At 44.1% G+C, this 72,089-nt stretch overlaps 1 protein-coding gene across 1 annotated transcript; it reads left to right on the top strand.

Annotated features, from left to right (window-relative positions):
- Nucleotides 1-14,427: 14,427 nt before the first annotated feature.
- LOC311224771 (uncharacterized protein) lies at nucleotides 14,428-62,078 on the top strand (the record flags this gene model as incomplete). Its single annotated transcript, XM_084309880.1, has 6 exons — nucleotides 14,428-14,756; nucleotides 16,106-16,198; nucleotides 18,408-18,566; nucleotides 18,689-18,813; nucleotides 48,871-49,001; nucleotides 62,066-62,078. Exons 2-6 carry the CDS (start codon nucleotides 16,117-16,119, stop codon nucleotides 62,076-62,078), a joined length of 510 nt encoding a protein of 169 aa, XP_084166006.1. The 5' UTR covers nucleotides 14,428-14,756; nucleotides 16,106-16,116.
- Between the last annotated feature and the right edge of the window lie 10,011 nt (nucleotides 62,079-72,089).

Below are 72,089 nucleotides of genomic sequence, written 5' to 3'. Positions count from 1 at the left end.
CACGTCTGTTCACAACAAAGTCCCAACTCGAAGAGACTCGTTCTTTCCCCTTCCGTCTCCATCCTTGCCTCCTTCCCATCTCTCTCGGACACTCTCTGCCTGCCACCGCCCCGTGCTGGTACCGCCAACTAGTCACACAGGGAAAAGAATGGTATAGTATGATCCAGTAATCCTGTTCATAATCCATATTCCAGCGAGTAGAACAAGGAGGAGCCTGCGTCATTGTTCGAGGGAATATTAATGGAAACTAATTAGAATGTCTTGGTGCACCAGGGGAGATAAAAAGGCAAGTCAGCACTTCTGAATAATAGCCATATTTTCAGGATGCTACACACAGGTTGAACATGCTTGGCTTCACAGTAGAATGCTTAAACAGCGTGATGGAGGACCTAAAAATAAGAGAGATATCTTTCGCTATCAAATCTACTATTCTGTCATGCCTACTTATGTAGAGGCCCCTGTATACATGGCAACCATTTAAGATGTGGGACATGGTTTCAGCTATTTGGTTATTGTCATGATGAATACAGTGAGGAGCATGACTGCCTGGAAACCAGATGGAGAGATTCAGTTGAGATGGTAAGACCTGTAATCTCGCTTTCAGAGTAAAGATAACAATGCACTCATCTATGGCAACATTTTTGAACACAGAGTGAGAGACAGAATAGTCCGCAGCAGGGAGACACGCAATATTCCCCTGCAGTCCCAACTCAGTCCATTGTTCCCGCTGTCTTTGTTGTTGTGCCCACAGGAGGCGACCTCGGGCATTAGTCAGTGGAAGTTGGTGATCCATTCCACACAGAGACATAGATGCTCTGACTGAGATACTGGGGTCAGATATAATATTATCTGAGACAGCCACTGCCTCAGAGTTATACCCCACCCACTCCAGGGTAACATCAGCCCAGCAACACATGTCATTAAGGTCCGGCTTTCTCTTGAAGCCTAGGAAGTTAGGGTCCGAACCACGCGCCAGGGGGACCTTACGTCTTTTTAGGTCCAAGAAAAGAGAAGAGCGGGCAGATGTATTTCCTCAAGAGCTGTAAACACACACACACACACACACACACACACACACACACACACACACACACACACACACACACACACACAGCCGGTCTGCCACAATATATAGACTATTAATTATATATCCTGGGGATCACCACGATTGATTGCGTAGTAGGGGGTACTTTAGGTTGGCTTGAAATGCTTTGGGGGTACAGTACTCAAAAAAGGTTGGGAACCACTGCGTTAGATTACTCGTTACTGAAAAAACGAACGCCGTTAGTAACGCTGTTACTTATAACGCCGTTATTCCCATCACTGTTCACTACATTTGGAGATACGACATGTGCTGTGTGTGAATTGTCTTGGTCGTTTGTATAGCTTGGGTAGCGTTGACCAAAACTTGTGCTTTTCTCTCTACCTAGAAACTGCGTTGTTTTTTACGTGAGTAAAATGAACTGGGTTTTTGTTGTATGATGAGAAGTTGTGTGTGTTCATGTAACGTTAGACAACGTGGCTGAGCCCACAACTGGCTGGGTTACCCTACAATGCTGTGCATAGTGGCATATGATCGAGGGATGAGTCCCTCTCTCAGCTTGTGATGACAATAACAGGTGGCAAGTTTATTCACACATGAACAGGGCTGTGCCTGTTTCAAACAAGGTCTTCGGCTGTGCTGGCGTGCATCATGTAAAGCTTACTCTACACATTGGCGTTGTATCAGGGGTAAGGTGGTGAGGGGTGGGTTTCCCCGGTTTTCCCCTGGGCCCCCCCCCCCCCCCCCCCCCCCCCTCAAACATAATTTTGTTTACAATATGTGTGTTGTTTCACTATGTTTTTGGGTACAGGCATGTATCCCCTCCCTACTTCCCATTTCTCCACGTGGAATACACCTGATAAATGACATGCTGGTGCTCTAGTGTGACACCTTGTGGCTGAATGTTATCTATAACACCAGCGAGGTGCTACAACCAGGAAATGCCAAAGAGAAAGGTGTATGTTATAATCCATGCACATAATCAGTTGCGGCTGGTCCATAGAGGGTGCATAGAGGCAAGTTCTGCGCCTATTTCCGGGTCTAACAGCCTGCAAACTACCTAACGCCTAGTTTATCACTGGTTAAGCTTAGGCGACTCTTTCGCAGTTGGTTAAGGTTAGAGTTTGGAATCAGGGCAGGCGTTCTATCGCTATGCTCTAAGACAAACTCTAACCTTAACCAACTTCGAAAGAGCGCCTAAGCTTAACCGTCCAAAAACTTGCCGTCCCACGATTGGCGCACATGTCACATGACCAGAAACGTGCGTGGCCAATCAGAGCGCAAAACGGTAACGCGGAAGGACAAGCCACTTGCTTAAAGTATAGAAGCCTCTGGGATCAATATTTCATTTCTTCGCCATGGCATTCATAATTCATCCAGCCTCCCTCCGGGAGCCAGCTGGACCCTGTTCTGATATTGCAACGCCTCAATACCGCCGCCTGGTGGATGGTCAGGCGAGTTACACTCACGCCAAACCGGAAGTGGCGATCGGTGCATTGAGGAAATTCCTCCGGCAGAGATTTATTGTGGCGTGGATCAATATACACACTCGAGTGCATTTGGATCGCTTTCGAAACACAATAATCGATGTGATTTCGGCGTTTATTGCGTCATACAAACCGGAAATGGATCTAGCAGATCGACGTCAAATAATTTGAATATTTTTTCTCCAATCTCATCTGCGAATGGTTAGACGAAACTAACGTTACTTTCAGCTTGATTGTCCATTTCTTTGTTTGCAATCCATCTGATCAATATATCAACCCATACTAAATAAAGCTGTTACTGACGATCAAGGAATTATAAACGACCCCCCCCTCTTTCCTTCACGCATGATGAAGCATAATGTATACCGATCATATACATTTGAATTTTTTAATATAGCGTGTATAGGAAAGAAACGCCAATCGATAATCTATCATATGATTCAGTGCCTATAACTAGCATTTTTGTAATTAGAGCAGAAAAGCTTAAAAACATACTTATATTCTCGACGGTATTAACACAACAATGTATGAATGAAAAAATATAACGTTCCCACATCCGGAACGATAGATACCCGATGTTGAATGGGCCATAGTAATGCAGATATAGCTATAATATTAAAAGGTTATAGCCCTGCAAAGAAGGTAAACATAGCTGTATGTAGCTGTAAATAGCTCATGTACAGATACCGATATGCCTACTTTGTTTACTTGTATTTTGCACTATGTCGCTCCATTGGTTGGACTCTTATATTATTACTTGTATTATGCACATCGTTGCGGGCGAGACCCCCCGCATTTCACTGTATACCTGTATGCCGTGACAAATAAAACTCTTGTATCTTGTATCTTGTATCTCCATAGGCTTACAGCGGTGGGCATAATGATTGGTATAATTCATGGCGCCCAATGTGTGTATTGAGCCGTACTGTATTGTACCCATTCTGCAATCTGTTAATAAAACTTTCAATCAATTAATCAATCACTATTAACGTTGCATACTGTGCTGAGTCTACTTCTTTGGGGATAAAGCTAATGTGTTGCTGGTGGTTGTCGCATGTTACAAGGTTTAAAGCGGAATTCCACCCCAAAGGGGATTCCACTCAAAGTTGAAATTAAGATTTGTAACAATTTTGTGTTTTATGATTGTAACTTAAGTGCATTTAAAGGGTAACTCTAGATATTGTGTTTTATACTTGCATATTTTAAGTAATTTCAAATTATATTCTGTTTTAAATTTAAGTCAACTTGAAGTGTAAACGTTTAAATTAAACGGTTATTTGATGTAATATTGAGGTCTATGCTTAGAATGTATGTATACCGTTAACAACCTTTATGGCTACTCACATTTAACCTACTGTATACATTTATAAACACAAAGCCAGTTCAAGCTCAATAGTTACACATGTCCCACAGCCATCCAAGTTAAGTCAAGATGTCCGACACAAGTACTGAGACCTGCCGTGGAAATGTTGAATCACATACTCAACCTGAAGTTAAAGACACAAATGTTGAATCACATACTCAACCTGAAGTTAAAGACACAAATGTTGAACACATATTCAGCCTGAAGCTAAAGACACAAATGTTGAATCACATATTCAGCCTGAAGTTAAAGACACAAATGTTGAATCACATATTCAGCCTGAAGCTAAAGACACAAATGTTGAATCACATATTCAGCCTGAAGCTAAAGACACAAATGTTGAATCACATATTCAGCCTGAAGCTAAAGACACAAATGTTGAATCACATATTCAGCCTGAAGCTAAAGACACTGAATCTACAGAAGAACTGGAACAGTTACGCAGAGTTGAAAGAACCCGAACCCTTACAGAAAAAGCAATAGCATTTCAAGAAGAAAGGCTGAAGAGTGTAAAACGTCGATACAGAATCCCTGTGAGAAGGGACGAGGAGGTGTGATGAGCAGTGGTGCAGTCGTAATATGGGAACTGCTATGCTACATGTTCTACATGTAGCAACTACATGTTCCCTCAGTTGCGCACAGAACAGATGATTATTATGCATAACAATGTTTTAAATGTAATTGTAGTTACAATTTCTTTAATTGAATTAACTTAAACTAGAAAAGTAAATACAAACTAAATTAACAATGTAACTTAGAGTTAGTTTACAGAAGGAATTTCCTTCAGACTGAAGCACAACTTGTCTCATCCTCATGCTGACTCTTTATCACATATGCTGTCTCTTTATCACATATGTTGTCTCTTTATCACATATATTGGCTCTTTATCACATATGCTGTCTCTTTATCACATATGTTGTCTCTTTATCACATATATTGGCTCTTTATCACATATGCTGTCTCTTTATCACATATGCTGTCTCTATCACATATGTTGGCTCTTTATCACATATGCTGTCTCTATCACATATGCTGTCTCTTTATCACATATGCTGTCTCTATCACATATGTTGGCTCTTTATCACATATGTTGTCTCTTTATCACATATGTTGGCTCTTTATCACATATGTTGGTTCTTTATCACATATGCTGTCTCTTTATCACATATGTTGGCTCTTTATCACATATGTTGGCTCTTTATCACATATGCTGGCTCTTTATCACATATGCTGTCTCTTTATAACATATGTTGGCTCTTTATCACATATGCTGTCTCTTTATCACATATGTTGTCTCTTTATCACATTATGCTGTCTCTTTATCACATATGTTGGCTCTTTATCATTATGCTGGCTCTTTATCACATGTTGGCTCTTTATCAGATATGCTGTCTCTTTATCACATTTTGCTTGCTCTTTATCACATATGCTGTCTCTTTATCAGATATGCTGTCTCTTTATCACATATGCTGTCTCTTTATCACATATGCTGTCTCTTTATCACATATGCTGTCTCTTTATCACATATGTTGGCTCTTTATCACATATGCTGTCTCTTTATCACATATGTTGGCTCTTTATCACATATGTTGTTTCTTTCTTTATCACATATGTTGGCTCTTTATCACATATGTTGCCAGGTAAAGGCATTCACACAGAGTCATTAACGATGGACGCACAGAGATTGTCAGTATACGTGGCCTGGCACGCTCAGGTTTGACAAGGTCCCCGGTCGAGGAGCGCAAAATCCTTGGACTGAGGAGAACTCTGTACTCGATCCCCTGCGCGGTATTCCAGCCTGCTGTACGGGACCTCACTGATAATGTCCAAACATGTTCGTATAGCTTATTCCCCCCGACTCGACAACGTGAATGCACCACCGGTGGCGATCAAAAGCTATGAACGCACAGCCATGTATATCTTTCCAAAATCGACGCTCCAAATTATAAAGCGGCTTTTCTCCACAAACACTCTCATAACATTCCCCCAAAGGACGCACGGCTGTGCGCGTGAAAACCAGACTTGCGAGTACAAGTTTATACCCAATTATGCGCGGTGTGCATATCAAATGCACAATGCCAGTGGAAGGTCTGTTTTAGTTTTAGAGGCGTCAATTCCTGGGGGAGAAGCTCTACTCCTTTGATAGCGAGTACAGTAGCTCTGAACCTATAGTGTGAATATCTACTCATATTTATTTAATCTAGTGTGAATATCTACTCATATTTATTTAATCTAGTGTGAATATCTACTCCTACTGAATCTACTCCTATTTATTGAATCTAGTGTGAATATGTACTCATATTTACTGAATCTGATGCTGAAGTCACAATGCTTAAACATTACCTGTGGTGTTCCACAGGGGTCAGTATTGGGACCCAAATTGTTCATTTTATACATAAATGATATATGTAAAGTATCTGACATACTGAAACTTGTTGTCTTTGCAGATGACAAACATTTTATGTTCAGGGGATGACCTTCAGCAGCTTTTAGAAGTGGCAAACATAGAAATGGACAAATTAAAAGGTTGGTTCAACACAAATAAGTTATCACTCAATTTGAAAAAAACCAACTTCATAATATTTGGAAATTGTAAAATAATCACTGATCCTCAACTGAAAATTGATAATGTAAAAATTGAGCGAGTATATACAAACAAGTTTCTAGGGGTCTTAATAGACCACAAACTCTGCTGGAAACCCCATATAAAATATTTGTGTTCAAAGTTAGCGAGAAGTATTGGTATACTGGGTAAGACTAGATATATCCTGAATCAGAAAACTCTATATACATTATATTGCACACTCATTGTACCATATCTATCATATTGTGTTGAAATCTGGGGAAATACTTATAAAAGCAACTTAGAAAAGACATGCACACTGCAAAAAAGAGCCATACGGATAGTACATCATGGCAGATATTTAGATCACACAAATAGTCTGTTTGTAAGGAGTCAAACATTAAAATTCATGGACTTAATCAAATTCAAATCTGCACAAATTATGTTTCTGGCAATAAAAAACAAATTACCAAGCAACATTCAAAAGATGTTCACGGCTAGAGAGAGTGTTTATAATTTTAGAGGGACATTAGCTTTAAAGCAACCTACGGTACGTACAACTCTTAAAGTATGTGCATTGCAGTTTGTGGGGTATCACTCTGGAATGGTCTGGATGCGAATATAAAATTAAGCAAAAATATCAATAAATTTAAAGGTAGCTATAAACAAGCACTTATGGACACATATAAGAGAGAGGAGCTTGAGCAGTAATGTGACTGCCTATTATTTTTTCTTATTTGGATATATAAAAAACTGTACTTTTATTTTATTTTGTATTTGTTATATTATTTTTATTTTTATTAAATTATAATGTCAAATATTGTAAGGAATGGGCAGGGCTTGATAAATTGTTTTACTTCCCCCTGTTCCTTCTCGAACACTTTGACTTTGACACTTTGACTATTTACCTTTTTGTTTTTTAAACTTGTTTTATGTTTCTATGTTCGAGACAAATAAAGATCAAATCAAATCAATCTAGTGTGAATATCTACTCCTATTTACTGAATCTAGTGTGAATATCTACTCCTATTTATTTAATCTAGTGTGAATATCTACTCCTATTTACTGAATCTAGTGTGTATATCTACTCCTATGTAAAGCAGTGCTACAGCACATTTCCTTGTATGCCAGTTCGGGTCATAACCTACCCAAGAGTCACCAACCGAACAGTGACAGTCCATTCCCTGAGTTTAGCTTTATTATACAGGAATATTATCACCCGGGTACGTCCAGTGATTTGTGATCTAATTGCAGAATGAATCTGTGATTTGTATGCCCCCCCCCCTGTTTTGGGGTAAGAGTGGATGCATGATTGCATCCATTCTGATCTGTCATGACAGCATGCATGTCACAGCACTTAATTATGTTAATACTATTCAGGAGAGAGGTGTGGATGGGAGGTATTGTCTACGCCCACCACAAACTTGCATAGGTGTTAAAATGTGGCATCACCTTTGAGAGCACTTTTCACTGCTTCAGTCTCTGAGAAAAAAGACAGTTTACCAGATTTAAACTGAGCACATCATAATAATAACATTCTCAGATTTCAAAATATGACACATCATTTGAAAGCTTACATTCTGTACTTTCACAATCTGGAAAATGAAAATGGAGACTTGTAGGCATTTTCGCTAGACTGGTTTATCCAAAGTCACCTATCCCTATTAAATAATACTATGCTATAATCCAATTTAAACCACGATACCAATGGTAATATCATGGTATTTTCATAATTTCTTGGTAGACAATAACATGTAAATACTATGATACTGTTATGTGTATCGTCACAACAGGACACAGTAATAAAACATGGCTCTAACACAGTTAAGGGTTCCATTGATCTGACTGGGGCCACTCGTACAGGAAAATGTACGTAGTCACGCAGCCATTCCATTGTAAAGGGAGCAGTACACTAGAAAAGCAGGATAGGAATGCAGCCACTCATCCATACGGTGTACAAAAAGAGAACACTGTAAGTCACGTTATACAAAGATGCCACCTAACTGGACATGATGGGAAAAAAAGAAAAACTAGTAACAAAAACTATTTCACAATAAATTGTTCAGAGTTTATACTGTATATACCATGTATATATATATTTACAATATCTACAACTGTTGGATATATCACATACTACCATAGTATATTTATACCTGTACATAATACTGTACATACATTTCCAGTAGCTTGTTATATATATCATATTTAATCACTTGTACACGTTGCACTTTACTGTTACATTCGCTCTCTGGTTAGATGCCAACTTCTTTTCGTTGTACTGTACTTGTGCTGTGCAATAGCAATACATTTGAATCAAATCCAACCCAGATTTGGTCAAGTTGACAACTACAAACGTTTATTTTTGTCTCAAAATGATGGACACAAGTATGGCTGAATTCTGCAATTACTGTAAAGCAGCTGTGTGGATCCCAGGCCCAAGAGCACTATGGTCCCCTGGAGGTTGGAGGTGTGGATCCCAGGCCCAAGAGCACTACGGCCCCCTGGAGGTTGGAGGTGTGGATCCCAGGCCCAAGAGCACTACGGTCCCCTGGAGGTTGGAGGTGTGGATCCCAGGCCCAAGAGCACTACGGTCCCCTGGAGGTTGGAGGTGTGGATCCCAGGCCCAAGAGCACTACGGTCCCCTGGAGGTTGGGGGTGTGGATCCCAGGCCCAAGAGCAGCGGAACTCTCCACTGTAGTTCTGTGTCCAACATTTTACATAATAATAATAATAATACCCAAAGCTTAGGTATCGGAATCGGATCGGGAAGGAAAAAATGGTATCGGAACATCTCTAGTCACAACATGTTTACAGGAACGTTTTGGAGTTGTATTTGGAGTGTATTTCGATCCCAGCAAAGATCATCAACATCGTAAGGAACACCTACCAAGGGATGAGATGTCAAGTCCTCCATGAAGGATGTATATCAGAAGCTTTCGAGGTCCTGACTGGTGTGCGGCAGGGGTGCCTGCTCTCACCCTTTCTTTTCCTCCTCTGCATAGACTGGGTGATGAAAGAAACAACCAGCAACAGAAAAACCGGCATACAATGGAGCTTGACAGAGCAGCTGGAAGATCTGGATTTCGCTGATGACCTGGCACTACTGGCTCACACACATCAACCGATAAAATCGGGAAAACTGGAAGAAACTGCTGCTCTGCTCGGGCTCAAAATAAACTCATCCAAAACTAAAGTAATGCGTATCAACATCAAGAACAACACACCCATAACCATGGAACAAAACCCATTAGAGGATGTAAACAGCTTCACTTACCTTGGAACCATCATTTCTGTGGAAGGGGGTACAGAAGACGATGTCCAAGCCAGGATTGGAAAGGCAAGGACATCATTCAACATGCTAAACATTATCTGGAAGGCAAAAAACCTGTCACTCAAGACCAAGCTACAGATCTTCAACTCAAATGTAAAGACCACTCTACTATATGGCTCAGAATCCTGGAAAACCACCACCACTATACTCAATAAGCTACAGACCTTCACCAACCGGTGCCTCAGACGCCTCCTGGGAATATACTGGCCCAACACCATCTCTAACGCCAACCTGTGGGAACTCACCAAACAGGACACAATCGAAATTCGAATCCGGAGGAGGAAGTGGAAGTGGATAGGTCACACACTCAGAAGAAAGAAATCAATCACAAAGCGGGCGCTGACATGGAACCCACAGGGCAGGAGGAAGAGAGGCAGACCAAAAACCACCTGGAGAAGAACCACAGAACAGGAGATGAAGAAAGAAGGGCTGTCCTGGCAAGATCTGGAGCGGAGGGCACAAGACCGGAGAGGATGGAGGAGCTTCGTCGATGGCCTATGTTCCTTTGGGAATTTAAAGGCCTAAGTAAGTAAGTAAAAGTGGTGTTAGGGTCATTCTTGACCCGGCAAGGTAAAACTATACTATAAAAATACTAAATATAAATAAATAAAATAATAATAATCCGAATGTGATGTCAAACGAATGCCACACACTCAGCCAATAGACTATTTGTTTTATTATTGTGACTTACATTATGACGAAAGCCCGTAAGGGCTTGGACTAAAATAACCCATAGAAATGCATTGGAGGTCGTGGTGTAAATTTTTTTATAAAAAATGCCAACACATAATAATAATTCATTACATTTATATAGCGCTTTTCTAGACACTCAAAGCGCTCCCCACAATGTAGGGTGGAAATTGCCTCCTTCACCACCACTGGTAGCACCCAACCTTGGGCTACACAGGCTCAATGGCTGCCATACACTGGCACCAGGCACATGAATGTACGAGAGGACTGAGGGACGATCGGCAGCCAGAGAGAAGTCGCCCATGGAGTGATTCTGAGATTCATTCCTGAACAAAATTAGATGCTGCAACCGATTGGACTATGGTATTCAGAGGCAGGACTTTTAAAATTATTATTATATTTATCATACATCATTATTCTTTTGGGGGGGGGGGGGAGAAAAAAAAAGAAAATCACCTGTGGGAGGGAGGGCATCATAATCGTCATAATCAATCAGTCAGCCAGTGGTGGTTAAGAGTCAGACACACTTAGTGGAGTTCTGCAGATAGAGTGTGTCCCAGCCTCTGTGGCCATCCAGCCAGTCTCATACAAACTGGAGCTTTGCCCTCCTGACCCTGGACACTAAAGACTTCTCCCCAGAGGAGCTGTCTGTCAAGCAGGTGGGCTGGAAGAAGAGAGTCAGTGGGAGTCAGAGAAGAAGCAGGAGGTTGGGAAAAGCTCCTACCCAGTGGATCCTGAGGCTGTTACCTGCTCCCCGCCATCAGATGGAGGCTGGAGAAGACACCACCACCGCAGTCTTTCAGCTCAGAGACAGAGGGCAGCACCACACAGACTGACTCTCACAACAAACAGGACACTGCAGAAATGATGGGACTCATAATTGTAATCCTTGAGTGACTTTTTTGTAAAAATGTGTCTTTTTATAATCACTAATTCAAACAATGCATTTTTTTTCATGAGCAATACATTTCCTGTAAATTATTAATGGTTGTACTGTAGTGCCGGAGGAAAGAGGAATAAACGGAGGTAACGGAATGCTTGTTTAATGTACAAAGCCACGTCAGTCAACACAGAACAACAGCACATGTAATCGCCAGCACAGTAATGAATGACAACAGCGAGTGCCACCGCAATAGATGTCCCCTCTGGCCGCGGTGCCAGATTAGTAGTTCCCTCCCACTACACAACACAGTCAGAGGAGAACACGAACCAATAATGTAGTCACTACAATATTCCAGTTAACGGTATATTTTTTAATGATTCGTTATAAATTGAGGAAGCTGAGGGAGCGCGGAAGCTGAGGGAGCGCGGCGCTTCGCGCGGCAGGAAGGGGGCAGACTAGCGTAGGGTCACGTGGGCGTCGTGGCCAATCAGAGGAACCCGGAACCTGAGCGCCGTTGTAGAAGGGATAGAGGCACGCGGGGCGCCTAAAACCAGTTGCGTGATTACGAAACCTAGCCGCATTTCTCGGAGACGCTCTCTGATTGGCACTGACTGACGCTCTCTGATTGGCCACTGACGCGTTTGCCCAATGAATGAATTAATGAATGAATGAATGAATGAATGAATGAATGAATGAATGAATGAATGAATGAATGAATGAATGAATGAAAACTTTATTTAACAGATTGCAGAATGGGTACAATACAGTACGGCTCAATACATACAATTGTTAAGGGGATGCAGACCTGAGAAAGACGTTTGTCTTGTTTCCATCAGGGTCCCCCATTTTCAATTCATATAGACATTTATGACATACACAACATACATGACATTTATGGCATAGGGACATATAGGTATTTAGTACTGATACATTTGTGACATAAGCGGTATTCAAATATACAGTACTGTTACCCCTAGATCCTGACAGAGTATATACATATGATGGGGAGGGGACTGTACATTAGGAGGGGGTGGGTGGGTGGGAGGGAAATATACATACGGCGGGGAGGGAATATATACATGCGGTGGGGAGGACACTGTCTATTAGGAGGTGGTGGGGGTTTTGGGCATTTACGGTGGCCAGTGTCGAATTGCAGCCTCCCGTAGGTGCTCTTTAAGAGCGGTTTTGAATGTGGGCAGGGATTCACATTCCTTTACAGCTTTGGGTAGGGCGTTCCACATTGTTGTGGCATAATTGCGAAACGTGTTTAGTCTCTTGTTTGAGCCGAATCTGGGTTTAACATGATTTGTTGAGCTTCCTCTGGTGTAGTGGTTGTGGTATTCACTGACCTTTGGGAAGTATTTTGACATGTACATGGGCACCCCGGTCGTATAGTGTATCTTGTAGACCAGGCCCATTGCAAGTTGCTGTACTCTGTCGTCTACTCTAAGCCATCCTAGGTTGTCAAAGTGGGCAGGGGTGAGGTGGGTTCTGGGGTTCAGGTCAAGTAGTAGTCTGACCAGTTTGTTTTGTGATGTTTGTAATTTTGTTTTAAGCGCCTTTGAGGTGCTTTGGTACCATGAGGTGCACGCATAGTCATAGTACCCTTGAATGAGTGCTCCTGCCAGAGTCTTCAGGGTATTCTTGTTTACCAGAGAGGAGATCCGGTACAAGAATCTAGTTCGTTGGTTGACTTTTTTTTATTACATTGGATGCCATTTTGTCACAGGAAAGATTTGCCTCTAGGATGGAACCCAGGTAGGTAATTTCGTCTTTCCTTGTGACAATATTGTCACCCACTGTAACTGAGAAGCCGTCGGTCTTGCTGACTTTGTTATTTGAACCGAAGAGAATGGACTCTGTTTTGCCCATGTGTAATGATAGCTTATCAGCGAGCCATATGCAGATTTTGCCTAGTTCCGTGCTGAGGGTTTTTTCAACCTGCAACTTGTTCTTGTCAGAGACCAGCAGGGCTGAGTCGTCCGCAAACAGGAACAAGTTGCAGTCACAGGCTGACAACATGTCAGCCCAAACCGTGACGAGCTGTGTCTTTGCCCATTTCCACGTCAAACAGCCTGCAAACTACCTGGCGTTCTATCGCCATGCTCTAAGACAAACTCTAACCTTAACCAACTTCGAAGAGTGCCCAGATTCGGCTCAAATAAGGGACTAAACACGTTTCGCAATTATGCCACATCAATGTGGAACGCCCTACCCAAAGCTGTAAAGGAATGTGGATCACTACCCACTTTCAAAACCTCTCTCAAGGGACACCTACGGGAGACTGCAATTCAACACTGGCCCCTGTAAATATCCTAACCCAACCCCCTCCAATGTACAGTCATTTACCTAGTATGGTTTTGTCAATAGTCCAATGTACAATTTTGTTTGTTTGTTCAGTGTCTCCTCCCCCCCCCCCTCAATGTACAGTTTTACTTGTTTATACAGTGTGCCCCCCCCCCCAACCACCTCCAATGTAAATTACCCAGTATGGTTGTCAATATCCCAATGTACCCAACCCCCCCCCCACCCAACCTCCTCCAATGTACAGTTTCTACGTCAAATGTATATACTCCCCTTTCTTGACTCCTTCTGTATCACAAACAGTACTGTATTTGCAAATCTGGTATGTCATAAATGTATAGATGTAGCAGTACTGACTATCTGTATGTCATGTATGTCATTATGTCCTGATGAATTGAAAATGGGGGACCCTGATGTAAACAAGACAAGAAAGTCTTTCTCTGGTCTGCATCCCCTTAACAATTGTGTGTATTGAGCTGTACTGTATTGTACCCATTCTGCAATCTGTTAATAAAGTTTTCAATCAATCAATCAATCAATCAATCAATGCCTAAGCTTAACCAGTGTAGAAACAGGCGTCGGCCAATCAGAGAGCGTCTCCGAGAAATGCGGCGTGCATATGTAATCACGCTGCCGTCCCACGATTGGCGCACATGTCACATGACCAGAAACATGCGTGGCCAATCAGAGCGCAAAACGGGAACGCGGAAATACGAGTGGTTTGGCAAGATGGCCGCGCGTCGCTGTTAGATATCTATGGTTAAAACTAGCAGCTAACGTTTCTACAGCCAGACTGTTTACATTGATGAGCTTTTAACTCGCTTCTCTGGTTCAAAACCGTTATCAAAGGACAAGTTAAACACAACACATTTGTGATCGGCCACCGTCAACTCCTCCGTGCAAACACGACTGACTTTGAACCCGATTGTGAACCAGATCAAGTGTGTTGTTGCCTTTGTTGTGAGTCGGACCAGAGACATCCACGTTGGAGACAATGAAACGAGTCTCTGTGGAGTCTCTGTGGAGAACAGAACTGTACTGGACCAAGACTTCACACCTGGAAACAGATCAGACTGTGGACACCACAACATCTGTAAGTACAATTATGTTCACATTGTTTTCCTCTTATTGCTCCTTCCTTGCAGCAGCAGCTCGAACGGAACTGTTGCGGCTACATGTTGATTGAATGATTGAAAATTGTATGAACAGATTGCAGAATGGGTACAATACAGTACGGCTCGATACACACAATTGTTAAGAGGATGCAGACCAGAGAGAGACTTTCGTCTTGTTTACATCAATCAATCAATTCCATCTTCAAAATTGATAAAGTAAGTGCAGATGGACATCATAATACGTAAATTAACACTTGTGTCTGTGATCAGTATTTTGTTTTTGTTTTTTTATCCAGGAATGTCCCATTGAGATACAAGATCTCTTCTTCCAGGGAGTCCTGAACTATCCTAACATACGAACTATCCTACATGGCTGATCAGTACATAGAACTATCCTACATGTCTGTGATCAATACTAGAACTATCCTACATGATCAGTACATAGAACTATCCTACATGTCTGTGAGTGATCATACTAGAACTATCCTACATGTCTGTGATCAATACTAGAACTATCCTACATGATCATACTAGAACTATCCTACATGTCTGATCAGTACATAGAACTATCCTACATGTCTGTGATCAATACTAGAACTATCCTACATGTCTGATCAGTACATCGAACTATCCTACATGTCTGTGATCAATACTAGAACTATCCTACATGATCATACTAGAACTATCCTACATGTCTGATCAGTACATATAACTATCCTACATGTCTGTGATCAATACTAGAACTATCCTACATGTCTGGGATCAGTACATAACACTATCCTACATATCTGGGATCAGTACACTTTTTCACACCTTAACGACACAAAGTTATCTGCTCTTGGTAAGTCATATTGTAACATGTCCCATATCCAATGTGCGGTTTGCTAAACCTTGACTAAACCTTCTCAGTTTGTGATTGTTCTGTTTTGTTAGAACAATCATATTTTATGTTGCATGGTTTGGAGAGCTAGGAGGCTACCTTAGAAGAGACTCGGAGTTCAGTGTAAAAGTGAGAGTAAGACAGACTAAAGTAAACACGCTCTAGCCTAAAGCTAACATTTCCTTTTTTCCCGTCGCAAACCGTTATTTCAACTTGTTAGGAAGTGGAGGCTTCCCTCATTTAGATTAGATTAGCTGTCATATACAGCACAAGTACACTACAACAAAAAGAAGTTTGGCAGATTTAGGCAATTTTTTCTGTACATAATGAACCATGACATGAACGTATCTTTTTCTCTTCACCTGCTGTAATTTAGCTTTCACTTTTTTGGCAAATAATCCACTGCGTCCACCATGATGGATTTGTGATCTTTGTGTCAACGTCTAGAGAAAACCCTAATGGATTGTCCAGACGTCCACACGCTTCCCATCACCCGTGACAACAAGGATGGTCTGCTGGACATGGACAAGCTTGCCAGAGGTGATCATTTTACCACTTCATTTACATTCTCTAAAGTAATTTTGTTCTTAATTTCTATCATTCCTAAACACCTCATGGATGTCAATCAATCTACATTTTATTACAGACCCAGGGTCCATATAAAAGACAGGACAATACATAGAATAAATTACATATAAAAGCACAATAAAAAAAATCACAGTTTAAAATAAAATACAGATTAATGTCTTGCATAGAGACAACTGTCTTTGTTTCCACTGCTGTGATTGAAGGACAAAACCAAGATGAGCTCATTTACAGAGTAATTTACCAGACAAACACATGTATATATAAGATTTCTTAAGGCAGCTTGGGGAGGAAGTCCTGCAGCCACAAACATCCTACTTGCACTACACCATCTGACCCTCTTAAGTAATATTACCATGACATCATTATAAGCTACTTGTTTCTCTAAGCTTGCTTTTTTGTAGTTTGAGTGTAGTATAGAGTGGTGTACAATATGCTCTGGACAGAGACATCTTCACTACATCTGTACACATCAGGGACGCGAGAAGTCCGCGGGGAGTGGGGGTGCTGAGATATCGATCGTTTTTGATAAAAAAATATATATATATAATTTTTCTTTTATATAAAATATATATATTATATAATTATACTTGTAGTTGTATTGTCTGCGAGACATCGCCACCACGCAACACGTCAAAATGCTCGCTATCTGCAAACGGCTCCACTGTCACGTCATAACCAACACTCTCGTTCAAGAGGATACTATGATGATGAATTGAAAATGGGGGACCCTGATGTAAACAAGACGAAAGTCTTTCTCTGGTCTGCATCCCCTTAACAATTGTATGTATTGAGCTGTACTGTACTGTACCCATTCTGCAATCTGTTAATAAACTTTTCAATCAAAACCGCTGCCCAACCGTTCTGATGCACACATCACAGCCCAGCTTACCCCACCTGGCTGTTGCGCCCTCCCTCTGCAATTTGTTCCCCGCATACATGATCGCCGACATGATGCAAAAGGTCTTCGATCACCCTCCCGGGGGCTCGGATAGTTCTGCTGGCTTGTTCATATATTCCTTTACTGCGAATTCAGCGTCCCAAAAGTTAACTATCCCAGGCAGGGCGCAGCCGCTGTGTCTATTTTTTTTACCAACGGATTTCCAGTTCCACGTTGACGCTTCCAGGCCGCGTCTATTCGAATCCCAACCGGTTCATGCGTCGGCTACACGCTGTTAATAATAACACTGCATTATCGAGACAGCGCCCCTATGACGATCTGAATGAATTCCAGGAGTAGGGTAAATCTGCAGTGCCGTTCCGCTCTGTGACATGAGTAGCCTCGGTTACAAATTTGGAATAAAATCCAAAACAACCTTGCAGTTGCAGTTACACTCCCATCCAGCAGGGGGTGCTGCAGCCCCTGCCGCACCCCCCCTTCTCGCGTCCCTGGTACACATAGTAAACTAACTGAGAGAACAGAGACATCTTCACTACATCTGTACACATAGTAAACTAACTGAGAGAACAGAGACATCTTCACTACATCTGTACACATAGTAAACTAACTGAGAGAACAGAGACATCTTCACTACATCTGTTCACATAGTAAACTAACTGAGAGAACAGAGACATCTTCACTACATCTGTACACATAGTAAACTACCTGAGACAACAGAGACATCTTCACTACATCTGTTCACATAGTAAACTAACTGAGAGAACAGAGACATCTTCACTACATCTGTTCACATAGTAAACTAACTGAGAGAACATATCTTCACTTCATCTGTACACATAGTAAACTAACTGAGAGAACAGAGACATCTTCACTACATCTGTTCACATAGTAAACTAACTGAGAGAACATATCTTCACTTCATCTGTACACATAGTAAACTAACTGAGAGAACAGAGACATCTATTATCCACTACATCTGTACACATGGTAAACTGTGAAAGCGACCATAGTATCTCCCCCAACATAGATATATTATTTTCCCCAACATAGACATAGTATCTCCCCCAACATAGATATAGTATTTTCCCCAACATAGATATATTATTTTCCCCAACATAGACATAGTATCTCCCCCAACATAGATATAGTATTTTCCCCAACATAGATATATTATTTCCCCCAACACAGATATAGTATTTTGCTGGCTTGTTGCAGTGTTCTTGCTTGATGCAGACATTGGCTGTATATATTTTTATTGTCCAGAGTCGTCGGAGGAGGATGAGGAAGAAGACGATGAGAGCCGTGAAGACTGGAGCTCACATATTGGACTTGCAGCAGAGGAAGAGAAGGGAGGGGGGGCGAACTCAGAAGATGAAAGGGGTAAAGAAGAGGAAGGTGAGGCAGAAAGTGAAAAAGAGGAAGGTGAGAATGACGTGGGATGGGAATACATTATTAAGTCTAAATTATATTAAAAAATTATTTGAATCTTGGATAGTTAATCAAGCTTTTAAATATTTAGTTTCAAAAGTGTGGCATTATGACAGTTCTCTCAGTTTCAGAAAAGGACACAGACTGGTTTGTGATCCAAGGTTATGAGGAGCTTGGAGAGAAAAGTGGAGCTAAACTACAGACAAGACTCTTGGAAATCCCACTGAAGAGATTGTCAGCGGTAAGATGGGGGGAAAACATATTACATTGGGTGTTTTGCATAATCCATTTGCACATTTTATATACACTTTTACATGATAAAAATATAGATAGTGTATTACATAATATTTTTAATAATTGCTTGCCTAGTGTAGGATTAGGGTGTTTCCAGCCTTATCAACCCGTCATCTGGCGTTCCGTGAAGTCTGCGTTGTGTTTGCTATTTGTTGGTTGATGGCAATCTTACTGGCTGTCACACACTGTATCACCCTGTCGATGCATCCGTAAACAGAAGAATTACACTGGAAACGTGATCTCTTCCTTGATGGTTATGTTTATTTTCATAAACATAAGGTCTCGTACAAAACAAAACCAATTGAAAGTCTTTAAAAGGTGAAGAAACTAGATTAATAACTTCTATCTGTCTGTGTAGTGGCCGACTGTCACTCCCCGATAGTGTTGACAGGCGTCACGATGCACCCATAATTAGTTCTCTACTCAGTAACACAGTTTGTGATGTAAATATAGAAGAATGTCCAAGTTGCGGCTGGTACGGTTTACAGGGTTTTATTGTCCAAAGAAGAATGAATAAATGGTTCAATTAGAGCAGTTGTCAGTTGCTCTGTCTATCAGTTCCAAACAGTGAAACAGGTAGGAAAAACGAATCTCCATAACAGGTGCATGAATTACAGTGATTAGCTAGGTTACTTATAGTAGGTGGGGAGCCCCCTAGAGTTCAAACATAAATAAGACACTAAACAATAATATAAATACTAGAAGTCGGTTTCTGCTTCTACACACCGGGCGGCCCCTTAACACATTGACTGCCACCACTCTAAGCCTATGGAGATGTTCACCTTCTTTGCAGGGCTATAACCTTTTAAATTGTATTGCTAAATTGACATTACTATGGCCCATTCAACATCGATTATCTATCGTTCAGGATGTGGAAACGTTATACTTTTTCATTCATATATTCTTCCAAAAATACCGTCTAGAATATAAGTATGTTTTTATCGTTTTCTGCAGTAATTCCTAGAACGTGAGTTATAGGCATAAACGCATATATAGATTATCAACTGCCGTTTATTGGCGATACACACTATATAAAAAATTTCAACTGTACATGATCCTAAATGTTATGACTCGTCATGTGCGGATGAACGGGGGGGGGGGGGGGTCGTTTATAATGCCATGATCGTCAGTAAATGCTTTATGTAGTATGGGTTGATTTATTGATCAGATGGTTTGTAAATAAAGAAATGTACAAGCACCTTGAAAATAACATTACTGTCCTCTTACCGTTCGCCGATGAGACTGGAGGTCAAATATCCCACTTATTTGACGCCGATCGACTAGATCCTTTTCCGGTTTGTATGGCGCAATAAACGCCCAAATCATATCGATTATTGAGTTATGGCAGCGATCCATGCACGCCAGTGTGTGTCTGTAGTCCCGCAACATTATGTGACTGCCGGACGGAGTTTCCAGATGCACAGAGATCACAAGATCCATTTCCGGTTGTAACTCGCCCGATCATCCACCAGGCGGCGGTATTGAAGCGTTGCACTGTTGTGCAGGCTCCCACTATATCAGCAGAGGATGGGTGGCGGAATTATGAATGCCATGGCGAAAAAATGAAATATGATGTCAATAACATCGTACGCCGTGATTTGGCGGAATTCGCATGACCAGCAAACCCGTCGTACAACGTGAATGGCGGTGGATGTGTTAATTGTGCATTAAAACACAATTACAAAAAAGATATGTATCAAAGAAGCTACCGACATAACCAATTTCAAATCATAGTTCTAAACACAAATAAGCTTGACTGGGTCCTGGTTTCCACTTGTCCCTGTGCATGGGAAGAACAAATTAGTTAGTGATTCAAATAACAGTCAAGGTAGCTCAATAACATTCAAAGTATTTCATAGCACTAGGCTGTTGGTCAGGCTTTGTCCAACAAACTGGCTCCATTGTTATGGGTACTTTTCTACAAATATAAACAAACAAAATCTATTCGAGCCAAAGAAATAATGCCTTTTTCCTTATTTTATTTTAACAACAGAGCCATATAGCTCTGATAGGCATATAGCCAATGTCTATTCAATGTCTATTCAATGTTCATTGGTTGTGACTCCATCAGGGTTAATCAGGACTGTCTGTGGTAAGTCGGTCAGGAGGTCTCGGCCATTCTTTCCCAGGTTTCTTTACGCCGTTTCCTCTTGTAGTTCCTTCTCTTGGAAACTTGGTTATTTTGTTTTTCTATGGTGTATTTCATGTCATCCTCTCCAACACTCTTATCCTCAGTAGGTCTTTGCAGAGTAGAGCTACGTTTTGGGAGATGCACTTCTATGCTGCCGTATTTCTCCTCTTCAGGACGGTGCCGCTTGGTTAGCCTTTTTGGACTGGCTGCGACTGCTGTTGTCCTGCTTATTAGAGCTCTTGCTTCAAACACTGGAAGTTCAACAGTGATTTTGTTATGGGCATCTTCCTCTTCCTCTGCTTCATTCTCTGAGGAGCTGCAGTCGGGCACATCATCTGGTTCCCCAGTACACTCTTCATCTGTGGAATCATCTGATGCCTCTCTCTCATCATCATTTTCCTCCTCGTCTTCATCAGGTGTACATGTAACAGAGTTAATGGTTGGTTTTGCTGGTGCTGTTTCAGGTTCTTCTTGCATTTCATTTGCAGCACTCTCTTCCACAGCTGCCACACTGTATTTCTCCTTTTCAATGTCTGACACAGTGATTTCCTCTGTCACTGCCTCTTCTTCTGTGGAAACAGACTTTAAACAATTATCTACATTGCTTCGAACAGTGTCAACTGCCTCAGCTGAGAATGCTTCTGTGTTGTCCTCTGCAGACTTTAGTAGGGCATAACTGGTATCCCTTTGCTTGAATGAAAGTGCAAGTTGATAATGTCCATCTCTTTTCACAGCATAGTTCGACATAATCTCCACAAACCTTTTGTCTTAAACAGACATTTCCTTATTTTCCTCAACACCGTCCTTCTCTTTGTTTTCATCATCGTTGTCCTCTTCTTCATCATCGTTGTCCTCCTCCTCACCGTCCCCATCATCATCGTCGTCTGGTTCATTCTGAGGAACTGTCTGGGAAGGACCCAGCAGGTCACCTTCAACCCATCCAATCCACTCCTTGGAGGGAACATGAGGCACGATCACTTTGTCGTCCTCTTCCTCATCATCAACGTCATCATCGTCTTCATCCTCGCTGCCCTCTTCTTCATTGCTGTCTTCTTCATCGCTGTCCTCTCCTTCATCGCTGTCATCTCCTCTGGACTCTGACCACGACTTGCGAAGTTCAAGGGGGAGTTTACGTAATTTGTACTCACACTCCTTGGAGCTGAAATCAACACAGTGATTAATAAAAACATTATCAGCATCATTATTATGATATTCATTGGCCGGTTCAATGCTGCGCCTCTCAGTCAAGACTCTTATCGATGATGCTTGCTTGGCTGCTTGCTTAGCTTGTCTGTTTTCCAATTCCAATGTTTCATATTTCAAATCTCTTTGTTGTTTCTCAAGCTCTTGTTTTTTCTTTAAATTGGCAAAGCGTACCATTAAAGGCCAACCTCTAGGTTAAACCCTACTGATCAATTATGGGTAGTTTACATCATTGGTATATAATTTCATTATTTATTTTTTTCCATTTGACACCGGAAATGCCACTCTGAAAGAGTTAAAAAGGTCCACGCACGAATAACATGCACGCGCGAATCAAAAAAGCTTATCAAACGCCGACGTCACAACAGGTGTGGCTTGCATATTAATGAGCCAGCCCCTGGCTTGCACATCGCAGTCAAGGACGGGGTTACGTTACACGTCGGGCAACTTCCGCCTTCCTCTGAACCACTACAAGGAGTTTGACTAGCGCGGAAAAGCCATTTCCTTGATCCAAATGGACGCCTCACAAGACGAAGATGGGTTTAATCGTCGGAGAGACTTTGACGGACCAGCCCCATACAATTTCGAGCCGGTAAGGCAAAATACACCAGCAGCAAACGTCAGACCTCGATATCGCCAGGAGATGGAGGCATTGGGCAACAGCAACAGGTGGAGGATCGCTCAGACGTCTTGGTAAGCGTCATTATCGACAGTATAGAATGAATGAATGAATGAAAACGTTATGGGATGCAGACCAGAGAAAGACGTTTGTCTTGTTTACATCAGGGTCCCCCATTTTCAATTCATAGTGATAGCCTAACGTTGCAGTGTATCAATAACAGTTGGTTACTATTATTACTACTACTACTACTACTACTACTACTACTACTACTACTACTACTACTACCACCACTACTACTACTACTACTACTACTACTACTACTACCACTAATATTACTACTACTACTACTGCTACCTTTACTACTACTATTACTTCTACTACTACTATTACTACTACAACTACTACTACCACCACCACTACTATTACTACTACTACTACTACCACCACCACTACTATTACTACCACCACCACCACTACTATTACTTCTACTACTACTATTACTACTACAACTACTACTACCACCACCACTACTATTACTACTACTACCACCACCACTACTATTACTACTACTACTACCACCACTATTACCACCAGGGGTAGATTCTGGGCCCCATGAAAGAATGTATTTGTGCAAGAGAATTTTTTTTGTGCCATTTATTTATTGATGAAAACGCATAATATGGTTTTTACCTGATACATTCGGATCAGCAGTTCAGACCAATGCAATAGTCTACTAAAGCCCCCCCCTCTCTCTATAATATCTCACACACACACTTCAGAAACAAACATAGTATCAATGAGAGCATCAATAATACACCCGAGTGATGTCTAGTAAAAAAAAATATTTTATTTATTATAATAACCTTTTATTTTTTCTGTCTTTGAACTCAGGTGTCTGTGTGGAGAATGTCAACCTATGACCACTGGTATAGAGAGCATGTGTTGCAGAGAGATACAGCCCTATTGGAAGCTAGTAGAGGATTTAGCACCCAGACCTGAGAACATCCGTTGTCTAACACAACATCCAGGATTTGAAGGTGCCTGTCTGAATCCTTTTGTGCTGCAGATAGCATATCTTGCCTTCCGCCAGGAGCATGGAGCACTCACCCTCAGGAATTTTGAGTAAGTTGTACAATATTTTATGAAAAGTATGACACACACCTGAAATGAACATGACCTGTATTTTCATGCCTACTGCAGTGCTATGACACGAGAATGTCCCTTGCAGGATTAATAAAGCAGGGTGTGTGTTGTCTCTCTATCTTCCAGCCAATACCGCTACACAGCGTACAGACAGATTGTCCGCTGGGTTTATGGAAAACTTGGTCGTCACAATAGGAAGGTCATACCTGCCTGTGTAGTCCACGCCATCAGACGGACGTTTCCAGAGGAAGGTGGAAACTACAGAGGCTTCTTATGGCCAGACTTGAGCCAATAAAGTTATTTAACTGAATTGACAGTATTCATGTTTGTCTTCTTTAGATGCCAAAAACATTTGGTCACTATTGTCAAAGATATGATATACTATGCCATCCGTGTTATCATTTATCAGATTGACCATATGGATACAATAATACAATTGGACTTGCAAGTCATAAATAACCATGCAGGGTTTTGATTAAAAACAATGATTCTCATCATTTGCTTCTTACACAGTAAACGGTCATGTATAGTATAGTCAACATTGAATCTATTTTCGAATCTATATCATTGAATTCTAGGTTCGAATGAGGAGAGGAGTAATATATATACTTTTATTGACCTTGAAAGATGAGGAGAGGGTGTTAGCAATCAAATATTTATTACAAATATTTATTACAGAGTGAATATTCAATATTACAGAGTATTTACACAAACAGCTGAGAGTGGACAGTTTTTATAGTCAGCTGGTTGGTGTTCTGAGCGAATGATATTCAAACAGATAATTTTCAAACAGATCATAATGAATAAATCAACATTTGTGTCAGTTTGAACCCAGTAAAATGGACTGGGTTCATTTATTGAAAACAAGCAAGTACTGCATGAAATACGGTAGTAAACAGTGCAATTACAGGTGGTCAAAAAAAGTAAAATAAAGTAATAGTGCAATCACAATACTGGTATAATAATAATAATAATAATAACTTCGTTTTATACAATTCTGAGGTAGGCTTACTCTCTTGGTAAACATTAACACCATACCATTATATGGTATTTACTGCACAGCCAGGCCAGCATATAACAACAATAACAAAATATATTGCCTATGGAGGAAACTAACTTTTTGGCTTACCAGCCAACTGGCGAGTAGATGATTTTTTTTACCAGCCAAAAATAAAATCGCTAATTGTGATAATTACTTCTTTGCATGTCTTCGTCTAAATTGATTTTCAATCATGGTAATAATCACACCGTGTCTCTACTCGTTAAAACATGAATAAGTGTCTCTACTCTCCACAATATTAGCATACAACATGTATTAATCACACTGTCTCTACTCTTCAAAATATTAGGATATCACATATTAACATGAAAGAGGGAACTATTCTGGACTGGGTTGGACTGAGTTGGGCAGTGAAAGAACCAAGCATTTCACTGTAATGTAATAGCTAAATAAAACAACTTGACTTGTTACATTTGCACTCTGGTTGTATGCCAAATGTATTCTGGTTGTACTGTACTTGTGCTGTAAGATGACAATACATTGGAACCGAATCGACAACGCTAGGGGTTCAGCAGGTGTATTCTGAATGACTAGTACAGTGTTTCTCAAAGTGGGGGGCGCGAGCAACCGAGAGAAATGTGTTTTTACGCAGGTTTTATGTGCTGAACGCACACCCATAAAACAAAGCGCGCGGTCACGCCCCCTCGCTCTCGCTCTGGTTTCATTCAGCTCACCGCGCTTGGCAAGGCGGTAGTAAAAGGCAAAAGCTGTCCGCTTTTTGTCAGTGAACAGAATGGAGGCATTTTTGACAGGTACAGGAGACGCAAATGGTAAAAGCTGCATCCGTGAACAGCAAAGCACAACTGGCATCATACAAGGTCGCATATAGAATCGCCAAGTGTAAGAAACCACACACGATAGCTTGAGGATCTCATCCTCCCCGCTGCTCTTGATATGGTTTGAATTGTATTGCAATGGCCAATTACGGCTCAGTGTATATTTACCAGCGTGTTGCACTGTAAAAGTACAATAGTTGCACCAGGAGGTGGAGGAGGACAAGAGGCGGGCAGAGCAGAGGGGCGCAGCACTGTCCCACAATCGTGTTAAACTAGCAACCATCTCTCAGTCAAGGCAGGGGAAGGCCTCACAGAGCGTCAGGACAACGGCCAAAGCCCTACAGAGCGCCTGGACAACAGCCAAAGCCCCACAGAGCACCTGGACCACAGTGAAAGCAAACGACAACTGGGAGAAGATCACCATCACTGTCATCAATGAGGAGGCCCAGGAGAGCTCCACGTGGAGACGTTCTGAGCCCGAGAAGACCGAGGACAGGCTGGGAGGCAGGCAGGGAGGCAGGCTGAGAGAGAGGCGTGTTGCCGGCTGGGCAGAAGAGGAGCGGCTCCTCACCTGCACCATCACAAACGACCAGGAATCAAACGGTCCCACTAGCGATCCTGGTGGCCAGAAGAAAAGCGGGACTTCTGTGTCAGGTACTGAGTGACAGCTTCAGCCTTGTCCACCTGTTGGAAGGTCCTTGCAATGGGGGGAGGAGCAGAAGTTGCCAAACCTTCACTGACGGCTCTCAGGGCTGATGGACTTCTGGAATATTGGTCCTTCAAAGAGCCCATCAAATCAAATGCATAGTCTGAAGAGAAGAGAATATTATATTGAAACACACATTATAAAAGTATAGCAGTATTTCCAAATATGCAAATTGTTGATAATTCCAAATAGTAATTGAACACACACCGTAAGATGGTTTGTCTTTGATGGGATGCACATGATGTACCCCTTTACGGAACCTAGGGTAGGACACTGCGTAGCGTGGTTCTCCAGCACTAGTAGTGGCCACTGTTCGGTTCCCATTGTGGTTGTAATGCATAGCTGCTAAAAGTAGCCTATGGAAAGAAGAAACATTTTATGATAATTCATTTTATGATAATAAATGTCGAGAGCCCGAAACATCACAGCAGCACTCTGTGTAATAAATTGCGCTAGGGCTGCACGATTTTGGAAAATAATCTAATTGAATTTTTTTTTCTGACAGATATTGCGATTGCGATTAAATTTGCGCTTATAATATTTTTTTTAAGCAGCCCCACAGAGGTAAACACTGTGGGATAAGAGTCGCCACACCCTTGTAGCTGCCGATTGCAAAAACATGTTGTGTACACAGAGGAGTGTGCAGTAACTCTTTATTCTACTGTAATGAGGATAAGATCTTTTCATTCAGAATACATTTACATTCTGAAATGTCAATGTATTGAAATGTCTAATTTTACATTTGTACTGCCAAAACCAAATTATCTTATGACACTGACTGTACCTGCTATGCATTCCAAGGAAGGAAAATCCTGTGTGCTTTGGGGCAAAGCGGATCATCAGGGAGTGAAACGCCTCGAGTGAGTAGGTTTGGTTCTGGGGAGATAGCTGCCGTACATCTTTGATGAACGCTTTTTTAGTCACAAGAGCCTCCAGTGAAACAGCTGCTGATGAACCTGACAAATACAACATCAGCATCAACTGATTTTTCAATCTCTCCCTGATCATATGCTTTTTTGTACATATTTGTGAAAGGTTATTCACATGGATATTCATTCAGACAATCAACTAACAGATCATGAAAAAGTGAACTTGTGCACATTCCTGAGCGATAGATACCTGATTCAAGCCACTCCTTGTTTCTGTCCTCTCCTTCCAATGGCTCATGCTGACAGGCAGGAAATGCAGGAGTGTCATGCTCATGTATGTCTTGAGCATGATTGACCAGGCTTCTCCACTTTGCCTCCATCATGTCTGCATTGCCACTGGGAGTAGAACCGGCGGTCCAGTAGAGGTGGTTCACGAAAGACTGCTTCCAGAGCTTTATAACATCACAGTCACGCTCTCTGGAAAGGGCATCCAACTTCTTGCTTACGGCTGTTATTGCATGGGCACACACACACCACACACTTTAAAAATCGGACTGACAAAATTGAACTACTGTGATTGGTCTTGCCTTCCATTGTAGCCATGCATTTTCAAGGACAAATACTTACATTTGGCAATATGCCAGATATCAAAGTAGTGTTGTGTTCCTTCGGCGCACAGCACATCTCTCACCCATTTTGCTACCTGCAGAATCGGTTGAATTGTACAGATATATGGCAGAATTTATGAGTTAACTAACCCTTCAAGTAAACTTGAAATGCATTCACATTCAAATATTTCTATTCCTAAAGTGAACAAAAATACAAAAAGTTATCACCACAGAGCCCCTCTCACAGTTTCTTGATCGCCTCCCTTAGTTTTACACCAATATTTTTTCTGCCAATTCAACTATCACCAGAGAAAGTGTGTGTGTGTGTGTGTCTGTCACTTGTACCTGGCGGTTTCTGTCAGTGACAAGGACTGCGACTTTCAAGTCCTGCTCCTTCAGTAGCTTGATGCTGCGTTGCAAGCCCTCTATCTCACACCAGTTGCTGTTAGCAACTTCTGAACTCTGGAGCACAATCAGACAAACAAAAAACAAACCTAAACAAATGGGAATCCCAAACACAAACAAAGTAGAATGTAGCCGCATAGATATGGCAGAAGGTACATGAGGCAGGAATAACGGACCTGTACAAGCTGAAGGTCAATGACTTTATTCAGCCGGTCCTCAATAAGGGAGTATGTCCCGTATTTGGCACAGTGCCCTGGACTGTCCGATCTGTAAATGTAAAGGCAAGACCAAAATTATGGATAGATGTAGGGCTGGGCGATATGGCCTAAATATGATATCACGATATTTTCTGACCTTTCGGCGATACACGATACGCATCACAATGTTTTTCTTTTTTTCCCCAAACAATTCATTATGAGGCTTACCAAGACAGTATTTGAGTTTGCAAGCTAACATTGAAGACAAAATAAAATACCCATGCATTTAGCATTTTTATATTATATATTATATATTAGATTTAGATTATTGGATTATTAGATTATATATTGCATATATTTAGCAATGAGATATTATATGATTTAGATATGAAATATGATGAATTGAAAATGGGGGACCCTGATGTAAACAAGACGAAAGTCTTTCTCTGGTCTGCATCCTCCAGTCCACTGTTGACTGTTGTTGTATTGAGCTGTACTGTATTGTACCGCATGCTGCAATCTGTTAATAACATTTTCATTCATTCAGACGGCAAACAGAATCATTTTGATTGACAGTCGCGTCTGCCAATTACGTCACATCGCTTGCACCCGCCCTGCTGTTCTTAGCACCAATCGGCAAGCGCGTATTCATTTTTTACTTCCGCCATTGGAGAGCTCAATGATGGGAATGGTGTAGTAGCGCTGATGGCGGAAGTAGGTGTTCACACTGGTGCACTGTAGGCCAAATAGCTGGAGCATTCTGAATGTCTGCTGGGGCATACACCCTGAAAAGTGTACAGCTCCACTCAGCTGCAGGTTGCACTCAGGCATGTTTCTGTGCAGCATTGACTGGTTCCGCCAAACCCTCTTGAATTCACATGCTGAACAGACCTATGAAATATATTCAAATGATCAGTGGTGTACTGTCTGTGTGTACTTTCTTATGGCTGAGGAATAAAGTGAGAAAACATGTTTTTGAAGAAAACCCCCCCACCAAATTCAGCATAAGACACTAGTTGTATGCTGAAATCAGATTGAAAGCACTAGCATAATGCAAAGTGATAAACCGCTTCAATGCAGGATGAAATCTTACCTGTTGGATTTTCACAAATGTCCCCTCCTGTCTCTGTATGCTGGCTTGTGTGGCCTCACAGCAGCTCGGGCAAGTGGCAAACAGCTCCATGAGTTGGCTGTGACACACTATATACTTATCGATATAGCTGAGAAAAAATTAAGAAAAACAAAACAAAAGTTTGATTAAGACTGAACAGTCAGTATCGTGACATGAACAGATTAGTGTAACTGTGTCTTACCAAGGGGCAGAGGATGCTTCAAGGTGTGGCAAGTCATCAGAGCTCTCAGAGAACAGATCGCCGTCAGCCTCTGGAACCCAATTGCAGTCACTTTTCTTTGGTGCTGAAATGATTTAGTCGATACAAATGGGAGTCGGTCAAAGCCTTGAGCTGTGGTTGTTCTGGTAAACTGGTTCAACTGGTGAATTGATCACATCAAGATGCTCTGTTGGGTCACAATGAGCGATGCCGTCTCCTAACATACACACATCATAAAGGTGTGTTTCTTCGCCTAGTGAATTAACACATTCTGATTTTAAAAGCAATTAATAATATCATTCATTCAGTAGGGGGAAAAAATGATAACGATTATAATTGGTTGCATGGCCCCTCACCTGACTGTTCACTACCACTCTGAGAAATGGTGCATTGGCTTTGCATTGGACTGGCCTCAAAGCTTGTAATGTCTGTCTGTGTTTCAACAGACACCATTTGGGGGACTGCCTGTGTCCCAAAGGACAACATCTGGGGGGAAACCTGGATGCCTGTAGAAAACAAGTGATATAATTTAAAGCCCTACTCTGCAAAACGTAGTTTACATCATTGGTATCTAATTTAATTATTTATTTTTGTGGTTGTGTTGGCTAAAACGTGCAAAGCAAATTAAAACCTACCCAAAGACCGGTGTGGTGGTCTCCGGTAGCTGAACTGTGTTGCCTTGTGTGCAGATTCCCTTCGTGGCTCAGAGGGTGGAAGATCGGGTTCAGATGGGCCAGCTTCCTCCTCTTCCATCATCGACTCCTCCGTCACGTCAGGGGTCGCAGACGCAGAGTGGGTTTGAAGAGTCTGTTGTAAAAAAAAAAAAAAAAGGAGCATTCAGTGTTTACAGTGTTTGTGGTTCTCAACTATTATTAATTACACTCCAACACCTAGACCACAGACTGTGGACCTAGCTCAGTGGTTCTCAACCTTTTCAAATATTGGAAATAATTGTATATCTTCAGCCCCTACACTAAAGTTACAGAACTAAGGAATGTTCATAATATGCAATCTACTTGATCTGATCATAACCTTGCTTTCAATTAATCAAACTCACTCTGGCCTGTGCTCTTACACAGTGGTGAAAAAACATGTGTTGCCTGCTCCAAACGCCATGAGAAACACTTTTATCATTAGACTTTTAGTTTGCGAACTTGGAACATCTCTTCAACACTGCATTGTACACGCACACAACCACACACAACGACACACACACACAGACAGACACACACAACGACACACACACACAACTACACACACACACAACGACACACACACGACGACACACAACCACACACAACGACACACACACAGACAGACACACACAACGACACACACACACAGACAGACACACACAACTACACACACACACAACGACACACACGACGACACACAACCACACACAGACACAACGACACACGCACACAACCACACACAACAACACACACACAGACACACACAACGACACACACACAGACACAACGACACACGCACACAACCACACACAACGACACACACACACACAACCACACACACACACCACGACACACACACAGACACAACCACACACAACGACACACACACACAGACAGACAGACACACACAACTACACACACACGACACACACACGACGACACACAACCACACACAGACACAACGACACACGCACACAACCACACACAACAACACACACACAGACACACACAACGACACACACACAGACACAACCACACACACACACAACGACACACACACGTTAGCGTCAAAAAGCTAACGTTAGTTCGATTAGATTCACTTACCCGAGAACTGAGAACTTCAGCAGCGGAGCGTGCACTCACAGAGGGCTGGCCAGGTGACTGTATAGACGGCACAGCACCTTCTACGAGTCTCACCCGGTCCAAAGTTCGAAATCCCAATCTATAGGAGAGGAGATCTCCTGGGATGTAATCCGTCTCTATGAAATGAGCTCCACATATGACCGTGTGTCGATCACAGTCTTTCGCCGCCGACGCCGGAAAATCAGCCCTCTTCACCTGTACGAATCTCACCCATGATCTAAAGGCTGGCGTGCCTTTCTTCGGAAAGGTGTGCATTTTATGGCCAGAACGGTTGGAGTTAGTACACCCACCACACACACAAACATTCACCATGTTTTAGCAAGTCAGAAGAAGAGAAGAGAACAGCGTGTTGCAAGCTCACAACGTGTTAGTCAACAAGTGGAGCCGGATGCAACAAGTAACAAGGAGGCTCTGCCAGCCCCGCCTCCTTGCTACTGCCTGTGACTCCCAGAGCACAGAGCCCCCTGGTGACCAATACCTGTTGTGACGACATTACACGCGCACGCTATGAACCATTGATTAAAATATGCATGTGCATGCTGATTGTGTTGGGCAGACAAAATGTTTGATAAAAACGCTAAAACTGGGTCAATTTCAATACTTTTTTTTCCCATTCTTCATGAAAGTCACTGTTGGCCTAGTCCACATTGTTTATTGAACAAAAATACAACGTGGAGGTTGCACTTTAAGCTTGCCTTTTCAGCTTCAGCCTCTCTTAGCATAGACGAGGCTGTCTTCATACCTCCATGACTGGTTTGCCTCTTTCTCATCTTGGTTTCAGACATTTAGTTATTTATTCTTTGTCTGTTTTCTAATTCATATTTCAAATCTCTTTGTTGTTTCTCAAGCTCTTGTTTTTTCTTTAAATTGGCAAGGCATACCATTAAGCTTTACTTCCGGTCGGGGGGTTCCAAAATAAAAGAGCGACGTCTATAGCACCGGAAATACGTTTATTTTGTACATTATCTAATGTTAACACTAACCTAAAGTTAGTTTAGGTTCGTGTTAACATTAGATAATGTACAAAATAAACGTATTTCCGGTGCTATAGACGTCGCTCTTTTATTTTGGAACCCCCCCGACCGGAAGTAAAAATGTAGCCTCGTTATTTGCTTTAGTGTCCGGTTGTTGGTTTTCGTTAGCTAGCAGCATATCAACACCAGCCATGGGAATACTGTTTTCTAAATTGGGGAGGCTTTTAATCGTCAATGTAAGAGGATTTGAAGGCATGGTATCCATAAACTTCAATCGGTTCGGATCCTTTGAATGAAATGAGAATGTAAACAAACACTGGCGTCACGTTAGTAACTATCACTGTGTTGCGTGAAATCACTGACTGCGCCCCGAGAGGAGTGGTTCGGCAAAAAATAGTTCCCAGTATATTTGCTTAGAAAACGTAATTGTCAAATTCAATTATTTTTTATTTCTCCACGTGGTAAATACACAGGTCACAATATGTTTACAGGAACGTTTTGGAGTTGTATTTGGAGTGTATTTCGTGACTGTAGGGAACTTCAGGGAAAGCTTGTGACTGCAACTTGTTCCTGTTTGCGGATGACTCAGCCCTGCTGGTCTCTGACAAGAACAAGTTACAGGTTGAAAAAACCCTCAGCTCGGAACTAGGCAAAATCTGCATATGGCTCGCCGACAACAAACTATCATTACACATGGGCAAAACAGAGTCCATTCTCTTCGGTTCAAATAACAAACTCAGCAAGACCGACGGCTTCTCAGTTACAGTGGGTGACAATATTGTCACAAGGAAAGATGAAATTACCTACCTGGGTTCCATCCTAGAGGCTAATCTTTCCTGTGACAAAATGGCATCCAATGTAATAAAAAAAGTCCAACCAACGAACTCGATTCTTGTACCGGATCTCCTCTCTGGTAAACAAGAATACCCTGAAGACTCTGGCAGGAGCACTCATTCAAGGGTACTACGACTATGCTTGCACCTCATGGTACCAAAGCACCTCAAAGGCACTAAAAACCAAATTACAAACATCTCAAAACAAACTGGTCAGACTACTGCTTGACCTGACTCCTAGAACCCACCTCACCCCTGCCCACTTTGCCAACCTAGGATGGCTTAGAGTAGACGACAGAGTACAGCAACTTGCAATGGGCCTGGTCTACAAGATACACTACACGACCAAGGTACCCATGTACATGTCAAAATACTTCCCAAAGGTCAGTGAATACCACGATCACAACACCAGAGGGAGCTCCACAAATCATGTTAAACCCAGATTTGGCTCAAGCTCAAAGGGACTAAACACGTTTCGCAATTATGCCACATCAATGTGGAACGCCCTACCCAAAGCTGTAAAGGAATGTGAATCACTACCCACTTTCAAAAACACTCTCAAAGAACACCTACGGGAGACTGCAATTCGAAACTGGCCCCTACAAATGTCCTAACCCAGTTGTACAGTAAATACCAAGTATGGCTTTGTCAGCATTCCAATGTACAGTGTATTTTTCTTCGCTTTTACTGGTTCTCAGTTGTAAATATTTCTTGTAAAGTAAGTTTTTCTTTTTGCACGCCCTTTGCATAGCTTTAGTCATCCATGGCTTTCCTTTATATTTATCCTTCAGCCAGCTCTTTCTAATAGGACAGTGTTTGTTGTATAGCTCTGTGAACGTCAACAAAAATGCATCATATGCCTGATTTGGATCGTCAACATACACCTCATCCCGGGGGGGGGCAGGTGGCGCACGGAGATTACGTTCGTCACCAACACCGGGAGACACTAGGATTCGCCTGTTCGAATCCAGCTCCCGGCGTTGCTATCAGCTTGGCTGGCCTCTCACACTGATACAATTGGCTGTATCAGGGGGTGGGAAAGCTGAAGGGTGGGTCCTGGGCGTTGTGGACAGCGACCCCTACAGTTCGGTCGGGGCGCCTGCTCAGCAAGGGTTGGAACTGAGGAGAGATAGTGTGGCCTCCCACACGCTACACTCTCCCCGGTGAGAACCTGCGCGGCCAGGTTGGCCTGCCCCAGGCTGCACATGCGTCGGAGGAAAGCATGTGACAGTCTCCGGTCTCCCGGACCAACAGTAGGGGAAAGTACGCAACAACCAGGAAGGGTGGGATGGGAGAAAAAATCGGGAAAAAAGGAGGGGAAGAAAGATACATACACCTCATCCCAGTTGTAGTTTGTAAGGTCCATCTTTAAGGCCTCCATTCTTTCTGGTGTCCTAATTATTACACATTTACAAGAAGGTTCACTTACATCAACTGTACATTTGATCTTTAAATTATGCAAAATCACAAAAATAGGAAGATGATCACTGATATCACTTAAGAACAAACCACTTGTTGCTTGGCCATCAACATTCGTAAATATGTTATCAATAAGTGTGGCACTATCTTTAGTTATCCTACTGGGTTTGCTTATAAGGGGCCAGAGACCAAAACTAAACATTGCATTACAGAAGTCTGTTGTTAGTTTATGTTCATTACATTTTAAGAGATCAATATTAAAGTCACCACAAACGAAAAAATATTTTTTATCACATACCTTCTCAAAGATATCACGGTATTCATAAATTGATCAATGCAAGAACCAGGCGTTCTATATATGCAACTAAAAAATATACTCCGTCTTAACTTTAGCAGAGTGAATTTCAATTGTCAAACTCTCCATGATATCATTAACAATTGTAGTATCAATGACTCTACATTGAAAATCATTCTGTACATAAAATGCAACACCACCACCCCTTTTGTTTATCCGGTTTACACAGAAATGATCATAACCTTCTAACATAAAATCAGGATCCTTTTCATTTGTTAGCCATGTCTCACTTATTGCAATGACTTGAAATGTATGGTTTAATGAGTTTAAGTAGTCTTTAATTTGGACAAAGTTTGTATATAGGCTTCTGCTATTGAAGTGTATGATTGAAAAACCCTCAATTAAGATTATTGAACAGATTCTCAGAATAATATTCACAATTTGATCTGTAATCATTATAAAGATTTGCCTCAGGATCAATGTCATTTTCAAAACTAAATGGTCTATGCTCAGTCAAATTAAGAAACAATTTATTCACATTACAAGTTTCAAGTTCAAGTTTCTTTAATAGTTGTCATACAGAAGTACAGAATACTTTTGTACAAAATGCTTCTTACTGTTGCGCTCCAGAGACTGTGCATGACAAGATAAGTATGAAATAAAAACATAGTAAAAATTAGAAGTAAAAAGAGGTCACAGTGTTCAGTTTAGACATATGTACAATGTTCGTAGACGTAGTTACCATACAATATACAATACTGTGCAGTGTACTAATATACAATACTATATAGTGCAAGGCATAAATGGACGAGGTGCAGTTTAGGTACAATTCACAGTAGGTGTACGAGTTGTAGTGCAAATCCTTTATCAATAAATATAAAGTGTAAGTGTGTTTGTGTGATCTAAAGTGTGGAGAGTGGGTGCTGCAGTGTGTTGTTTGTTTGAGTGAGTGTGTGCGTGTGGGTGTGTGTGCTGTGTGCATTTGATGGTTGTTGCATAGTGATTACAGCTATTCTCAACTAGTGAATTTTCATTCTCAGAAAGATCACTACTCTCACTTTCTTCAGTAGAAAAATATAAATCTGTCATTTTAGGAAAAAATAAAAGTTATTTATAATTGAAGAAACCTCCGCTGCAAGCTCCATTTTGGGCATGCAGGGCCTGCTCCCCAACACAACACGTCCAAAAAAGATGTTAAGATATTGTAGATTTGTGGATTCTTGTGTCTTCTTTGTCTTATGTTGAATGTTTTGTCGCTCCATCCCAGGGCACATTTCCCCACATGCCATGACCTGACCACTTCTATAGTGGTCAGGTCTGAGATAAATTTCACGTCATAAATAGATCAATACAGTCCATATTAATTAATGTTGTGGTTAAAACAGTCAAAGTGTATATTTTTCAGCACTATGTTTGTTTACCAATAATTGTAAGTGTTATTGGCGAAATATGAGTTTACAAACATCTCTGTGCATTGTATCATAAACCGGCGGATATAGGTGAGAGGAAATTACACCGTCATTCATGTTTGTAGTCCTAAGAGAGAGGATACCCAGGGCTTTCATAAAACTACACTACCCAGCTCACGCCAGCCCCCGTCAAACATGGAGCCGTCTGGCGTGAAATTATCTTTGAACATTATTTTCGTGATTATGTCTCACAGGCACAAACCTGAACGCTATTGGCATAAAATAGAACATAGTTTGTTTCTTTACCTTTCTGTTAACGTCTAGAAAAAAAACGCATCTCAATCTGATGAAAAATGGCAGGGCATGATATTCATATTTAAAATTGCATGTGTCCGGATGCAGTGGCGTCGCGTGGGTAAAATAACAGGGGAAGCCAAAAAAAAATTATTAAATTTTTTTTTTTTTTTTCTTTTTTTTAAGTCAAGCAGTCACCATGTACACTACAGTATGGCTTGGCGGCCAGTCAAACTTTCTTTTTATTTATTTAACAGATTGCAGAATGGGTACAATACAGTACGGCTCAATACACACAATTGTATAAGGGGATGCAGACCAGAGAAAGACGTTTGTCTTGTTTACATCAGGGTCATTAATACTGTTGGAGCATTGGTTCATTTTTGGTCCAATTTTTCCTTGCACGATTTTGCGCGCCGCGTGGGAGCAAATTCGAGACACATATTCGGTTGCAAAAAGGTGTCACACGGTCTCCTCTATGGCCGTGAATATTTTCACGCGGATCGGAATCACGGCGCGCCCGTGGGACACTTTTCCGTTTCGGCGAGTTTATTCCACGCTTTCTGTTTTCCTTTTCTAAGCATTTTCGGGGCTACATGTGAATGAGTAAAAGTTGCGGGACGCCCAGATGTTTCCACGATAGAAAGCTCGCGTGGATCCCATAATAGGCTCACTTAATACAGCGTTTTTAAAATCAGGGTCGCGAGCCGACCTTTTCCCCTCGTTTTCGATGATGGAAGTGATTTAGGAAAAGCTTCGGCACGCCGAGAGGTCCCCGTGGATTTAATCTCGCGAGGATCGGGGCAATATTCGGCCCGTGGGAACAGTTACGGGTTAATACAATGTTCAGAGTGCAGAGGGGAAAATATGCTGAGTGTTTTCCTCACAGCCCCTTTTTAAACTTGTAGGGTGTGGCAGTCAGCTCGAATCTGATTGGCTAGGATCGGATTTGGACTCTATAATGCTGGAAGCCTGGAGAAAGAGACCTACCCCCTGCCTCTCTCCTATACTAGCATCAGTGAGCACAGTGAGTCTGACAGTGTGTTAGAGGGAGTGAGAAGGAGAAGAGAGAGACAGTTAAAAAAAAAAAAAAAATTATAACACAGATGCACAGATGAAAAAGAATGTAAACTATATTAAAAAAAAATTATATATATATATTTTTTTTTCTTTCATATTTCATATTTGATATTAATTCATATTTTAATATTAGGGAGGCATGGCTTCCGTTGGCTTCCATAAGGATTCGCCACTGTCCGGATGGCAAAATTCAGTACCCGTATCTACAAAAAAACCTGTAAATCATCTGCCTTTTATTCATTTGCTTAGATTTCTTTTACACTTGATCTCAAGAATGTGCTGAATGAGCTTCACATCTGGTCAATGTTAGCATGGTTTTATTCACCTTCAAATATTACAAAAAAATCATTAATTGATATTCTCCTTTTGGTTCATTACAATTTACTCAAGACTAGTAACGGACACAATATGTCTGACACTGGGAATACGTTCCATAGATGCCCCTAGATACCAAGAACATGCAAATGGCCTTGTAAAAGTGGCGCAATCTTCCATTTACTTGGCAAATTTACAGGCACATTTTCTGAAGATATGGCTAGGGCTTAAGAGGTTAACTAGGCTTGCCTAGTCTTGTTCTTGGCTGGGTTGGGCTTAACTTGGTGTCTACTGTAGCTTAAAATTGACTTTTTATTGCTGTTTTTACCTGTTATAACAAAGGAAAACCTCAAACTCTTATGAAGAGGAGAAAAAATACTGGCTGTGTAGACCTATTTTTAAATAAAACACAGAAGAGGAGACAAAACACTGGCATCTGTAGACCTACTTTGAAATAAAACCCTGAAATATGCAGCTCTATTTGAGTCCTTCCCTTATTTGTGGAAAATCTATAAAATAAAAAGTAAATTTTTCGTTGTTCGCAAATTTCGCACCACATATCAGGCATACAGTTAAGCCTGCATCGTTAGTCGTGAAAGCAAATTAATCTGTCTATGCTGAATTAAACCCTCTATTTTCCTCAGACTTTCCTTTTTTTGGATTTATCCATGGTTAGCTTACTGGGGGTCGGAAACTCAAGATTAGCCACTTGCAGACAGCAGTATACAGTACGTGTGACGTACTGTATAGTTGATGAAATATTTTTGTTGACTAAATATTTTAGCTGATGAAATTTTTTTTTTATTTCAGTGTCACAGTATGACACCGATCTCCAAAATAAGAGAACAAAAAAAAAATAAAAATTGGGCCAGGGAGCCGCAGCTGATTGGCTAAAGAGCTGCATGCGGCTCCGGAGCCGCAGGTTGCCAACCCCTGGCCTAGAGGGATGAAATTAAAAGTGTGTCAATTAAATCAGGTAATGCAAATGATTGGAAGTCATATTGTTCACTGAGAAGCCAAGTAACTGTTGTGGAAAATGTGTATACGGGGGTGGAGGTAGGAAAGGGGTTAGTCTTGACTAGTTTAATATAGGTCAACTAGCAGGGCTCAAAGACACTAGGGCGACAGTCTGGCTGATGTTCTTAAAACAGCCTCAAGATAGGCAGATGGACATTTCAGTACATCATATCGTGTGCTCTAATCTTGTGTCTTTTCTCTCTTTCATACATACACAGCACACACACACAGACACACAGACACACACATACACAGCACACACACACAGACACAGCACACACACACAGACACACAGACACACACATACACAGCACACACACACAGACACAGCACACACACACAGACACACACAGTCACACAGACACACACACACAGACACACACAGTCGCACAGACATACACACCGACACACACACACACACACACATTCCCTGTGTCACAATACACACATACAATACACACACGTCTGTACACAGACGCACACACACACAGACACACACACACAATACACACATACAATACACACACGTCTGTACACAGACGCACACACACACAGACACACACACACATACACACACACACACACAAACACACACACACACACATCTCACTCTCTCTTCGATGTTCTTAATGTTTTACATCATATCGTGTGTGTACATCATATCTTGTTTATCTCTCTTCGATGTTCTTAATGTTTTTATCTAAATCTATGTTCTTCTTAATGTCTTTATCTCTCTTCATGTTCTTAATGTTTTTATCTCTCTCCGATGTTAAATCTACGTGTCATCTTAATGTACGTCATGTCATATTTGACATGATATGACACGTCATCATATCTGTCATGTGGGGGCAGGACTGAGAGGGGATTTAGGGGACAGGCAGAGGGATTGAGGGTAGAGTGTTTTTTGTTCAAGCTGTGGTGATCCTCTGCTCGATCCATAGATTTTGCTGTTAAGAACTTCTTTTCCTAAATAAATTACCTACTTGTTAAAATTGGAAATATCGTCTCCTGCTGTGTTAAACAACCATCAGCCACAACATTTGGTGACCCTTGACCTGTAGCTCCGGGCCTTTTCATACGGCCAGTTCCTGGAATCTCCCGTAGACATTCTGCCGGTTGTCGACAAAAAAGGTAAGCGTTGGGCTTGTTATTATAAATATCCGTCAGAGTTTCTGCGGGAGGAAAAAGTGAGCTGGCTGTGTGAACTGGTTTTCGGATATGGACGACTAGAAAATGAACACGAGTGGTGAGGTGTTTACACTAGGGCGATTCCTCTTTTAACGGGCTATAAGTGCGCCACTAATCAATTTTAATTGCATGTTTTCGACCTCTGGTCAAATTTTGCTCCATCTGTTCAAACTTCTCCTTGATCCCTTTCCCTGATTCCTTTACGACACTCTCCACATTCCTCACCACCTTGTTATAACTGTGCCTTCTGTCCTCTGTAGATAAGACTCTCAATTTTCAAAACAAAAACCGGTGCCGCTCTGCTGTTATTCAAAACACACTATTACAGCTGGCATTCTCTGTGTCAAACTAATTACGTTTACGGATACACTATTGTTCGTTTTCTTATTGGCTTGTGAGGTTGTTGCTACAGAGAGGCTAGCTGTCCTACACACACACACACACACACACACAGTCACACATACAATACACACACACACACACACACACACAGTCACACACACGTACACACACACAGTCACACACACGCACACACACACAGTCACACACACACACACACACACAGTCACACATACAATACACACACACAGTCACACACACGCACACACACACAGTCACACACACGCACACACACACAGTCACACACACACACACACACACACACACACACAGTCACACATACAATACACACATACAATACACACACACCCCCCCATCGCTTAAAAAGTTAGCTATTACACCCCAATAGGACGCACCAGGTTGGGAAAAAAGTAGGGTTTGGATCAGAGATCAGGCCCTGATCTCTCTCTCTCTCTCTCTCTCTCTCTCTCTCTCTCTCTCTCTCCTGGGTTTGCTGACCCCTGTTGGTGGGCCAAGGTGTAGCATACAGACTCATCACATCTCTTTCTCTCTTGGGTTTGCTGACCCCTGGTGGTAGAAAACACACACACACACACCGACATACACACATACACACACACACACACACACACACACAGTCACACACACACACACACACACACACAGTCACACACACACACACACAGTCACACACACACACAGTCACACACACACACACACACACACACACACACACACACACACACACACACACACACACACAGACACACACACACACACACACACACAACACAGTCACACACACACACACACACAGCAAAGACACACACACACACACACACACAGACAAACACACACCGACACACACACACACACACACACATTCCTGTGTCCCGGTAGACAGCGGGTTGTGACGCACACACACACAGTCACACACACACACACACACAGTCACTACACACAGACACACACACACACACACACACACACACACAGTCACACACACACACAAACACAGTCACACACAGACACAAACAGCACACACACACACACAGACACACACACACACACACACACATTCCTGTGTCCCGGTAGACAGCGGGTTGTGACGCACACACACACAGTCACACACACACGGGCACACACACACACACACACACACAATCACACACAAACACACACACACACCGACACACACACAGAAACACACACACACACAGTCACTACACACAGACACACACACACACACACAGACACACACACACACACACACATTCCTGTGTCCCGGTAGACAGCGGGTTGTGACGCACACACACACAGTCACACACACACGGTCACACACACACACACACACACAATCACACACAAACACACACAGAAACACACACACACACAGTCACTACACACAGACACACACACACACACACACATTCCTGTGTCCCGGTAGACAGCGGGTTGTGACGCACACACACACCGACACACACACACACACACACACATTCCTGTGTCCCGGTAGACAGCGGGTTGTGACACACACACACACAGTACGCACACACACACAGTCACACACACACAGTCACACACACACACACACAGTCACACACACACACACACAGCAAAGACACACACACACACACACACACACACAGACACACACACACCGACACACACACACACACACACATTCCTGTGTCCCGGTAGACAGCGGGTTGTGACGCACACACACACAGTCACACACACACAGTCACACACACACACACACACAATCACACACAAACACACACACACACCGACATACACACATACACACACACACACACACAGACACACACACCGACATACACACACACACACACACACACACACAGTCACACACAGACACACACACACCGAGTTGTAGTAGCGTTGTAGTTGTAGATCTAGGTTAACTGTGTCCTGGTAGATCTAGGTTAACTGTGTCCTGGGGTAGAGTAGTAGTAGATCTAGGTTAACTGTGTCCTGGAGTAGAGTAGTAGTAGATCTAGGTTAACTGTGTCCTGGAGTAGAGTAGTAGTAGATCTAGGTTAACTGTGTCCTGGGGTAGAGTAGTAGTAGAGTAGTAGTAGATCTAGGTTAACTGTGTCCTGGAGTAGAGTAGTAGTAGATCTAGGTTAACTGTGTCCTGGAGTGGTAGTTGTAGAGTAGTAGTAGTTGAAGTACAACCACACACACACATACACAACACAATAAACACACATACACACTAAACAACAATGCATACAGCAGAGGACATACTGTTAGACCGGAACCCGCTCATAAAGAACCTAATTCTCAAGGTTGGTGTCCGGTGGCAGAGGCGTACAAAGGCCGGGGACACAAAATGGCCTTCCGGAGGTACTTTTGATCTCGACGTATGCGAAGAGATGAATGTAATGATTCGTAACCACAAGCCAGGCGACAGCAGCAAAAAGAGGTTGAAAAAGAGGACAGAAGAGTTGGGGGTAATGAAGCTCTACGCCCAGAAGGGGAGAGCATACAGGCAGGAAGCTTTAGCGCTAAATCAGAGAGAGACGGATATAGGGAAACCAACATCCCCACCTTATGTCACGCAATTGCCGGTGGGCACTGTGACAATAAGAGGAGAATATGAGGAGACGGAATTAGGGACCCCCGCTAGGTCAGAAACCCCCGCTAGGTCAGAAACCTCCGCTAGATCAGAGACCTCCCTTAGGCGAGATACCCCCCCCCAAACTGACCCCGCAGGATCTCTATCCGAAAGTCCTGGCGGCATATGGCGAGACAGTACGTCGGAAGTTGTATGATGCAGAGGAAGAGGAGGTAGAGAACCTGGGCAGGCAGAGGGAGGGAGTCGGGAGGAAGATAGAGGAAGAGGCCCGTCAAAATATGGCACAGCAGACATCAGGGAAACACGGGGCGTGTGGCCACACCAAACTGTTGACTGATGAGGAAGATGAGAACGACACGAAACCAGCACAGGAGAAAGGAAACATTACAGGAACCCTGACTTTCGCCCCTACATTCCTGGGAAGTGTGACAAGTACAGGCCAGTTTCCCCTGCTAATAAAGGGGAACGATATCTTTCACATGCCATGGTCACCTCTAGACATCGATGGCATAATAGCAAGACTACCGGACCTTTCAGAAGGAGCCTCCAGGTGGATCACGCAGTTTGAGGAAAATACGTCATCTTTTCTGCTAGCAGTGGGTGACGTCAAATCCCTGTTGACGCGCTTGCTAGGAATTGGTGCCTGCCGGGACATCATGGGTGATACATCGATGCGAGTGGCATGCGACACGCAGGCCCATGATGGAGACATATTCAACGCGCATAGAGCGGCGTTGTGGTACAAACTCAGGAATCAATATCCATCACGTATTAATCCGGCAAAACTGGCGGGCAACCCCATAATGGAGACGGAAGGGCCTGGCACCTATGTGAACAAAATACTGAAGGAGTGGAGAGGTGAGCTAGGACACAACCCAGAAATAGACCCGTTGCAGAGGGCGATGTTTAGAGAAAGTGTGATGAGAGGGCTTCCAGAGGTGGTTAAGAATAGACTGGAAGACGTGGTGGGGTTAATGGACATGACTTATCCTTTGTTCTGTGCACATGTAACACATAGTGTGGAGAAGCAAAGGGCTCAGGAGCAGAAAGTCAGGGATCAGGATAGAAATGACTCAAGGAAGTTAACTCAGCAACAACTGCAGCCCCAAAGGAGGTTGCAGGCAGTAATGGTGTCATCTGCTACCTCTCCACCCATGCAGGACCAGGGACCCCCGCCTGCACCTCAGGTAGTGAGAAGCTATGGCTATAGTTCACAGAACCAGGCGTCCAGGCGGCAGGCAGGGAATGGGCAATCAGGCCCACGGTTTACACAGGGACCGGGGAACGAACAACAGTTTCCCCGTTTCCACTGTTGGAACTGCGGCATGCAGGGACACAGGGAAATGAGATGTAGGCAACCATACCGTCCCGGCTCGGAGTATGGAAGACCCATGCGCCAGGGGGAGTCACAGGGGCCCCACGACCAGGGGGAGACAGGAGGGCCCCGAAACCAGGGGGGTAATCACTAGGGGTGCCCAGAGAATGCGACGGGGGGAAATCAAATGATTGTGGTTTCCAAGGGAGCTGAGCAAGAACCTATTCTGCAGGTCCTAGTGGAGGGCAAATTAACAGAGATGATGGCAGACACTGGAGCAGGTTTTTCCTGCATAAAGCAAAAATACGCCGCTCACTTACCCCAGTCTGGACAGTATGTTCGGACGGTCGGATTCTCGGGAAAAACACAATTAATACCCACATCAGATCCAATCTCTATGACGTATAACAACAAGACCATAACAATACCTGTATTAATTTCGGACAGCACCCCGCGCAATCTCTTGGGACGAGATGCAATGTGTAAACTAGGCTGTAAAATCCTATGTACGCCTGAGGGGATTCAAATTGAACAAGACGTGTACCAAATGATGCTACAAGGGACGGGGGAGAAAGAGGCCACTGTGTTCTGGCTGGGCAACATAGATGCAGAGCTGCAAAGGGTCTGTGACCCCTGGGAGCCATTTCTGAAAACCCAACTGCCTCAGTCTAGACAAACAAACATGGAGGCACATTGCACACTACAATATTTGACGAATAGTGACCTAGTTAGGAACAAGGCATGGTTGCAGGGACAGCCCGAGCAGGTGCAGATTAACTCATCTACGATAATTGTAGGGAGACAGGGCGCGGCGTTGAGGGTTAACACGGGTAAGTATCTACGGGAACAACATAGACTAAGAGACGCCGCCCCACACATCACTCTGAGAATAAATCCTGGTTACGAATCCGAACATCTAGGTTCAATGATACAGGAATCCGAGACTCAAAGGTGGGTCTCCACGGAATCTCCGCTAATTTGGAACAGCGCAGATGGGAGTTTCATAAAAATAATGATTTCCTTTTCAGTTTTGGCAAAACCGCAAGTAATCAGATTACCAGGAGACCCTTGCGTTATTCCAGAGGCGGATGCTTTGCTGGAACAGGACATGTTGGCGCGCACCCCGGAACGGTTGTGGTCAAAACACGACACAGATGTGGGTCTAATATTGTCGGCACAGCCAGTGAAGGTCAGGTTAAAGAAGGGTTGTAGACCACCCTTTATCAGACAGTATACAATGAAGCCAGAGTCGGAGGAAGCTATATCACATCAGATTGAGGGACTGTTAAAGGGGGGAGTGCTCGTCCCTTTCAAATCCAGATGTAATACACCTATCCACCCAGTGCTAAAGGCGGACAGGGCTAGGTACAGACTGGTACACGATTTGAGGGCGGTGAACGACGTGGTGTCTGGACCAGAGGCGGAAGTCGCTAATCCACACACCCTCCTGACAAACATCCCGAGTAGCTCGCAGTACTATACGGTCATTGATCTCACGCAGGCATTCTTCAGTGTTCCATTGGAAAAAGAGTCTCAGTATCTGTTTGCTTTTACCCACAGGGGGAAACAATACTCTTACACCCGGTTGCCACAAGGGTTCGCGCACTCGCCGCATTACTTCTCGAAGGCGCTCAAGGAAGACTTGCAAGGAGTGTGCGACACACTACTCAGCACGGTTTTACTGTATGCAGATGACATTCTAATCTGCTCGGATACACGTCAGCAGTGCCATGAGGACTCCATCAAAGTTTTGAGTGGATTGGCCGTGGGAGGCCACAAGGCATCCCGTTCAAAACTGCAGTACTGCCAGCCAAAAGTTGAGTACTTGTCTCGCGTCATTCAAAAGGGCATAAAAAACATCTCACCCACGCAACTCGAAGCTGTATCCAAGGCACCTAGGCCATTGACGGTCCGACAGATGATGACGTTTTTAGGGATGACTGGGTACAGCTCTGAGTGGGTGGAGGACTATACGATAGCGACAGCGCCGTTGAGGATGATGATAAAAGAGGCGGGTACAGACAAGCTTCGCGCTCCCTTGACATGGACCGAGGAGGGGGAGGACGCGTTCATAAACATTAAGCGTCTGTTGTTACAGGCCCCTGCCCTGGCGCTGCCGGATTATGAGAAGTGTTTCCACCTATTCGTCTCACATAGAGCGCAGCATGCGACAGCTGTCCTGACTCAAACACAGGGGGTGAGTGGGAAAAAACAACCGATAGCATATTACTCTAGAGCTCTTTCGCCGGTAGAGCAGGGTCTGCCACCTTGTTATCAGGCCCTGGCCGCAGCACATTTGATGTATGAGAAGGCAACGGCCGTGACAATGGGATATGACATTTGCATTTGGACACATCACAAATTGGCAAACTTGATTGAAAGAGGCAAATTTGTTCTGACCAGCCAACGGCAACAGGCTTACATGAGGCTCCTGCAGTACTCGGACGTTACGATAAAAACATGCCACGGCAGTAACCCGGCGGATCTGGTACCACTCCCGAGCGAGGGTCAACCGCATGAGTGCGAGGTGGAGGTACAGGCTTTCGTGAAACTCCGTCCTGATTTGGGAGTCGACCCGCTCGCGATAGCAGAACTCTCACTTTTTGTGGATGGGTCCTGCTATCGGGAGGGGGAAAATTTAAGGTCAGGATATGCCGTCGTACAGTGCAAACCTAACGGAGAAACACTAACAAGAAAGGCCGGACAATGCATGCAACCATGTTCGGCCCAGCTTGCAGAACTAATAGCACTAACAGAAGCATGCATAATAGCTAAAGATCGCACGGTTAACATCTTTACAGACTCTGCGTATGCGCATGGCGTATGCCACCTATTCGCGGCCATTTGGAAGGCAAGAGGCTTTAAAAAATCGGACGGCTCACCGATCCTTCACCACAAGCAGGTTGTGGCGCTTATTCAGGCTGTAAAGTTGCCCAAAAGCATTGCTATCGTAAAGTGCCAGGCACACAGAAAAGACCTGTCTTTTGTGACGACGGGAAACAACGCGGCGGACGAGGCCGCGAAGGCGGCGGCTGCGGTGCCGTCCACGGCTGTTCTGATGTTTGCGGCCGAACTGACGACTGAGGTAACTGAGGATAATTTGAGTGATCTTCAGGACTCAGCCACGCAGGCCGAGAAACAGTCGTGGACGGAGAGGGGGGCTGTAAGGGGGGCAGATGGTCTGTGGAGGAGTCATAACGGTTTGATAGTCGCCTCCATCGATCTTCTGTCCTTGGTGATACCTGAGGCTCATGGTGTTGATCACTGTGGAAGAGCAGAGACCCTGAAACGAATCACGAAAATGGGATTTTGGTCCCCAAAGCTTCAGGCACAAATTGACGTTACACTAGCCAGGTGTTTAACATGCTTACAGGGCAATGTGCGCAAAGGAGTACCGACAGTGGCGGCTTACACACCCCTCCCTGAGGGACCATTCAGACATCTGATTATGGACTACACGGATATGATAACGCCAGTGCAGGGCAAACGATACCTCCTGGTAGTAGAGGACTGCTTTAGTCGCTGGATTGAGGCCATTCCATCTAAACACAAGAACGCGGACACAGTGATCAAGTTCCTGTGTCGCGAGGTCATTCCGAGATTTGGAATTCCCACGATATTACAAAGCGATAATGGCCGCGAGTTCATCGACAAGGTGGTTAAAGGGCTGATGCAGAAATTAAGTATAAAACAGCGCCTTTCCTGTGTCTATAGTCCCGGTCGCAGGGAAAGGTGGAAAGGGCCAATCTGGTCATTAAAAACAAACTGTTGAAAATCTGTATGCAAACTAAGCTTAACTGGATTGATGCTTTGCCACTTGCTCTGATGGCTATTAGAAGCAGCGTAAACCGCCAAACACAGCTAACACCGCATGAAATGCTTACAGGCCGCAGCATGCCAGCACCGCCATTTAGACACCTGGCTAGGGGCCCGGCATTAGATATTTTTGAGCAAGATCTGAAAAAATATCTTCAGCAAGTGACTAAAATACATGAAGCTGTGTTTCGACAGGAGCAGAGAAAGGAGAGAAAGGGGGTGAAGGAGGCGGAGAAGGAAGCCACCAAACCGAGACTGATCCCTGGGGACCTGGTCTTCGTAAAGGTCCACAAGAGAAAGTGGTCATCACCCCGGAGAGAGGGCCCGTACGAGGTGATCCGATCGACTGGAACGGCAGTCCAAGTCAAAGGATCAGCGACCTGCTTCCACTTCAATCACTGCATAAAGGCCAGCGGCGATCTCTTGGGGGATACAATCGATCGCAGTTATGCAGAACCCGACATGGAGGGTCCGAGACGGCAACTGGAAGGTGCAGTGCCTGCTGATGCTCCCGCAGATGTTGGCAGCAGTGTGCGGACGGTCGGCCGGGCACAACGACGTCATTGAGAACCGTCACGGTCGACCCGTCCTTGAGGATGATGGGTTTGAGTGGGTAGGAGTCCCACGGGGTCCCGCTCAGGCTCAAGTACCGGCAGGCTTTCATGACCAGGCTCAGAATCAGGCGCCCCCTCTGCCCTCCATCGAGGAAGGGGGGGAGAAGATAAGACTACAACCAAAAGGGGTGTTTCCCGTAGGACCGCAAGGGCATGTTTTTGATTTTGACCATTCCCCCGTTACAGGCGGGGATACTTACCATTATACTAACGAGGATCGGGTTGTGGGGGTAGATAGGAGGGTTGAGCCTGTCCCGAACCAATCACAGGGGACAGGGGTGAGGGGAAAAAGGGAGGTCAAGGACACTGAGTCGGAAGAGGTGGGGGGACAGGATATGTTCCAGAGGACAGCCGGAACGTTGAGGGACTCAGTGGGCTCACTCTGGGCCAGGTTGAGGGGTTTGCTTCCTTCCGGGGAACAAGATGGGGGCGACTATGACTATGACGAGGAAGACCCGGAGGCTGACCCGATGTATAGGGCGGCTTTAGGGAATGAGTGGTTTAAGTGGGTCCAGTACACGAGCGCGCAGAATCAGATAGAGGATTGTTATGTCTGCTCCAAGGCACGTCCGGATAGGCTGCTGGTGAAGGGCACGAAGTTCAGTTGGGCTCAGTATGACAGGGACGCAGAGGCATGGGAGGGGCCCCATAATAGTCGCCCTTGGTGCGAGGCAGAGTGTTTGGGGTTTCTCGGCTCTAGTCGTTTTAAGGCGGCAGGAAACGTCACGGATTTCAAGGATGTCACTATGCGGGAACGTTGTAGGAAATTGGATGTACGTGTGCAGGGGGTAGCGACGGGGTTGCCAATACCCAGAGGTGTCAAACTATGGCTGACCAAGGATTTCGAGTGCTTGCAAAAGGAGGGGACCCGGGACGTAGGGGAGGTGGCAGAGGGGCGGTGCACTACTATTTGGAGCATCACGACTAACTGCACGAAAGAAGGAAAGTGTGGACACGGGGTCGTGTTAAAGGGAGTGGATACCAACCCACGGCCTGTAGCTTGCCCTTTTCATGTCCAGGATATGGCACTGGCGGACCAATACTGGCTCTGCGGCGGTAGGAGGTTGAGGAATACACTTCCTTTAGATTGGTCAGGTAGATGTGCCCGGGTTCAGGCGATCATGCCAATGGTGGTCCTACCATTATCAGTGACGGAAGGACCTTCTGAGTCTCCTATCTCTCGAACGAAGCGTAGCTACAAGGCAGACCCAAGGGTGTATCTGGACAGCATAGGACAGCCAAGGGGCATTCCAGCCGAGTTCATGGCTAAGAATGAGATTGCGGCAGGGTTTGAGTCTATTCTGCCATGGATATCGGTCAATAAGAACACCGGGTGGATCAACTATTTGTTTTACAATCAGCAGCGGTATCTCAACTACACCGAGGAGGCGTTGGATGCAATGGGGGACCAGATGCACGCGACCAGTACGGTGGCGTGGCAGAATAGACAGGCTCTGAACTGGTTAATGGCGGAGAAGGGTGGAGTCTGTTCCATGTTTGGACAGTACTGCTGCACATTCATTCCGACGAATGTGGGGCCAGGGGGAAAGTTCTCCGAGGCCATGGCTAAGCTGAAGGATTTGAGGGAGGAGTTGAGGGGGAATTCTGGCCGGAATGAAGAATGGTGGGGGAGTGGGGTGTTGGAAAGATTGGGACAGTGGGGAAGCATAGTGATGCAGACGGGGATATCCATTGGGGTGGCAGGGTTGATATTGGTTCTCCTTTTCTGTTGTGGTATGCCTCTCTTGGGTAGGCTGGTAACTTCACACGTAACGAGCCAAATGCTGATGGTGGGACAGAAAGAGATTGAGCCACAAATCGGGCCATGTCCTCAGCTTTATGCTGCCTTAGAGGGAGACGAGGGGATAGAGGATTAGGGGTATGGTGAGGTAGGGACATTTTCTTTTTGTTGGTTCTTTCCTTTAAGAGTGACGGGGGATGGTCTGAGTGCAGTTTTGTTGGTTTATTCCTTTAACTAGGAGTTTTAGTCTGATTTTCTAATGATCCTTCGGCATAGAGATTGCAACCATTGAAAATCATTGCATTATTTTTTATTTTTTTATTATTTTTTGTTTATTTTACTCGTGGTCCTGGTCAAACCGGAATGGGAAGGGGCATCGGCAGAGTGTCGGTTCTGAGCCTGAGGAAGCATTGAGAAGAAGTGTTCTGGGGATCGGTTCTGGGGACTGGAGGGACAAAGGGGGGGGCTAACGCAGTGGGCAAGATGGGCACCTCCCGTCGAAGATGGGGGGACACGTGGTGAGGTCGGTACCAGCGCCTCCCGTCCAGGCATGGGGACATGCTTCTACGGGGACTGGAGGTGTGGCGTGGTGGTTGCTGTATTGGCAAAATGTGACTTTTGGCAATACGGTGAGGAGACTATGGCGTGGGCATGGAAGGGGGGCTGAGCGATGGACACTGGGACTCAATGTTATGGAAGAGACAATGTCATTTTTTTTTGGGAGGGATGTTCTATGTTTAGTTCTGACGGTCAACTTCTCCTTTCCCTGATGAGAGTCGCGGTTTCCGGCCGGAACTGTGGCTCATTTGGTAAGCGGTGGAGGTTGGGGGGATTTGTCTGTCAGGTTAGGATTATAAATTGGGGTATTTTGTTGATGTTTTATTATTACTCTTGTTTGGAACGGTTTTGTGTTTTGGTAAGAACGGTAGTCAGCCTTTGTTGGTCCGTTAGGGGTCCAGTGAATGAAGTAAGGTTTCTGGTTTAGATTAGGCATTTAAACTTTTATTATATAATTGTGGTTTCTCGTTTAGTTAGACGTTCACATTTTCTTGGTTATATGATTTGGGTGGGACTAGGGATAGCCCCAAATGGGGGAATGTTGTGGAAAATGTGTATACGGGGGTGGAGGTAGGAAAGGGGTTAGTCTTGACTAGTTTAATATAGGTCAACTAGCAGGGCTCAAAGACACTAGGGCGACAGTCTGGCTGATGTTCTTAAAACAGCCTCAAGATAGGCAGATGGACATTTCAGTACATCATATCGTGTGCTCTAATCTTGTGTCTTTTCTCTCTTTCATACATACACAGCACACACACACAGACACACAGACACACACATACACAGCACACACACACAGACACAACACACACACACAGACACACAGACACACACATACACAGCACACACACACAGACACAGCACACACACACAGACACACACAGTCACACAGACACACACACACACACACACAGACACACACAGTCGCACAGACATACACACCGACACACACACACACACACACATTCCCTGTGTCACAATACACACATACAATACACACACGTCTGTACACAGACGCACACACACACAGACACACACACACAATACACACATACAATACACACACGTCTGTACACAGACGCACACACACACAGACACACACACACATACACACACACACACACACAAACACACACACACACACACACATCTCACTCTCTCTTCGATGTTCTTAATGTTTTACATCATATCGTGTGTGTACATCATATCTTGTTTATCTCTCTTCGATGTTCTTAATGTTTTTATCTAAATCTATGTTCTTCTTAATGTCTTTATCTCTCTTCATGTTCTTAATGTTTTTATCTCTCTCCGATGTTAAATCTACGTGTCATCTTAATGTACGTCATGTCATATTTGACATGATATGACACATCATCATATCTGTCATGTGGGGGCAGGACTGAGAGGGGATTTAGGGGACAGGCAGAGGGATTGAGGGTAGAGTGTTTTTTGTTCAAGCTGTGGTGATCCTCTGCTCGATCCATAGCTTTTGCTGTTAAGAACTTCTTTTCCTAAATAAATTACCTACTTGTTAAAATTGGAAATATCGTCTCCTGCTGTGTTAAACAACCATCAGCCACAACATAACAAAAATAAATAGGAAAAAGAAAAGTATGTTTTATCAAAATAGGATAAAACATGATGGAAAGAAACTGTGGAAAACATATGAGCTAATGGGCAGATCAGGTGACAACACACCCTCCTTTATAGAGTCAGGCAGTGCCTTCATTACTAAACCTCTAGATATTGCAAACTACTTTAATAATTTTTTTGTTGGGAAGATAGAGAAACTAAAAAGTGAGACAACATCATCAGATAACAATCTTTCAAAACAATTGATTAATGACCAACTCATGAGAAATAAAGATTGTGAGTTTGACTTTCAAACTGTGCAGGTGAATAAAGTAGAAGCACTTCTTAGTAGTGTAAATGGCAAAAAAACATCAGGATTAGATAACCTAGATGGGTAACTCTTGGGTAAGGTTTCTGGCTCTATTGCACTACCCATATGTAGGGGTGTAACGGTACACAAAAACCACGGTACGGTACGTACCTCGGTTTTGAAGTCAAGGTTCGGTACGGTTTTCGGTACAGTGGGGGAAAGTTTGGCTTTCCATGTTCCACTCAGGGGTGATGTAGTGTGCAGTAACTAATTGTACTTGTAGGGCTGTCAACAAATGTTCTATATTGAAATTAATAATCAACTTGTAATTTTTTTTTAAATAATAATAATAATAATAATATTAGATTGTGAAAAAAACAGCCGTTGTATTCGAGAATACCATTGTATTCGTTCGGTACGGTATGGTACACACTGAAACTTGTTCGGTACGGATACGTGTACCTTTACACCCCTACCCATATGCCATATCTTTTATCTAAGCTTACTGAAAGGTGTATGTCCATTGGCATGGAACGCTGCAAAAGTTATTCCACTACCCAAAAACAAGAAGGACATGTTTTCAGGTGCTAATAGCCGTCCTATCAGCATTCTTCCAGTGCTTAGCAAACCCTGATTGATTTGATTTGATTTGATTTTTATTTAGTACATACAATTTATACAAAAGTATAAAAACAAGGGGTACAAGGATAACATGTGAAAGTCTGTCGACTTGTTTCCAACATGGTCCCAAGAAGAATACAATAAATCACAAAGAAAGAGTTAAGAAGAGAAGATAGATACAACAAGTAGATAAAATAGACAACACAATTTTCTGAAAGAGCCTCATTACAGCATGTCATGTTCCTGTTCTTCAAGAGTGGTGGCCAAGCACCCACTGCAACCTATTGTTGCAGATGTCGCTTCACACCCCTCTTGAAGACAGCAATAGTGGGGGAGTTTTGGATGGCCCTGGGCAGAGAGTTCCACAGCCGGCAGGAGTTTGCAATCTGAGGCTGAGGTTACACCTAGGGTGTTTTTCGTTTTGTTTTCAAAATGAGTTTCGCTTTCCCGGTCGCAACGTAGTGGCAGCCAAGTTAGACATTCGTTTTGCAACCTGAGCACTTTCGTTTTGCCTCCTGAGCACAGTGATGTAGTACAATGCCAAAGCAGTAGGTGGCAGAACTTGAATGTGCCAATACACTTCCTGCAAAAAAAATATACAAACCGCCATCTTTAAATGCCTCCTTGAGCTATTTAGCCACTGTAGCACTTATTTTTCAGCAAAGAACGTGCAATAAACAAAACGGATACATTCACTGTGTGTTCTGCCTCTCATTTGTTGATGAAACAAAACTAACATCAACACAATTGAACACCAAAAGCGGAGTTTAGTCTCATCGGCGCCGATGTTGTTAGCTTACATGCTAACGTGAATGGAATATGCCAGTATAACAGTATAGCATTGTGGCTAGCAGCTAACATTAGCTCACGTTAGTTAGCCAGCCAGCACCAGGATGATATCGGGAGCTATCAGTAGCTAGATAACATTAGACAACGCCTCATGTATTAAACAAAAGTGAATAGATGACTGGGCCATTTTGTTTAATGCTTGTTATGTTGAAAGAGGGGCTCTGAGCTAACAGGGTCTGGTAGCTAACGTTAGCTCACGTTAGCCAGCTGCTCATGCAATCGTTAATGCTAGCAGAATGAATGGATGTAAACTTTATTTAACATATTGCAGAATGGGTACAATACAATACGGCTCAATACAAACAATTGTTAAGGGAATGCAGACTGTTGTAGCTTGGACTGGGGTCCTTATAACAATAACTTGACAACACATGGTAGCTGCAGCTATTTGGGACAGCTCTGTTGTCACCGGACGTTGGTGAGGGCACGCAGATGTCGGTATCTACTGCGCATGGGCGTTGAGCAACAACGGCTCCTCGCAGATTACACAACACGTTGTCGGCGCGTTTTGGCGTTTATCCAAAACGGAAACACAATTTAGCGTTGTCAGTAGGGAATGCGGCATTTCTAAAGGGGAACTATTTTACTATTTCTTTCACTATTTGGGCACTTTTACACAATTCCTGTGAGTCTATGGAACACCTCTGTAATATATATATTTTTTTTATTCATTGTTTTGTATTTCTAATCAAGTCCTCAAAAACAGCATTTTTCTACCTCAAGATCTCGAGCTGTTTTGAGCCTGGGCTCCTAAACCACTGTGCACGTTCTGGTTCACCTGAACATTAACATGCAGCGGTGTCTTTATGACATCACAGATAGGCACATTTTCAAATGACTCAGTTCAGTGAGGGTGAATATTGTGAGAGGAGAATTGGAAGAATGCGCCAATATGAGAATTTTGAGACATAGATCATATTAATATAAGTTCACATAGCTAGGAAACAATGCTAAACACTCAAAAAGGCCATTTATAAGATAGTTCCCCTTTAACAGGGACAGCAAACGTATTCAAAACAGCAACAAAACGAAAACTAAAACAGTCTGTGTAACCATGGCCTGAGTTTGCAATGCATGTGTCGTGTCAGGAACAACAGAACCATTTTGATTGACAGTCGATTCTGCCAATTACGTCACACCGCTAGCACCCACCTCCTGCTGTTCTTATCACCAATCGGCAAGCGTTTATTCGTTTTTTTTACTTCCGGGACGTCCGCCATTGATTTTGACGACAGAACCACAACAAACCTACCGGAGCTAATAACGTTAGCTTCCCGCGGCCCCCGAGTTGACTACCAGTGCTCCGCAGGATGACTAAACGAGGCATAATGATTTTACTGCAACGAATGTTATAATAAAAGCTTTTCTATACATTTGTCTGATTGAAAACTTTATTAACAGATTGCAGAATGGGTACAACTCAGTACAGGCTCTCTGAGCAAAGGAAGGACGTGAGAGATATGAATGAGTAATGCTTGCTATCTGGTCGGGTAAATAATATGCTGATGTTATTGAACGTGTAACTATATAACGTTAATGCCACAAAACGAATGCCTTTGTTAATCATAAGTAACTTTGATGCAGTAGCGTGTGTGTGGGGGCGGCGTTGTGCAGGTCGCTTGACTGAAACTTTTTTCAAAGTTTGAACGTGTTTGATTGATTGAATTGATTGAAAACTTTATTAACAGATTGCAGAATGGGTCCAGTACAGTACAGCTCAATACATACAATTGTTAAGGGGATGCAGACTAGAGAAAGACTTTTGTCTTGTTTACATCAGGGTCCCCCATTTTCAATTCATCATAACATATGACATACACGACATACAGATAGACAGTACTGCTACATCTATACATTTATGACATACCAGATTTGCAAATACAGTACTGTTTGTGATACAAAAAGAGTCCAGAAAAGAGAGTATATACATTTGACGTAGAAACTGTACATTGGAGGAGGTTGGGTAGGTGGGTTGGGGGGGTGGGGGGGGGACTGTACATTGGAGGTGGGTGGGGTGGGGGGGAAAGGTGTGGACCAGATTGACGCGACACAAATTGATGGATATTTATCGGCTACTGCCATCGGCAAATCTGAGCTTATAGGCCGATGGCAGTCAACAAGGCACTTATCGGCCGATACCGATACCCGACCGATATATTGGTGCACCCCTAATCACACCTTGACTACTGCCCAGCAATCTGGTCAAGTGCAGCAAAAAAACGATCTCAACAAACTTCAGATTGTGCAGAATAGAGAAGCTCGTCTTGCACTCGGGTGTTCTACGAGAACAGGTGCAGATCAAATGCATAGGGATCTTGCGTGGTTGAAAGTAGAGGACAGATCGACATGTAGCCTACTAACACTATTCAGGAATATAACTGTCTAAACAACCAAGCTGCCTGTACTCAAGAATAACCTTTTCACAAGACAGACATGAGCACAGGACAAGACAAGTTACCAGGGGTCATCTTTCAATTCCTCTACAGAGATCAAATGCAATGAAAATAACTGCTATATATAGGGCCATCTCACAGTGGAATAAGTTGCCATATATAATTAATTACTCAAGCAATAAGCAAAGAAAGCTTTAAAAAGCAAGTAAAGCGGTTACTTTTCGGTACAGGCACAATGCTAGCTCTATAACATTTTCATATTTTACTAGTTCTTTTGTAATGTTGTGGTATAATGCTAATGTAATGAGGTGGGTTGGATGGGTGTGGTGGGGGAATTATATTTGATTATGTTATGTATATTGTTTTGTAGGGCTGTCTTAAATACTTCGAAGCTTCGAAGCTTTGTTCGATGGGCATGGGATTCGAATATGAAAATAAAATTTGAATCTATAAAAAAAAAAGTTAAAAAATGTTTGTTGCAAAAACAACTCTGCCTCTCTTTGTTAATTACAACAAGCAATGCTGTTTGTTATTTAAGATGAGGTCGGACTCGGCACTGACAGATTTGTGTTTATTGTTCTGCTTTTATAAAGCCTCAAATGACTGCTTACAATATTTCATGAAAGCAAAGTGTTTCGTTTGTCTAAGATTTAAAAAGGTTTAAACTTTACAGCACTGACAAAGTTGAACAAAGTGCTGTACAAGTCCCACAACATAATTTTTTTTAATATATATATATTTATAAAAAAAAATTATTATTAAATTATTATTATTCGAATTAAAATCGAATCTCGGTCCCGAAGCTTCGAATTCCAAAAAAATTTTTGAAGGTCAGCCCTATTGTTTTGTATGTTTATTGTTGGTATTATTTTTAATTATGATGTTCGTTTGTATTTATTGTTTTGTGTGGACCCCAGGAAGAGTGGCTGTTGCCATTTGTAACAGCTAATGGGGATCCAAATAAACTTCAACTTAAACTTAGTCTGTTTGACACTGTGGTCTTGGTTGACCAGGTGGAGAGAGTTAGAGAGTCTGTTTGACACTGTGGTCTTTGTTGACCAGATGGAGGGAGTTAGAGAGTCTGTTAGACACTGAGGTCTTGGTTGACCGGGTGGAGAGAGTTAGAGTCTGTTTGACACTGTTGGGATGTTTCTTGACACAATAAGCAGGTCATGGTGCTTCTGGCAGGAAGGTGGTCAGACACTGTGGTCTAAGCGTATATACTGGGCTACTTCCTAATTTTTTATAAAAACAAATATGTACTGATTGAAAAATGCACAAATCATCTACTGGAGATGAGAGACGTTAACATCATGTGTTTCACGGAGACATGGCTCAAGCCAGCGACTCCGGACAACAGCGTCTCTCCATCGGACTCCTTCAACGTCCTACGAGCGGACCGCACGGCAGCCTCTGGAAAGAGCGTCGGCGGTGGGGTCTGCATCCTCACGAACAATGTCTGGGTTAATCCCAAAGAGGTACATGTTCTCTCAAGTTCATGCTCCCCAGACATCGAACATCTCTCAATCCTGTGCCGTCCGTTCCACCTCCCCCGTGAGTTTACCGGGGTCATCATGACCGCCGTATATATCCCCCCACAGGCAAATACTGGCAAAGCGCTGGTGGAACTACACGACCACCTCAATAAACACCAGATCAAACACCCAGACGCGGCGACGATCGCGGCTGGGGATTTCAACCAGGCGAATCTGAAGAAAGTGATGCCGTCCTTTTTTCAGCACATCGCCTGCTCCACAAGAGGGAAGAGCACACTCGACCACTGTTACACCCCGTTCAGAGCCGGCTACAAGGCGGTAGCGGCTCCGCCATTGACGGGGTCTACAAGCTTGAGCGATCACGACTCCATTTTATTATTCCCTGCCTACAAACAAAGATCACGTGACGCCGTCGTGTCACGTGAGACAAAAAAATTGACTGACGAATCAGAGGCCACGCTCCAGGACGCGCTCGCAGACACGGATTGGGATATGTTTCGGGGAAGTGCCAGTGACGTCAGTGAGTACGCAGATACCGTTGTGAGCTTCATATCAACACTCGCTGATAGTATTGTCCCCACGAAAAAGGTGCGGGTTTTCCCAAACCAGAAACCGTGGGTGGACAGTACTATTAGAGCAGCCCTGAACTCTCGCACCACTGCTTACAACCTGGGCAGAGAGTCAGGAAACATGGAGGAGTACAAGGCTTCAGTCTATACTCTGCGCAAGGCTGTTAAACTTGCTAAGAGGACATATGCTGATAAACTGGAGACACAAATGGCACAAAACGACACAAGAGGCTTGTGGCGGGGACTGAAGACAATAACTGACTACAAAGTCAGCGGCCCCTCAATGGGGAGCGACGACGCCTCTCTCGCGGACAAACTCAACTCTTTCTACGCTCGGTTTGGTGTAGACAGTGGCGCCGCTAGCTCTCCGGCTAGTGACGTCACTGGCGCGCCGGCTGTTGTCGAGGGGGGGGGGGGCAACCGCGGGGGGGCGGGGACGCTCTCTCGTTGTCGGAACACAGTGTGAGAAGAGCATTTATGCAGGTGAACACCAGGAAAGCGGCAGGCCCAGATGGTATAACAGGACACATACTTAAGTCCTGTGCCAACCAGCTAGCCCCGGTGTTCACCGCCATATTTAATCAATCCCTGGCGGAGTCAGTGGTCCCTGCCTGCTTCAAGATGTCCATCATCCCTGTACCGAAGAAACCCTCCCCAACATGTCTCAATGACTACAGACCGGTGGCACTCACCTCTGTGGTCATGAAATGTTTCGAGAGGCTGGTCAAGGACCACATTTGTGCCTCCCTCCCCAGTGATATGGACCCTATGCAATTTGCATACAGGACAAACAGGTCCACTGATGATGCGGTCTCCCAGGTACTGCACAGCACCCTCTCTCACCTTGACCGTCAGAAGGGGGGCTATGTGAGACTGTTGTTCATTGACTACAGCTCAGCGTTCAACACCATAGTCCCCACCAGACTGGTGGACAAGCTGATCGAGCTGGGTCTGAGCTCCGCCCTGAGCGCCTGGGTACTGGACTTTCTGAGTGAAAGACCCCAGGCGGTCAGGGTGGGGGTCAGACCTCCAACACCATCACCCTGAGCATCGGGTCCCCCCAGGGCTGTGTTCTGAGCCCCCTGCTGTACTCACTCTACACACACGATTGTGTGGCCAAGTTCAGCTCCAACTCCATAGTGACGTTTGCAGAAGACACAGTGGTGGTGGGGCTGATCTCGGACAACGACGAGAAGGCCTACCGGGAGGAGGTTGAGGTACTGGAACGCTGGTGCCAGGACAACAGCCTGCTCCTGAACATTGGTAAAACCAAGGAGCTGATCGTGGATTATAGGAGAGGACAGCAGGAGACACACACACCACTGAGGATAAACGGGGCTACCGTGGACAGGGTGAGCAGCTTTAAGTACCTGGGGGTTCACATCTCAGAGGATCTGACATGGTCAACACACATAGACACAGTCGTAAAAAAGGCGAAGCAGCGCCTCTACCACCTGAGACAGTTAAGGAAGTTCAGAGTATCGGGGAAGATACTCCAGTCCTTCTACTCGGGAGCTGTAGAGAGCATCTTGACCGGAAACATCACTGCCTGGTATGGAAACAGCACGGCACAGGACAAGAAGGCCCTACAGAGAGTGGTGCGCTTAGCCGAGCGTACCACGGGTATTGCACTACCTCCCCTGCAGGTTCTATACAACAAGAGGTGCAAATCCAGAGCCTGCAGAATAATGAAAGACCCTCACCACCCCAATAACAGCCTGTTCCAGCTGCTGAGGTCAGGCAGACGCCTGCGAACCCCAGCTACTAGGACAGAGAGGCTTAGGCTCAGCTTCTTCCCCCAGGCCATCAGAGCCTTGAACAATGAACACTGAGTGCCACAGAACACTGAACTATCCACACACAAGCACACATGAGCACACACGACACGCACGCTGTGCACACTCACACACTAGCAGCCACTTTAATCACTTTAACATGAGCAGGCGCACACACTCATGCCGCACACACCCACACTTATGGCCAAAAAGGAAATTTAAACTTTAAATTAGTATAACAACAGTAACAGTGTATTGCACTACCAAAGTTACCTAGCATGTCCTATATGCTCTGTAAATAACTATGTACAGATACCGAGATGTCCCACCATGTTACCTGCTACCTGTTTATTGCACAATGTTGTTTTTATTGGATTCTATTATGTTGTACCACTGTATTGCACATCGTTGCGAGCAAGACCACCCGCATTTCATTGTATACTTGTATGCCGTGACAAATAAAACTCTTGACTTGACTGTATGGAACCAGCTGTTAGAGGCCAGAATAGAATGACTGGAACTCTTCTTCTTTTTCTTTCGGCTTTTCCCGTCAGGGGTCGCCACAGCAGATCATCCGTTTCCATCTGTCTCTGTCCTCTGCGTCGTCCTCCGTCACTCCCGCTACCCGCATGTCCTCTTTCACTGTGTCCATAAACCTCCTCTTGGGCCTTCCCCTCCTCCTCTTTCCTGGCAGCTCCATCTCCAGCATCCTCCTCCCGATGTACCCCACCTCCCTCCTCTGCACATGTCCAAACCATCTCAGTCTTGCTTCTCTCACTTTCTGCCCGAACTGCTCAACATGGGCCCTTCCTCTGATGTAGACATTTTCGATTTTGTCCAACCTTGTTACTCCCAGAGATAACCTTAACATCTTCATCTCTGCCACCTCCAGCTCCGCCACCTGAATAGAATGACTGGAACTATAGCATCATAATTAGTGTAGACAAATCGCCAGTTTCCTGTAATGTCTGGCTTCAGCATTAGAATAAAAAATCAAGATTTTGTTTATTCTTGTGTACTTATTATTTAAAAAACTAAATACTGTTCCTCTCAGCCCAGAGCAGTGCAACAAGAAAGGATAAAATAGAAACTAAAATGTATCTGCATATGATATATTCAATCTAAAAAGATAATTAAGAAGCGATACAAAAAACATATACACCCAATCAATGAACAAATAAAAACATATAATTCAACATAGTAGGAGCAGAGAGGACGGTCAATGGGCTCTGTTAATGAGTCTGATGGCTTGTAGGAGAAAACCTCAGCCGGTTGGCTCTGGCTGTGGCTACGGTAGCGCTTTCCAGACCACATCAGCTGGAACAGTCCATGGTTGGGGTGATTGAAGTCCTTGATGATTTTTTTTTGACGCACCGCCTCTCATAGTTATCCTGTATGGAGGGAAGCTTACATCCACAGATTTTTTGGGCTGTCCTCGCGACTCTGCTCAGCGCTCTGAGGTTGAGGTCGGTGCAGCTCCCCCTCCAGGCGGTGATTTACACCGTCAGGACGCTCTCTGTTGTTCCACTGTAGAACACTTTCAGGATCTTGGGTGTCATGCCAAACTTCTTCAGCCTCCTGAGGTGGTAGAGGCGTTGTTGGGCCTTTTTTACCACATTATTTGTGTAAACGTCCCAGGTTAGTTTGTCGGTGATCTGAACACGAGGAACTTAAAACTGCTGACTCTCGGGGCTTCCGTAGGGAGAGGCACACGAGATGGCTGCTTGAAGTTGTAGCTCCCGACGGTCAATTAAAATAACCTCTCCAAATTCAAAAGAAAAGCTAAAACAATAATGAAATACTCGGAAATGAGTGAGAGGACATAAACAATGAGTCGAAGGAGTCGAAGGAATTGTAAAAAACAGGAGAACGACGACGAAAACGGCGAGATGGACGAAGTAAGATTAACTAACATGGGTGAAGATGGCGGCGGTGAAAACACGACTGAAACAATTCAAGAGGGACTTGCCAACATTAGCAGAGAGATACGCAACCTTAAGACAGAACTGAAGAACGACTTCAGTTTTTTGTCTGAAAGGAAACGGGAGGAAACGGGATTCGGTTCCAGACACCCCTCGCTAAGATCCGAATCCACTGGGACTCCGGCACACGCACATATGACAGCGCAGAGGAAGCCGCACAGGATCTGAAGAAGAGAGGAGTCGCTGTGGAGGAGCCAGCCCCCCGCGCTGCTAGAACAGGCCAGGACGAGCGACTACAGCGAGGACAACCGTGGCAGCGCGCTGGAAGGAAGGAGAGACACCCGGGAGAAGCGAGCGAGAGGGAGAGAGGAATAGCCCAACGAGCAAAGAACAGACTGCAGGACTTTCAATGTACCACCAGCAAATAAATCTCAGGGTGAGAAATACATAGCATAATAAGACTGGTGAGTTAATTCAACGTGACGTGAGTAAACTGCCCGAATATGTCTAAGGACTATGGGCTGTATTGTGTTGTTTTGACTCGCTTAACGTTAGACGTTCCGAGTTTTTGTTGGATCTAATGCGGACTAGCTGTAAGCTATTCACGTGAACGCTGAATAGCCCCTTGACCCAAATGACTGGATGACTATTAGTCTCCCTTTTTTATAGTTTAACAGACTCCACTTGATTATTGAAAGACCGACGAGAGTCACTCAGGCACGCTGTAGGTAGACTATTTTGTTTATTTTATAGCTCCTTTTTTCCCCCACCCCCAACGGGACCTAAGCCATGGGATGGCCAGCGGACGTCTGTTTTTGGAAGCCAAGTATTGTTTTTGTTAATGTTACACCTGTTCTCTATGTGTATATGTCTAACTGTTCATGTTTAGTAATGTGTGAATTCCGGGTTGACAGTGTCAGGTTTAAGTTGTTAAAGCACAGATGAGTAGAAACTTTAAGGTGGTATCTATAAATGTAAATGGTCTGGTTAACCCAGTTAAACGGAGCAAAGTCATAACCAAATTGAAACGTGAAAAAGCTCAAATTATCTTTTTGCAAGAAACGCATCTCTCTCAGATGGAGCACGAGAAACTCAAGAAATATGGATATAGGAATACGTTCTATAGCTCGTTTAGATCGGGTCATAAACGAGGTGTTTCTATACTAATTCCTAACTCATTAAATTTTGAACTTATGACTTAACTTATGAAACGAATGATAAGGAAGGACGCTATGTCATGATAAAATGCAAATTAGAGGGCAACTTTGTTACGCTGCTGAATGTATATGCCCCACCGGGGAGCAACAAAGGTTTCTATAAATTCATATTGGTCTGATAGCAGCAGAGTCTGAGGGGATACTAATCTGTGGGGGAGATTTTAATACTATTCTTAGTCGTGAGCTGGACACTACAAGCCATAGGGTGAACAGGACTCCACAGACAAAAATAATTAATGTTTCACTCACAGACTTAGGAATGTTTGATGTATGGCGAGATCTCCACCCGTCTGAGAGAGACTACACCCACTATTCTGTTCCTCACTCTGTTTATTCAAGAATTGACTATCTTTTTATGTTTAGAGGTGATAGACATAGGATAAGGGATTGTACTTTGGGAACTACTGACATATCAGACCACTCTGCAGTCTATATGACTTTACACTTGGATAGTAGGCCAAGGAACACACTATGGAGGCTTAACACAGGAATATTGAACAACAAAACAATTGTTGAAAGTATTAGGACAGAAATAAAAACATATATAGAGAATAATGATAATGGTGAGGTTAATCCAGTGATTGTTTGGGATGCCGCAAAAGCTGTGCTAAGAGGGAAAATGATTGCCATCACAGCAACACTGAAGAGGACGAAAGAGCGCAAATATCAGGATCTAACCCAAAAATTGACATCTATAGAGCAACAGCATAAAAATACTCCAACTAGTCAGCTGCTACAGCAAATTAGGGAAACAAGAAAATTGATTGACGAAGTCTATAAAGATGACATTGAGAAAAAATTCGATTTTTACGTCAAACATATTATGAATCAGGCCCAAAGGCTACTAGATTATTGGCCAGAAGGTTGCGAAAGCAACAGACACAAAATACAATTAATAAGATTAAAGATCCCTTAACTGGAGTAGTGTCCAGTAATTTGGGAGATATAGAGAAGGCCTTTGAATCATACTACAAAAACCTATATACACAACCAGCACAAATAGATAGTGAAGCCACTATTGCATTCCTGAGGTCTCTTGACCTGCCCTCAATTGGCAAAATGCAGAACAAAATTATGACTGCAGAAATCACTATAGAGGAGTTAGACAGGACAATATCTAATCTTAAAACTAACAAATCGCCAGATAGTGACGGCCTTCCAGCAGAATGGTACTTAGCTTTTCGCCAGGAGATCATGCCATTGCTGGTGGCCTCATTTAACTACACTCTTAGAGAGGGCATCCCCCCTCCCTCCTGGAGGGAGGCGACTATAACAGTACTTCCCAAGGAGAGTAAAGATAAGGAATTATGTAGTTCGTTTAGACCAATATCGATCCTTAATTTGGATTATAAGCTGTACGCCTCCGTAGTCTCGCGAGAGGTGCAGAAATGGGATCTGACGTCAGAAGAGACGATCCGGTCAGTGTTTCACCACACAGACTGGATTGTGTTCCGCGACACAGATAACATTAATGCCTACACGGAGACAGTGCTGGACTATGTCTGTACTAGGGTGAAAGAAACAATCCCCACTACCAAAATGAAAGTTTACCCAAATCAAAAACCCTGGGTAGACAAATCCGTCCGTGAAGCTCTGAGAGAGCGCACCAAAGCATACAATGGCGGCCTAGTGGCAGGCAACATGAATGACCACAAGGTGGCGCGACACAACGTAAGGAGGACAGTGTCAGAGGCCAAACGGCGCTACAGGGATAAAATTGAACTCCAGTTTGAACAAGCTGACTCTAGAGCTATGTGGCAGGGGCTCAAAACGATGACAGACTACAAAGGCGCCTCCCTCAAACTGAACAGTGACATCTCCTTAGCAAACGACCTCAATACCTTCTATGCGAGGTTTGATGCTGGTAATAACAACACCAGCTCACAAGCCTCGGCAATGGGGGGGGGGGGGGTCGGCTGCTGATGGAGGCGCAGTGTTCAGGGTAACAGAGCATGAGGTGAGGCGGACCTTTAAAAAAGTGAATATCAGGAAGGCAGCAGGTCCGGACGGCATCCCCGGCCGCGTCCTAAAAGTCTGTGCCGACCAACTGGCCCCAGTATTCACTGACATATTTAACCTGTCCTTAGAACAGGCTGTCATCCCCACCTGCCTGAAGAAGTCCACTATTATCCCTGAACCCAAAAAATCCAAGCCTGCTTGCCTCAACGACTACCGCCCTGTAGCTCTCACCTCCATAGCCATGAAGTGCTTTGAGAAGCTAGTAAAGGGCTACATCTGCTCCTCCCTCCCCATCAACATGGACCCCCTGCAATTTGCATACCGCCCCAACAGGTCCACGGAGGACGCCATATCCCATGTGCTGCACACAGCAGCATCACACCTGGACAAGAGGCAGGGGAACTATGTGAGAATGCTATTCATCGACTACAGCTCGGCATTCAATACCATAGTCCCCTCCATACTCATAGCCAAGCTCAGGGACCTGGGCTTGGGCTATGACCTCTGCCAGTGGGTCTTGGACTTCCTGACTGGCAGACCCCAGGTGGTGAGAGCAGGCAACTGCACCTCCTCATCCATCACCCTCAACATAGGGGCCCCCCAGGGCTGTGTTCTGAGTCCCCTCCTCTACTCCCTGTACACACACGACTGTGTGGCTCAGCGGAGTAGCAATACAATCGTCAAATTTGCTGACGACACAGTGGTGGTGGGCCTGATCTCTGCCAACGACGAGAGGGCCTACCTGGAAGAGGTCAAGGTCCTGGCGGGATGGTGCCAGGAAAACAGCCTCTCCCTGAACGTCAGCAAAACAAAGGAGATGATTGTGGACTTCAGGAGGTCGGGGGTCAAGGACTACAGCCCCCTCAGCATCGACGGGGCACCGGTTGAGAGAGTCAACAGCTTCAAGTACCTCGGAGCCTACATATCCGAGGACTTGACATGGACCACACACATTAACAGTGTGGTGAAGAAGGCACGACAACGCCTCTACTTCCTCAGGCGCCTAAGGAAGTTCCAAGTCAGCCAGAAGATCCTTAAGAACTTCTACTCATGTACAATAGAGAGCATCTTGACCGGCAACATCACCTCCTGGTTTGGGAATAGCACTGCAAAAGACCAAAGCAGACTACAAAGAGTGACACGTTCAGCCGAACGCACAATTGGAGGGGGGCTCCCCACCCTCCAGAACATTTACTACAAGCGTTGCAAGGGCAAGGCTAAGAGAATCATTAAAGACTCCAGTCACCCGAACAACTGCCTCTTCGAACTGCTGCGGTCAGGCAAGCGATACAGGAGTCTCAAGGCGAGCACAGAAAGACTCAGAAGTAGCTTCTATCCCCAGGCCATCAGGCTGCTAAACGAACAATGAATGAACACTACACAACAACAACCACCAAACGCACATAGCACACACATCCACACGCACACACCCACTTTAAACAAACACACTGTAGCACCCACTCCACACACTTTATAGCACACACCCACTTTAAACAAACACACTGTAGCACCCACTCCCCACACTTTATATTTATGGATGAAGGATTGCACTACAACTCGTACACCTTACTGTAAATTGTACCTAAAATTGTACCTCATCCCATTTCTGCTTTGCACTAGATAGTACTGTACATTAGTACACTGCATAGTATTGTGTATTGTATATTATATGGTAACTCAGAACATTGTACATATGTCTATACCGAACACTGTGACCTCATTTTCTTCTTCTAAATTCATGCTATATTATGTTATTATGTTATTTGATACTATCTTGTCTAGCACAGTCTCTGGAGCGTAACAGTAAGAAGCATTTTGTATGAAAGTATTCTGTACTTCTGTATGACAACTATTAAAGAACTTGAACTTGAACTTGAACTTGATTATCACAAAAAGATTAGAACAGTTTTTGCCAGACCTCATAAACACGGACCAAACTGGATTTATATCTGGTCGCCAAACCCAGGATAACTTAAGACGAACACTACATATTATGAATCAGATTAAACAAACCAAAGTTTATTCGGCCTTATTAAGTCTTGACGCGGAAAAAGCATTTGATTGTGTGAGCTGGGACTATTTATTCTTGGTACTAGAAATGTTAGGATTCAAGGAAGATTCAATTAGGTGTTTTAAAACACTATATACAAGACCCACAGCGAGAATAAAAGTAAACGGTCGGTTAACAAATCCGATCGCCCTAGAACGCGGTACACGCCAAGGTTGTCCATGTAGCCCCGCCCTGTTCGCGATTTTCATTGAACCGCTAGCCCAAGCAATTAGGGAAGACCCCAATATAACAGGTATTAATATAAAAGAAACGGAGCATAAGATAGCATTATACGCGGATGATGTCTTAATTTACTTTAAAAACCCTAGTCTGAGCCTCCCTAGACTAATGGACTTTATTGAAACCTAATAGGCTGACTAAGGACTTAACAAAATTATATGAAGCAAATTACCAGCCCCTAAACACACAAATTAAAAAAGATATAGAAAGATGGTCATTAGTCCCCCTGGATTTCACCTCCAGAATAGACTCAGTAAAAATGAACGTAGTCCCTAGACTACTATATCTTTTCCAGTCCTTGCCGGTGGAAATCCCTGCTAAACAGTTTAACGAGTGGGACAGGATGATTTCTAGATTCATATGGAGCGGGAAAAAACCGAGAATTAGGTTCCGGACACTCCAACTCCCTAAAGAGAAGGGAGGCATGTCCCTCCCAAATCTGAAGGAGTATTATTATGCAGCGCAAATAAGACCTTTGGTCTGTTGGTGTTATTATATATGTGACCCGGTACAATGGTAGCATATTAATCACACTGGATACGCTGTTTACAGGGACTACAGACTATGGCTGTAGCTGTCTTTATTGCCATAACAACGAACCCGGAAGCGGGCTGAGCTGTCACCTTAAGAAGTGCTCGCCCTCCCCCTAGAGGGCAGGAATAGGAATGGTGAGGTCGTAACACACCAACAGCCACATACATCACACTCCTCCCCACTTAATCGTATCGCTGTCCCCACTTCCAAACCCAGTACCTAATATAGTGATAAAGTGCCCCTGAATGACCCCTTCTAATATAACACCACAAAACAATAGTGCAATAACCCCCATAGTCCAACTGAGACTGTCAGAACGTCCCGCTCAATATGTGAGACGATCAGGAGGCTTAGTTACCCTCACCGGGTACCTCCTACTAGTCTCTGTAGATGTTCTGGTTGGCTCTAAGTCAGCTGCCTCAGTGTGCGTGACTGAGGGACCGGTTAGGGAGGACTCCTGTCCGCACGCTGGGGAAACGGTCACTGGATCTGGCATAAGGGCTGTCGTAGTTTGTGCCAATGGGGCTGGTGGTATAGGCTCCCCTGAAGTGAGTAGCATCGGGTCACAGGCCCGCATCTGTTCTGTGTGGCGTTTCCAATGCCCCGAGCCTACCCCGACTGTGTAGGACACTGGCCCCTCCTGGGAGACCACCACCCCTGGCATCCACTTATCCTCCCCCCGTCTATAATCACGGACCAGCACCGGGTCTCCCGATGCAAAGTCCTTGTCTCTGGCGAACTGGGCTCTGCGATGCTGCTGGACTGTCTGAGCTTGATCCACCACCGCTGCCACACTGGGTTTGAGAAGGTCAAGGCGGGAGCGGAGTCGGCGGCGAAGGAAAAGCACCGCCGGAGACTCATTAGTCGTGGCGTGGGGAGCATTTCTGTAGCTGAGCAGAAACGAATCCAGTCTGTGCTGCACTGTCGTCGCTCCTCGGGACGCTTTCAATGAGCGTTTAAGTGTCTGTACAAAGCGCTCCGCTTGACCGTTCGTGGCCGGGTGAAAAGGAGCAGAGCGCATGTGCTTCACTCCATTTCCCTTGAGGAAAGACGCAAACTCATATGAAGTAAACTGCGGCCCATTGTCGCTCACCAGAACTTCTGGCAATCCATGGCGACTAAACAACCCCTGCAGTACTTGAATAGTCTTAGCGGTTGTGGTGGAGCCCATCAGCTTCACTTCCGGCCACTTGGAGTGAGCATCCACCACCACCATAAACATATGACCCTCAATGGGCCCTGCAAAATCCACATGTATCCTCTGCCACGGAGTGCCTGGCCACGGCCAGGAGTGAAGTGGGGAGAGACCGGGAGATTTCTGGTTGCGCTGACATGACTGACACACTCTGGCCTGTTGTTCTATTTGAGCGTCAATCCCCGGCCACCAGATGTAACTACGAGCCACACCTTTCATTTTAACTACTCCCGGGTGGCCTGCATGCAGCTCCTGTAGTAATTGGGATCTCAATTTTGGAGGCACAATCACCCGATTTCCCCACAACAAACACCCCTGTACCACTGAGAGTTCATCTTTTCTTGTGTAATAGGGAGTCAGTGCACTGTCCTGCCCTTGCGCCACAGGGAAGTGTCCTGACAAACACATGTCCATCACCTGAGCGAGCACTGGATCATACCTCGTTTCCTTACGAATGTCAGTGCTGCATACTGGCAGCGATTCAAGGTGATGTATCAGTACCGTATCCACTGAACCTGGTTTGTCCTTATGCTCAACCGGCAGTGGCAGGCGTGAGAGGCCGTCCGCATTGCCATGGTCCGCCGCCCCCCCTGTACTGAATCGTGTAGTTGTGAGCAGCTAATATTAGGGCCCATCGCTGCAGTCTAGCAGCCGCCATCGATGGGATAGCTTTACTGGGGCTCAATATTGTAGTCAGGAGCCTGTGGTCTGTGAGTAGGGTAAAATGGCGCCCGTACAGATAGGCGTGGAACTTGCGCACGCCAAATATGATCCCCAGGGCCTCCCTCTCAATCTGAGCATAATTTTGCTCCGCTTTACTCAATGTCCTGGAGGCAAACGCTATGGGCCTCTCTTGACCTCCCGGCATCACATGCGAAATCACCGCGCCCACGCCATAGGTCGAGGCGTCACACGCCAGTATGATTGGCAGTTGGGGATTGTAATGTGTCAACACCCTCTCCGAGAGCAGTTGATCCTTAGCTGAGCAGAAAGCCTTCCCACACTCCTGTGACCATTTCCATGGTGTCCCCTTATGTAGTAACGCGTGAAGAGGGCTGAGTGTCGTTGCCATGTCCTGAACAAACCGACCATAATAATTAATTAATCCCAAGAAGGAGCGCAGCTGGCCCACATTTGTCGGGGCTGGGGCCTCAGCAATCGCCCTGAGCTTTTCTGGGGATTTATGAAGGCCCGTGGCGTCAATATAATGTCCCAGGTATTCCAGTGAGTCCTTGAAAAACTCACATTTCCCTCGCTGCGCCCTTAGACCAAACTTCTCCAATCGACCCAGCACCCCCTCCAGATTCTTCAGGTGCTCTGCATCATTACACCCAGTTACCAATATGTCATCCAAAAAGCAGTGCACATTGGGAAGCCCCTGGAGGACTTGATCCATAATACGCTGAAAGATAGAGGGCGCTGACGTTATGCCGAAAGGCAGTCGGTTATAGCAGAACATCCCCTTGTGCGTTGTGATGGTGAGATATTTGCGTGAACTCTCCTGCACCGGCACCTGCAAGTATGCGTGAGCCAGATCCAGCTTGCTGAACCGCTGCCCCCCGCTAGCGAAGCAAACATATCCTCTATCCGGGGTATTGGATAATGTTCAGCACAGAGGGCCGGGTTCACCGTCACTTTAAAATCCCTGCAGATGCGCACACTGTCATTCTTCTTAATGATAGGCACAATGGGGGTCGCCCATTCACTGAATTGCACAGGCGAAATTACATTTAGCAGTTGCAGGCGCTCTAGCTCAGCGTCCACCTTTGGCCTAAGTGCATAGGGAACCACCCGGGCCT

This window comes from Notolepis coatsorum (assembly GCF_963971535.1).
Source record: "Notolepis coatsorum genome assembly, chromosome: 1".
In the NCBI taxonomy this organism is placed as follows: Eukaryota; Metazoa; Chordata; class Actinopteri; order Aulopiformes; family Paralepididae; genus Notolepis; species Notolepis coatsorum.
Note: the sequence above shows the minus strand (reverse complement) of the source record. Positions and strands in the feature narration are given on the sequence as shown.